This window comes from Apus apus, chromosome 3 (assembly GCF_020740795.1).
Source record: "Apus apus isolate bApuApu2 chromosome 3, bApuApu2.pri.cur, whole genome shotgun sequence".
In the NCBI taxonomy this organism is placed as follows: Eukaryota; Metazoa; Chordata; class Aves; order Apodiformes; family Apodidae; genus Apus; species Apus apus.
In genome coordinates this window covers 116,942,336-117,013,714 of record NC_067284.1, presented here as the reverse complement: position 1 = coordinate 117,013,714, position 71,379 = coordinate 116,942,336, and the positions used below count along the sequence as shown (strand labels likewise).

The following is a 71,379-nucleotide window of genomic DNA, read 5'->3' as shown; positions in this document are numbered from 1 at the left end:
CCACGTGCATGCTGGAAGGAGGAGCAGCAGCAGCCACCAGCTGCAAGACAGGAAACTCCAACCTGCTAGAGGGGAAAATCAGGATGAGAGAACTCAAATTTTGGAGCAGTTTGCCCAGAGGAGGCTGTGGGAGCTCTATCCTCGGAGACAGTCACCTTGCTGGTGCAAGACATGAGAACCCCACTGTGCTGGACTTGGAGTGAGCAGGAGGTGAGACCAGGGGTCCCTCTAGGGTCCCTCCCTCCCGACCCACACAGTCCTGCCCTTGTCATATTGGCCCTTCTGGTTTGCTGCCATCATGATGTATACTCCCTTTTCACCAGAAAGATTTCTGGCAAGGCTTAAGTGACACTGCCCCACCCCACTACATTGTGCTTTCCATCCTTGCAGGAGTTTGCATCTCACTCTGCACCTTGGCTGGGCGATGGAGCAGTTGCAGGTTGTGCCCTGTCCCGGAGCCCAGCTGCCACCACACTGCTCCTCAGCCAGCCCCCCCAGCTCTCTCAGCCTCCAGACCTGGCTGCTGACAGCCCTGCTTCCCTTTGGCAGGTTTTGCTCCCTGCTGGCTCCCCAGCCAGGCCTGGGAGTTGTTTGGCTGAGTGCAAGCTGGCCTTGGCCAAAACTGGGCCAGGTCCTGAGTTCACAACCATACGGAACCACCAAGTCCCAGCACCTTCACCACAAACAGTGTCAGGGTGGGTGTGCAGGGGATGAGCTTCCATTGCACCCCTGGACAGACAGAGACAGCTCCTGTAAACAGTGCTGAGGAAAAAAAAAACAAGTTCACCCATCACAGGAAACTGATCCAGGCACCCCTGGCAGCTCTGTCTGTGTGTGGTTTTGGTTTTTTCTAAACAAACAGACATGAGTTGGTGAGAGAGTCTCTGTAAATATTGTCCTTTCAGATTATTTTCTTTGTCTTGCCCCCCCTTGCTGATTTATTCTATGTCTAGAACACTGCTTGGATTAGGAGCATTGTATTGTTAATAACCAAATGATGTGAGTATTCAGGTTGCTCAAAATACACAACACGTGAGCTACGGGGAGACATCTGTATCATAAATGTAATTGACAAAAGGTTGTTTCAAGGTTCCTCGTGCACACAGCTGACTCCGTGTTGCACAAAAGTGAATTCTAGAGAAAAAATATGGGAAATTATCTTCCTGAGACGTCATCATGTTTCCACAAGGCTGGTAAATTGGCAGGGGGATGGCAAAGAAGGAAATGTAACAAAGCTCATCATGTTTTGGTAGACGTTATTAAATTAAGCTGCAACTTGAGCAACAATTAATTAATGTGATGCGGAAGATGTGGGGTGGAGATCTCAGAACAACTCCCATCGGCCTGGCTTGCTTCTGACTGAAGCCAAAGGGACTGGTTCCCAGTGACGCCAATGGGGCAGATCAGGGCTGAGCTTCTGACAGCCCGGGCTTGGATACGTGTGGGCCCAAATTGTCAGGAACCACCTGTGGGTTTGGGTGTCCAACACAAAGCACCACAAGAGGATCCTCCTCCTCAGGCGGGTGTTCAGCCTGAGGGTTGCCTGGCTCAGCTGAAGCCTGCTGAGCAAAAATCAGAATCCAGCAGCTCAGCCTTAGCAAAGTGTTTCCCACAGTGTTCCCCAGTAACTGAGAGAAACTGAGTTTACATTTGTGATCAGCTCAAGGAACTGAGGTGCTTCGTTTCTCAATAGCCTCCAAAGATGTATTTTGGTTTGTAACTTCCATTTCTCTCATGGAAAATTACAATTTCTGCAGAAATTTCCTTTTTTTTTTTTTCTTTTCTTTTGAAGTGGTGTTTCTTAGCAAAATTCCCCAGCAGCTCTATTAATTAGACACGCTCAGTCACACCAAGGAAATTCAACATGTATTATAAGTGCCCTTGAAGTCAACACAGACACTAAGTTGTTTTTTAAAGCAAGTCAGTGTTTTGCTCCTTTCATTGCAGTGATGTTCGATACATCCCAGAAAGTCACCAACATGAGGGGCAGCTAAGATTCCTTCCCTACCTGTTGCCCAGCCATGGCAGGTCTCCCCCTCCCATTTTCTTCAGACTTACCCTTTCAATTTTCAGAAAACTCTCAGTTTGGTTTTGCATTCTCAGGCAGTAGAAACGGACTAAGCAAAGCACGACCTCTTACGTTTAGACTGTCTTGTTTATTGTTTTCATTTGAAATCTGTGCTCTGGTGGAGGGTCCCTGGCTTCTCCTCGTGGTCACAGATACACAAGTGAAGCAAGGTGCCCTGCGTGGTACTTCAGAGGGGCTTTGGAAAAAGCCATACACATCAGACTTCACATCTCTTGACAATGTACAGAAAAAGGCCTCTTTGAATTCATCTCCAGACTTCCAATTCAGTGCAAGGTCCAGCCAAGACTGAACTTCTCAAGCCACAACCATGCATCAATGATTATGTTAAGCAGTTGCTGCCCACTCAATACTGTCCTATCACGTGAAATAGACAGTTCAGGAGAGGATATGCATGTGCATTGGGGGAGATTCCACTGCTCTTCTGCCAACCTAGCAACTAAACATGGAAGCTTTTGTCCCACCTGCTGAATTTATTACCCTTACTGTTAGCTGTGTTTCAACTGCCTTCTTATTTGGAAGCTACTGATGTGACAACAAGTGTCCTAACCCCATGACACTTCCAAATGCAAGTCACACAACATGCATTATAGGTGCAAGGTTGGTAAGATTTTCTCTGGGTATTTTTGTGGCTCTTACAGGGCCTCACAACCAGGTTTTGATCGTTCCAAAAAGCAGCTTTATTACAAAGCATGCAGCAGCTCAAACAGCAGAGGGTGCTTTGTAAGCAAACACAAAACACTAGATCTAAAATGATTGCTGTAGATAGAACCTGCAGCTGTGTGGATGCTTTACTACCAGCTCTATTAATGAAGTGGCAGATTCAACCATTAGCTGCTTATTTGAATTTTTTTCAGATGCTCCAGTAAATCTTATGTGAAAATCACCCCTGAAATTCTACATACAGGGGATAAAAAACATAGATGTTTAATCATGGAACTCCATGTTTTTAAATCAGGTGAACAGTATGCTATGAAACAATGCATTATTCAAAGGTTCATACTGCTTCAAATGCTTAATAAAGAATTTGATTAATAGTCCAGACACATGTCCCACATATTTATGCTCTGGTATGCATACAAATGTATAACATTAGATTCCTGTAATATCCTCTTGTCTTTTATGCTTTTTAAGCACTTGTGATGCAGAGCAGTTGAGTCCAGTTGCAAACCAAAGCCAAGCCCACCAAATTGTTCTCATTCTGCAAAGCAGGTGGGTGGTCACCCTTCACAAGGAGCTCTCTCTTTCACCACCATTGTGCTGATTTGGAACAGTTTGGGGAAAAAAAACCCAAACACTTGCATGGCCAGAGCTGCATACTACGAATTTGCTGTGATGGTAAGATACCATCTGAAGCATAAAAATGAATTTACATGCAAAAAGAAAGAAAGCTGGTCTGCTCTGCCCATCACAAAAACATTTCATCTGACTGGCAATCTGCTGCCATGTCAGACACTCAGCTGCTGTGGGTGAAAAGGGAACAGCCTTGTTCCTAGGAAGCTGTGAGTTTTTGAGACAGTTGTGTTGGGATTTGGTCATGGCCTATAGGTGCTACAGCTGCTGTGTGCAACTAGAACTAAAGCTATGGGTTCTCTAGAGGAACTTAAGGACTGATATTATTCACAGTGTCATACATATGCTGATTGATGGAAGAAATAAATCATAGTTTTGGGGAAGCATTTTTAAGAGGCAAAGGTGCTTAGAATGCACATTTACAGCACCTTCCAGTATTTGCTGCTGTCCATTAATCTGACTTCTCCCCACCTCTTTCTGGGCCCTCTTTTTTTATGCAACTCCTCTGAGTTCATTTGCATGCTCACCCTTTTTTCTCTGGTATATTCATTTTCCCCTCTTTCCCACTGCCATGGACTGTTGCCACTGCATTTCTCTTCCATGAGGGGCAAGGGAAGTTCAGCACTGGGCAGTGGAAGGAAGGCAGTGTTTGCAGGCAGGGAGGCAAACAGGAGGGCATTGGAAGGCAGGGTGAGGAAGTCGTTAGATCTTCTGTGCTAACATTTAATGCAGCTCAGCAAGTGGAGTTTTGAAACTACAGTGACTTTCATCAGCTGAAGAACTCATCCACAAAGCTTTGGAAGGAAAGGTGGAAGAAACTGGGTTCTGGGTCCAGCCATTTCACCTTGTTATAGTGACAGAAGTGACAGGTTGAAAGTTGAATAGAGAGCTCGAATGAAAGAAAAAGCAGAAGACATCAAAGACATCAAGAAACCCGTTTCAAAGGCATCACTGTTGGGTTAAATCACATGAGTAGGAAAGATTGGAATGGAAAAAGAAATAGAAAGAGAAACAGAGGTGCTGAGGCAGAACTACTATCTGGCACAGTCCTTAGAAGACAGCAACAGGCAGATTCAGTAAGGATGTCAATGGGCAAAAACAGCTTCTGAGGTAGAAACCCCACCACAAAGTACAGAGAAATCCCAGGACATGAGTTCTCTCACATCCAAACTTTTTAAACTAAAGATTTCACTCTACATTTCACATTTTGATTTCTTTTCCAAGATCCCTTTCTGCAACTGAATTTCCATGGAGCTGCAGCTTCTGTCTGCACAAGCCATGACCACATCATCATCACCCCGTATTTCAAGGACAAGCTCAGGGCTGGAGTGGACCGTGTAGATCATCATGTTTGACTCCTGTCAGCAATACACCCTCAGCACAACACTTCAGAATTCTCAGCTGTAGGACATTTTTTCAGAAGTGATAAAAATGTCTTCAAGTCCCTGACTTCAATTATTCCATTGGCTGCTTCTCCTCATGAATAAAACTTTGCTGTACTTTTGTCATCTGAACTTGTAATATTTTCCAGTTACCTATTGCCCGAAATCTCTTCCATATTAGGTCCTCAAAAGGCACCAGGGAGCACCTTTTTGTTCCTTTTTTTTTTTTTTTCTTAATAAAGGAAGCAAGAGATTTAAATCTTCCATTGTAGACACCTTTCATATATATATATATATATATATATATGTATGTATGTATGTATATAGTTAAAAAAATACAGCACTTTTCAACTCTTTCTGGTTAAGCAGAAGTTTTGAGAAGCTGATGAGATTAATCTGCAGCATTACACCAATCCCATTCCCTTGTTGTTGTTATTTCCTGGTACTGAGGTATCTTCTGCATTGGACTGCAGAGGACATGAGTGATGGGAAAGCAGCAGTATGAAGTTGTTGCTGTTATGAACAGAAGGAAAAGGCAATTTATAGGTTTGCCCTGTTGGCAGACAGGGTGAAAAGGTGCTGCATAGCACAACTACATTAGAGATGAAGACTGACTACAAAACCTGGAGGAAGTTTCAAATGGAGAGAGTATTCCAGGCTGAAATGAGAGGGAGGATCCAGCACTGAACCTGCACTGGGGGTGGAAGAGCATCAGAGAAAAGTAGTGAGTAAAAAGGAGACAGTAAAGGGGATATTACAGCTCTGACAAATACTGGGATTGAGGATGAGGAAAGACAAGGAAAAGAAGGGTTAGGGAGATGAGTGATGAGATGGATGGTAAAGGGAGGGGGGAAGCAGTGGGGCACAAAGGCAGAGGGAAAAGCTTGCAGTGGCAGGAGTCACCAGATGGCATTGTTCCACATAGTCTTCAAGGTTATTTTTCTTGGCATGTCAGCAACTTCTTGTTTCAGGAAAAAATGCTGTGTTTTAAGGGCTATAAATGTCTATTAAAGGAGTCATAACAAGCAATGGAGCTGGAGACAGTGTTAGAGGTGGAAACTCTGGAGACACTAGACAGGAAGGTTTGATTTTAAAGTAAAAATAAATGACTGGCTCTTCATGGGTGACTTTGTTGATCCATCGCACAAGAACTGAGCTACAACTACAAGCAAATCCTTCTTTTTTTTTTTTTTTTTTCCTTCAGTTTTTTCATTTTTTCTAAAGGAGTGAGATCATCTATGAGGCCTTGACAGCTCCTGTCCTTCAGTAGAAATGCAATCTGATGCTATCGGGAAGCACGTAAGGTCTGAAGACAAGAATCAAGTAAATGGAGGAGAAGAGTATGAAGTGGAAAAACAGCAGCATTGGAAAAGAACAGGGAAAACATGAGATACAATCAATGGGTAGTGAAGCATACATACAAGTCAAGGCAGTCGATAGAACAGCAAATAGAGAGCAATGAAAATGGCTCAAAATGCCCTGTAGAAGTGACACGCAGCCAACAGAAGGCAGCTACAACATCAGAGCATTGCTGTGGTCCGTTCTAAAAGTGCATATTGAAGTAACTATAAATGAGGACTTGGGGAAAAGAGCATTGCTGGGGGTGGGAAAGACTTTGGAGTAGAGGGCAAACAACACCTGCAGCACACACTGCTTGCATTGCTGCTGCATGGAGGAAATTCACTTCTAGAACACACACAAAAAATAAAAACCAAAACCTACTCAATTTAACACAGTTTCTGTCTGGTTTTCAAGCTTATTTCAGGGCTTCTTTCTTTCCCAAGTTCTTGTGCATGGTCTAGTGATAGGCTTGAATTCTGTAAATTAAAAAACAAACATACTACAAGGAATGGCTTTTAAATGGCTCCCTCGTGCCAGAGATCAAAGCCCTCAGCAAAGAAGTCCAAGACAGGGTCTCTGAGGCACTCTGCTTACTCTTCAACAGAACACTGGGGAGAGAGGGTGGAAATGAGTGTATTCCCCCCTTCTCCAGGCAGAACATGCACTGTGTGTTCATTCCAGATTGCCCTCCTTTCCATGGCCTGACCTTTATGATCGCTGAGAGGATGAAACAAAAGCCTAAGAGTTTTTCACTGTCTTGCCTGCCCAAGGAGCTTCCCAGAGAAGCTCATCTGTGGCAGCCTAAGGCTCTCCAGCAGACAGTAGGCTTCAAGCACCTGTCCCTTCTGCTACAAAAAAACCCAAAAATAAATAAAGGAAATTCCACTTCATTGCATATGGCAGTAAAAATCGTTCTAAGTGAAGGACCACTGCAATCAGAGCTCTGCCCTCCTCCTCTCTCCATGGGCAGCCCCTGCTCTGAGCTCAAGCTGCAGCAGGGTTGTCCCAGATGCCCAGAGCTCTGCAGCCAGCCCTGTCCTCACAGCACAACTGGGAGCCCCAAGGTTGATTGTCAGAAGGGCTGGCTCAGCCAAGCTCTACAGCCAGCCCGGGAGCAGCTTTCCAGGGTGATGTCCTGCAGCAGCCTGTGCAGGATCTGCTCGGCACCTCCACGGGCTGAGGACACAGCCCTGAGCTCCCTCAGCAGCACCTGCCCTCCCACCAGTGCCTGGCAGGGGGTCCTGCAGCCCACCAGTGCTCAAGTCACTCTTACCTTAGTGCTTCCAAACCACAAGCACTGCACAACAGGGGGGAAAAATGGCAAGTGGTTGAAAAGGCAGTAAAAGAACAAGAGAACGGGGTAAGTCTTGGAAAGTTCAGGGTTTCACAGTCAGAAGTATTGAGCCTTTGGAAGGTGAAAAGAAGCTTGGTCAGGAGAGAAGGACCACGCAGACTGTCCACGATAGGGTGGGCTGCTCTCAGGGGAGATGGGCCACCTCTGCTGGGGTCCCACACTGCTCCTCTTCTCAAGTTCTCCTGGTGAAAGGAGAGCCCTTCTGTGCTCAGGTAGGTGTCATCACCACCTCCATGCTTTTCACCTGTCCCCAGACCTATTCCTCTTGCATACTGAAATTTTTAGGGACATGCTCAGCCCCTAGGAAACCCAGGACCCAACCCAGACTAATCTTAGCTGGTGTCAGAGCACTCTTTTTGGCTACTGAGCTGTGCCTTGCCCTCCTTCCCACTCTGCTCTGGGAGCCTTTGCAGAACTACCTGCTCTTAGGAGGGCCATGTTTTTAAGTAGCATTAGCTATTTTTGGCTAATCAGGGTCTGCTCTACTTAAAAGCATATTACACCTGCTAGGATTTAAAGTAACTTTATAAAAGGCAACAAAGCACTAATATATGCCTCTGCCCAACTGTTCTCACCTCCACATAGACTCATGGACCATTTAGCATCCCTTTCTGACATAACAAGTAAGAAGTTATCTTGTTAGGTGAGAAAACTACGAGGAACTTAATTGTACTTGGAAGTTCCCTCTTAAAGGAAAGCATTTTTAACACTGTAACAAAACTCATCTGTCAGCAAAATTTGTGAGCAGCAGTTTATATTTCTGTAAAAGCACTTTCCTTGGTCTGGAGTCCATCTCTTCATGTTTTTGTTCTGTTTGGTTGAGTTGATCCTGGTTGCATAACTGCTCTCTTTAGTCAGTAAAGTGTAACAGAACATCAAAATCAGGATTTTATCATGTGAAGGGGCAACATAACAAACCAATGTGCCTTGAGCTGGTGAGCCCATGTGATGGAGATGACTAGTTCCTCCTCTCCTCCTATCTGTAACTGTCCTGTGACCTGCATCTCACTAAGCCAGAGGAGAAGCATCTGTGCCACCCGTCAGAGTCAATGCTCTAGGATGCCATTAGGCCTCAAGAGAGGAATGTTTTTCAGATTCCTGGGGGCTGGGGAAACAGCGTATGTAAAAAAACCACAACACAAAACAAAACACAAGGGAAAAACCAAGGAACAATGGTTGCTAGGAAATTCAACAGAGTTAACAGGCATGGTCATGTTCTTCCAGCCCTCCAGAACCTATCTGAATGAAGTACTGGATCACTTCCAAACTAAAGTAATAGTAACAAGGTAGTACAAGTATATCCCTCCTATACATACCACTTCCACTGTCATAGACAGTGGATGTCTAAGTACAAAATACATTTTGTTTCAAAAAACAAAAAAAAATGAAGCCAACTGTATGTTTTATAAGAAAGTAGAACCATGGTAAGTCAGTGAAGAAGCTCCCAAGTAATGCAAGAAAGTCCAAAATCCTCCAGGCAAATGATACAATTTCAAAAAGAAAATCTGCAAACAATAATGCTCTGTATCAATTTAAGAATCTTAAAAGGAAAAGTATCAGTAGATGGGTAATTTCCCCGTTCTTCAAGAAGGTCAATCCCATATCATTTGCATTTTCACACAGGAAAATACACATTGGTTTATTAGACTTCCTAGAGTTCACTGGAATTTGACTGTGTGTTTAATCTGCTTTATTTCTTAATACTGCAGAACTGTTAGAGAGGTTTCATTTCCTCCTGTGAGTTCTGCAGTTCTGGGCTTATCAGTAACAACTCATTCATTTGTCATTGAAATTGAGATGGCCAGAAACAAGCAAACACCAACACAGGAAGATGAGACTTAAGGCAGAGAACAGTTCTTGACAGACAGCACTCTAAAGGTAACTAACTCAGTCACCATCATTGCCACTTTTTTTTGGTAAAAATACTGGAGCCATTTTTCCACATGGAAAGTACCACTCATCTGCCAGCACAGACACAACAGCCTCCCATTAAGCTCTCCAGATCATTGCTGTTAATCTAGGCTAACATCATACTTGCTTGTGATTTGTCCACAGATGGTCACATTCCAAAAATGCTCAGTTTTGCATGTATTAAGGACAAATTCATAGCACATGGAATCCTATTTTAACCTCTTACGTGGGGGGACAGAATTATGGCTCTTCCACAATGGGACAGAGTTTTGGTTGATTGAGTTTTGATTTCCAAGTGCTGAGACAAAGCATCTAATGGCAAAACTATTTTGTTTAGGTGTGCAATCTACTATTTGGTCAGTTTAATGATTTGAAAATCCATAGTGCATTATCTGTCTGTGATATTTTTAATGAATCAGCCCCAGATCACAGCTCTTGTTTTTGTTGTCTCCTATCAGGAAGAGATGGAGCCCATGGAAGGAGATGATGACAATAAGCCCTCTAGAACATACCAGATTGGGTGATCCAGTCTCCACACACTATAATTAAAAGGCAGGGAGACACACATTTTCAATGCTGTGAAGGAAAGTGTTTTCTAATTGCTGAGTTTATTCCAGTTGAAATATACTTGTTTAACCTATCGTGCAATCCATCCCTTCCTACCCTTCTGTCATCAGGGAACCTGGGGGTTTATTGAAGCTCTGTGCTTTCCTCCCCCAGCCATTTCACACTGGGAAGCTGTAAAGCATATGTCAGCATTCTGCAGAGCTGCCTCAGCCAGCCTGTGCAGGCACTTGTCCTAAGCATTCGGAAAGGATGGACAAATCCATCCAAAACCAGGTCTGAGAGCATCTAATGATTAAAGATGAGAACCATGCTGCCATCCAGCCTGTGTGGGGCACGTGCACCCCTTGACAGCTCCCAGCGTAGGCAGGGGGGTTTGCTCTCACATACCCTTGCAGTGACACATTTCCCTCCAGAGCCTACCCACAGCCCCTATCAGCTCTGGAGCATTTGGCACCGTGTCACATTATATTTCATGTTAACACTCATATTAAGGAAGGATGTACCAGGAATACAGAACAGGGGTGTAAAAGCATGGCTTTCTTTCAGTTTCTCTCCCTTTCTGGCTTGCTGTCACCATATTATTCTATGCAACACAACACTCATTTATATTAAAGTTTAACTTTTCTTTCTTTCGAGCATAATTAAGTCTTTCTTCTCCCTCATTTTTATTTTGCTGATTCCAAGTGAGCCAATTAGTCCTGGGGAGATGCCATTATTGTGGAAGTTTTCTTTCATGCACTAGTATTTGTGCACATGGACACACTTAGGTTTAATGTCCCAGAGCCACATGTATCATGACCTTTGCTGAAGCAATTATGTTGGCTAAATTAACTGAACAGCCCTTGTGCTGCTGCTGATACAGGGTATCTTGATTTTTCAGCCACTTTTCAGCAAGGCTAGGAAACACTTTCTAGATTGAGATTAGGAATTAAAATTAAATCAGGAAAGGGCAATCAGCACTGAGAGAAGTAAATAATTTTATTGATTTTTATTACTCTCCCAGTTACAAAATAAACACTCTTTTAAACAAAGGGATCCTTGCAGCTGTTACTTAACACATGCAGAATAACCCTACAGAGTCAAAAAAGGAAAAGCGGGAAGGAAAAAGAAGGGAGTTCAATACTGGCATTTTGACCTGCATTGATAGTACTTAGGTTTTAACAACAGTCTACCAGAGGCTCCTATTTATATACTTTGTCCTAAAGATGATTTTACTGAGGAAACCCTGACAGAGCTTAAAGTCTTAGTAAACATTATTCCCATTAATAAATATTTTTCCGATGATCAGTGTTGACTGAACAAGGCCTCAGGTTGCGGAGGAGCCTGCATGGGAGAAAAATTTGCTGCAACTCATTTTGTTCCTACCTACTGAGGGGGTAAGAGAGCTCATCTGTATGATGAATCCATTTAGTTAGTGATGTTCAAGTCCAGGCTTTTATTGAAAAAGCCCCGGGCTGTGGAGCTGTAACAGGTAGATTAGGTGAATAGACCTTTGCTTGGTTTCTGGTGCCTACTTAGCTTACAGTCAGCAATAAATATTGAAGATCATCCTGACAGGTCACACAAAGAGCTTTGGGCCATATCTATAGTGGGGATTTGTTCTTTTTGCAGCCACTGGTAACCAACCCACGGAGCTGCTGTGCCAACACCGTCCTCAGGCTCAACAGGCAGGGCTGGAGCAGGAGGAAAGGCAGCTCACACTGGCTGCAAATCCCTGCTCATGTGTCATGGGTCTGTCTGGGCCCGAGTCTGCAGGCACAGGGGCACTGACAGCCCCCCCCTGCCAATGGGACAGAGACCCAGGCTGGAGCTCCCTTCCCCTTGACACAGATTTACCTCTCGATTCACAGTTTTCCTGGCAATTCCTCTGCACCCCTCTGAAACACGGAGAGTGCCTGATTCTGGAAGCAGGCTTGGTCCTGCTCCTAATGAAATAATGACAAATGTTGCCCCTAACATTGATAGGTGCAGGAACGATGTTTCCTGAAATACTACCTAGACCACAAGTTGCAGAATTCCACACAGCATCCCTGCCAATCCCTGTTCCTCCGTGACCTCTTTGTGTGGAAAAGAAATCAGCCTGCCACTCTTGACCTGCCTTTTCCTACCTGTGGTTAAGGGACTTCAAAGCCTTTAATTGAATGAAGTCTATAAATAATTATAATTTCTTCCACTTGGAATTGAAAAGGTGACTTGGAAAGGATTTTGCTTTTGTTTTGAAATGATACTTGCCTTCTTTCCTGGCTTCTTTAAGAACATCACAGTGAAAAAGCTGAAGTTTTTATTGTGATTGTCATCATGATAAGTGACAGCTCTTGGCCTTCTCTTCTGTACAGAATCCCCTGACTGTCCCACAGAACGAGCATTAGCTCCTACACTTTCATAGTCAAAGGCTCAAGATACCCCCTGACTTCCTTCTGCCAAAGTATGACTGAAATAAAATAGATGTGAACAAGGGCACCAAAAGGTGAGGAAGCAGGAAATCTGCCTGTACCCTTTCCAGTCCTCAAAGAGCTGGAAAACACACTTCCCTTCAACAGCCTTTTCTTCTTCCCAGTCTGAGCAAGTTTGGTGGAGCGAACATGTCCGTGCAGTGCTCATACACAGAGAGCCATGTAACAATTCATCCCGAGGGAAGGAGCATCTGGTGCATCACAGGTTTGTCAGGAATTAGGCTGGGAGTCACAGTACTATGTTTTTTAATCTTGTTTGACTTTAAACTGTGTTTAGTAATCAGTGTAATAGGAAGGCACCACAGAGACACGGGGATTAGCTGTGGAGAAGAAAAACAGAAGCAGACACGGCTCTTTGATCTGGTTGTGTTTGAATTATAAAGTGCCACTTTTAACAGCCTGGAGAGCTGCACATAACATCTCAGCTTAGCACTCACACTGGCCAGCACTTGAGCTTCTTGCAAAGCAGTGTCCAAGGCAGACAGAAGTAAACCCTGAGCAATTCAGAAGTGCAATAAAGGATTCAGTGTGCAATAAATCACCAGAAACATGGATCAGATTGGGTGGCTACAGCTATCAGGGATGCCAAGCATGTGAGTAGAAAGGAGCACTTAGTAATGAAAATAAAATGTTTAATGGAAGACATTCAATGAAAGAATGCTTGTTCTTTAATTAGAGAGAATGGAAGGAAATCAGGGCAAATGCTACACATGACTTTAGACTTTTCTTTGTGTGATTTTTTTTTTTAATCCTGGCTTAGGAACACAGGCAGAATGATCATGGAGACCTTCCGTCTGTGGAACATAAACTGGGATTTATCACCCTAGAGGAACTGCCACTGTAGAAATGCCTGTTTCAGCATTGTTAAAAGCTGAACATATCTGGCAGCAGAATAAAGCATTAGGAATTCTTTAAAACACATCTTTTGATCCAAACTTGTGTTGTAAATAACACAGCAGCAGCTGCAAAGGATTCTTGGTTTCCACCGTTAACTCGGTGGGCAGAGACTTTTCTTTCCATAAGTGTGTTTAAAACTTGCTAAGTTGATTCCACACACTGTACACATCTGTGAGAGCAAATAAAAACAAAATATAAGCTTATTATTATTATTTATTATTATTATTTATCATTATTATTATTATTATTATGGTGGATCTCCTCCTACACATACTTCACTAGCATTTCCTTAAATAATAGAGGTTTTGCAAGAGACTGAGTTACAGAACCAGGGGTAAATGTGCCCTGAATGGTTCCTTTCTTCTGACACTCCAGTGGCATGCCATCAGCATTCCATGGAAAAAAGGTGTTTAATTTGGAATTTTACAAGCTAAGTTTTAAGGAGAGGACATGGCTCAAAACTCTCCCAATTCATGACACATAAGCTCTGAGAAATCAGATAGTCTATCTGAGAAAAGGGTTAATGAGGCTGATTTTGGAAAGCTGCTTTAGACTGCATCAGAAAGAAAGGTCTAGAAGTTTAAGTGAAGTGGAAAACCTAAGACTGTGCTCCCTGAGGTATGAGCCAGTGGTCAGTTCTACTTCTGTCTATGCTCAGCTGCATCTCTTCCAGTGCTAAGCAACTCAGTGCCTGGTTCCTGACTGAGCCTACAAAGACACACAACCTAAACAAACTCTTAGCTGTCTCCTCAGGGATTATTCTTGCCTTCTAGCAAAGGCCTTCACTTTTCCTCAGTGGCTCAGTGTTCAACTAAACAAGCAGAGTCCCTTTGCTCACAAGAAGGAATCAAAACCCACACCATTGCTTACTGGGAGAAGCCACTCACCACCCGGCTGCAGCCTGCAGTGGTGTGGCTGCTCAGCAGACACCTCTCCTCACCAGCTGGATACTCCAGTGGGCCTGGATCCACAAAAGGTAACTTAAAGCTACTTGCCAGTGTGAAGACATTCACTTAGTTCTTATTCTAAAAACAACTGTTACTGGAGCCGGGAATGCAACCCAGGTTGTTTCCATCTTCTTGGGTTCCCAGGCTATTTGCCATACACTTGGAGAAGCTGACTACACTGAACATAAGAAGTTGTGGGGATTTTTCACCTAAGATGTCTTCTACCTTTTTTCCTCATGTTCACATGATGATCAAGTTATCTCATGGCTCTCTGAAACCTCTAGGAATTGACCATTTTATACACTGAACTTGCCCCTTCCCCTTTTCACAAGCCTACAGTTTGGCTTGTCTTAAATCTTTTTCCTTGTCAGAACACCAATGACTCCATAAAGCAGGAGGGTCTGGCTGGAATGCTCGGCCCTCTCCTGGCAAGGCTGAGTGCTTCCCATGCCCAGGATTGAGAACAGCCAGGTACAATAACATGCTTAAACCGGGTAGGAAATGTAATTGCTACTAAGAAAGGTTTACCCTACTGGCAGCAATCAGAGGTGAAATAGACCCTTTTTGTTTCCAGAGAAATTCAAAGACTGCCTGCAAAGAGGAAAGGCTGGGTCTCAGCAGAGGATTCACAGGAGCTGCAAAGCTAGAAAGATACATAAGGAGGAGTGTGATTTCCTGATTTTCTGCTGAGCCTTAGGGAACAAAGAAATCAGCAAGTATTTGGTGTATTTAAGACAACAATTAACATGATGCCTGCTTTTCCCTTTGATCCATCATACAAACCTTCCCCTCCTTAAGATTTGCCAACACACACACCCCCCCTCCAGTTCTAATTCTGGCTTCTATGATTGTATGCTGAGCTCTCACAGCTCAGGAAAGCCAACTCTCACCTGCTCCTTGGCTGTTTTGTAGCACATGTTCCCTGCTAGCTGCATCCAGAGTAATGTTAAGGTAGCTGGGGTGACTGGCTTGTTCACTACTAGAAAATGCAGCCTGAGCACTTGCAAACTGCCATGGGTCAAGTGGGTGTCTAAAACCTAGATCCCGATGGACAGATCTAAGTAACAAAACCACATTTTTGTCAGGAGCAAAGGCTAGATAGACTTGGTGCCTCACTGGTTCTGGTTGCCATCAGTGCACAGAGCTGAGGTGTCTGTTAAAGCTGGATGCAGGCAGAGAAGCTGGCAGGATTTCCCCAGCAGCACTGCTGTTGACAGACAGCCCTTCGAGAGCCCTGTATGCAGCTGGACAGAAAAGTAAACGCAAGGAATATCCTGCAACCAGCTGAACGGTGAGGTATCACAACACCTCTCCCCTGACCTTTCTGACTCTCAGCTGGAGATGAGGCAGGTCACCCTTCTCATTTCTCTTTCTTTCAAGGTAAATTCCAGGAGGCTCTGCCAGTTTTCACCTGCTGGGGACTTGGCTCGCGGACGACGAGACTAACGGCTCCAGAAAACACTTCAGCCTTGGCAGTGACAATAAATACTGGTTGGTGTCAGTTATGTATACCTCACACACTTAGCTCCAACTTACTGTAAATAGAATGAAGAGTGCCTTGTTGCTGAATAATTTATTACGCATTAAATATGGCCCAAGGCAACAGAGTTTTCAAGTTGCACAAAGGCCTTATATATTTCCTGCTGTTATAATTATGTAAAGGAAATACTGACAGTCTGAATTATGAAATATAGATTATCTGCTCAGCAATGGTTCAAAGATATATTGTGTGTGAGGACAGTGAGCAAAGAGAGGGGATTTCAAACGTCATGGCAGGTCCAGTATCTGTTTCAATACCTCCTTGCTGTGCAGCAAAGCTGCAGAACATGAACAGACCTTCAGTTCCTCCAGCGAATGGGCATGGCTGACACTGACTCCTATCGCCTTTTCAGCCACATTTTCTCTCTTTGCTTTGTTTCCTAGTCTCACTTTATCCTTCTTTCTGTGTTTAATGAGACATAAAAATCCCCTTACTTCACTGAGCACCTTTCATCCAAGAAGCTCAAAGAGTTAAGGGTCACAACACCTCTGTGAGGAAAGCAAGAGGTACCCAGAGATTTGCTTCATCTACCATGTGGTGCATGTATCTCTGAAATGGAGGGTAGTAAATAATCTGAGAAGGAATGCATCTCAAGATTACTCTTAAGCAGCATAATACATTTATCTGCTCCTGCAAGGTGCTGCACAACAGATCCTCAGACCAGAACAATAATATTTTAGTGTTATTATGTGTGTAGTTTTGTTGGAGCTACTAATTCTTAACATGCCAGGTGTTTAAAAGTTTCACTTCTGCACCTCCAAGACCCAAACATTTTAGGAAATCAGGATCAATGGACTCTGAAGCCTGTGAGACCTGGGGACAACACCAGTTGACACAGATAGGTTTTCAGCTACCAACAAATTTCAAGAAGGATACTTTGCAATTCTTCCTTCAGAGTTCAATGTGCATTATCAAAGTTCTGAAGCACATTATCTGTGCTTTACACATGAGGAAGAGATGCACAAACAGGTGAAGTGATTTCCAAAGGTTAACAGCAAACTAGCTGATGCAAACAGGAACACCTTGCTGGCTTCCTGGCCCCTACTTTTCACACTGGGTCATACTTTCATATGCTTTTTAGAGGCACTTATATTCTCCTTTTTGAATCTAGGCAAAAATATTTATTGATTTTAATACTGGAGACTCTGTTCTGGGATTTTCATTTTTTAGTATTTTTTTTAAACCATCAGGTGAGAGACAAAGATATTTTAAAAATTCTAAGCATGTAGATTCAAACTTGTTTTTTCTGCTGATTATGAAGGGGAGATCTTTTGTGTGATTATGTTTCTTTGCTTTTTAAAACAGATATTTAATGGAAGGCTTTCATAAACCCCATCCTTTTGGTAGGAAGTCTGCTAATTTTCTAGATTAGACTAGACTAGTCTAGTCTAGACTAGACTACACTGCCAAAACATTCCTAGCCAAATGGAACAATGAAACTTTCCTATGATGCTTGTGAGTGATGTATCATGATATCTATGGAGATGATGCATGATAAGGCTGATGTATTTCAGAGGATGGAAAAAAGAAATGGTTTGACAACCAATGACATGCTGACATTTTAACACCAAAACTTCTTGGGCTGAGTTGCATCCGTTATCTGAATGGCAGATCAAATGCATTTTGCTCTGTACATGGCATAGATACAACCTTAGTCATGGAACTTCACCCTCCTTGTGACACTGTGTGGAAGGAAAACAGGCTGAGAAAGCAGTTCCAGCTGTTAGACTGAGGGTGGGTTGGGTTAAGTGTAGCTGGATCAGAAGTGCATGGCAGTCACAGGGAGGGGAGGGGGGGGAAGGCCTTCTTGGCACCTGTGAAAAACAGCAAAACAAGTGGGATTTGACTAGACATGAGATTCAGGGAAGGTTGCTTGAATTTCCCCTGTAGCCTCTCTGCTAATCCTTGTACTTAAGCATTCTCATCGAGCATTTAATTATATTGATAATGACCTATATTTTTTTTTAATTCTGCAGAATCAGTGTCTCATTTAGTGGGTGGTACTCAGTAAACAAGGCAGCTGTTCAATATTCCTTTGTATCCACTTTATTCACTGTGTGTGGTCTCATGCCTTATTTAATTCACACAATCCCAAATTGGCCCTGGGTCTGGAATTATTCACCAAACAGTCTGTGATTATGCAATTAGAGACTGTATCAAAACACACAAAAAGGTAGAATTAGGATTGCATACGGTTGAATTTAAGTTAGTTGACTTCCCTGCATTTTAAGTGTTTGATTTTTCCACCTTTATAATCTTCCTTCAGGAGTTGTGTTTTTCTTTTTGCAAACCTCCTGAAGCAGAGTCTGTGGTGGACCTTTGTGAGCCTCAGTTGCTAGAACTGCAGAGTTGTGGCCTCAGTTGTGAATGGTTTGCTGTGTGGAGCTAAAATGCCTTAATTCTCAGCATATCCCCAGAAAAGCCTCAGCACTTCCTCTGCTGGGTCGTTGCCTGATGCAGCAGTATCATTCTTTCCTATGCCATTCTCCTCATGGATCCTCCTGACAAACAACCTCACCTTTGCTGGAGGAGCAAAAAAAAGCTCATTGTAGATTCTACCTAATAAAACACTGTGCCTTATGCAAGAAAAGTCACAAGGGTCTGGAGGGAAATGGCCCATCCTGTCCCACATGCCATGGCCAGATGGGGTGTCTTGAGTCCCCTGATTGCAGACTGTCCTTGTGGGTTTCTGGGGACATCCCTTCTTCCTCACTCAACGAGCAAAGGGTATAAGGTGGCCCTCTGTAATACCAGAGATAAAAGACCTACCTTGTCACCTACATCATTTCCCCTGTGGTTTTCACACGTTTTTACTTTATCCCCACATAGAAGGGATCTCAGTGTCAGCAAGGCTGTTTTTTCATCCTGCTTTTTTCACCCCCCTTCATTTAATCCAACTCTAATTATACCCAAGTATGTCTAATTATAACCCCTAATAGCAGGCTAAATAATTTCCAGCCCTTTTTGGCTTTTACCCTGTTCAAACATTTGAAAGCAGGGCCAGAATCTCCTCTCATTTCTGCTGGGCTATGTCAGAGAGCAGCACTGGGCTCAGAGCTGCAGACTCAGGGCAGTGGCAAGGTGGTGTGAGAAGAGGACAGTGTCCCACACTCCACCATAATCCTGGGAGACAATCACTTTGGTCCTTAGGGCCTGAACTGCTGCAATTTGGCAATTCTATAACCCACATTTCTGAGGCTTTGTGGGATCTGGGAAGGAGGAGGTGGAAAGGGAGCTGGAGGATGAACTCATTCTGACTTGGGAGTGCAGGGGCTTTGGCCAACAAACGCCCAGAGGGCAGGTTTGGAAAGGCTGGGCTGGGGGGCACTGCAGAGGGCTAACTGCTCAGCCAGGATTGTCCTGTATCTTGTGTGGATTGTTCAGCCACAGCTCCTCCCACGCTGGGGTGCAGCTGGAAATGTGGCCCTTGCTCTTGCTTTACCTGCTGCAAGACAGATGGACATTCCTCTGGCTGCTGGGAGGGAGCCTGTGCACTGCCTGCAGCCCACACTTTCTGCCCTCTTTTTGTTGGCCGTTTTCCTAACAGCTATTGGGAAATCCAGCACCCTCCACTTGCCACCACTGCCTCCTCTTCCTCCCATCCCACCTCCAGCTATGAAAGAAGAAAGGCAGCTGCATTTTCTGCCCTTTCACAGCCGTGTAAATTTGCTCCAAACCCTTCCACCCAAGACCACGCCTCGCCAGTGGCCTGGGCCCCTTCCCACAGAAGGAATCTAAGTAATCCCATTGACAAATACCCAACACTTCATACCAAAATTGCAAAGGTAAACTAATATTATAGGAGCCTTTCTGCTAAATAGCAGTTGAAGTCCTTGTTTTGAAGCAAACACATCAGAACACCCGAAGTTCTTTTTTCCTACCATTGAGGGTGAGGGTAATCCCAAAAATTTAATAAGAAATTACACCTTTGGATGTTGAGGACAAAATGTATTAAAAGTAATTTCAGTCAATATTCAGAAATTTCTAGATCTGTCACAGAAGTTCCTTTGGAGGTTTCATAGCATCATGGAATGGTTTGAATTGGAAGGAACCCTCAGGATCATCCAGATCCAACCCCCCTGCATGGGCAGGGACACCTCCCAGCAGCCCAGGTTGCTCCAAGCTCCATCCAACCTGCCCTTCAACACTGCCAGGGATGGGACAGCCACAAGATTGCTCTCCAAGCATAAGAACAGACTTGTTGAACAATATAGGATAAAAATATATGAAAAATACAGCATTTCCCCTTCTGTCTTTGAATAAGACAGAAATACCCAAGAATATAAAGGTAAAATAGTACATAGGTAAATTTAAATTAATTCCAAAACACAGCTTTGAAAGAATTGTGGAGTTTGTGTCTTTCCTTTCTAAAATGCTTTTGTAAAAGGAATATCTTTATATATATATATATATATATATATATTTGTGTTCCTAAACAACTGTCCTCTGCAGACTTGGAGTCAACAGCTCTTTCACAGAGAATCGCTCAAGTAACTTCCTTCTGCCAAATTAGCTGTTCAAATCTCACTGCCCTCCAGGGAAAGGAGGTTCCAGAATTGACAAGAGCAAACAATATTCTAAAGAAAGGATTTTCTCTTCATTCTCCTTATCCCAAATTTCTGAAAACAACGCACCTTTGGAAAACATGGTAGCCCAAATATGTAAATATATAGAAATCGACAGCGATGATATCTGAATGCCATGGAATCTGCCACATGAATAAAAAAAACAACTCAATGCATGTTTTAAACTCAGTTGCATTTTCTTTTGTAGCCTACAAGGACTGCTACAGTCTCTTCCTACATGTGTTGGCACTTCCTTAGGTCACCAGAGGGCAAAGCCCAGGGGGTGGGGGCTCACTGACCGACCTGAGTTGGTTGGAAATCTTTTATGTTAACCTCTCCTCCAGGTGTCAGATGCTGGAAGTGTTGGGTTTGGAATGCTTGTCTTCTCTTTGCTTGCTCTGTGTACAGTGAACTGCCACTTGGCATTATGGAGTCCTTACCTCCTCATTCCTGTAGAATCCCATGATTCTCTTTTCCTGCTCAACACGCACCTAAGATGCCCTTCTCAAGCAGAAAGGCTGGGGTGTCTTTCTGCTTGAAGGTTTGCTCACGGCTCTGCAGCATTTCCAAATGCTGCAAAGGCTGAACCAGCTGCTTCAGGCTCTGAGTGAAACCTCAGCAGGTCTGCAGGCTGAGCTCCTGACACCTGATGCACTCCTGAGATAACCAGTAGGGTTAGAGCTGGATCACCACCAGTCTCCCAACAACAGCACACAGGGTTCCGAAACTTCGGACCCTGCATAAACTTTGCACTCTTTTATTTTATTTTTTTTTTTAAAAAAACAACTTCTTGCTTTCATCCTGCTCATCATTTTTAGAGTTGGCATGGCAACTGCCTAAAAATGTACTGCAGGCATTACAGCTCCCAGCTTCTCTTGCAGCCTATGATGCTTAATCAAAAAGTTTGCAATACATCCCAGTACTGTAAGTGGTAAAGCTAAAAATATTGCTCTCTTCAGAGCATAAACAACTGCTACATGCTTCAAAAAGAGTTTGTGCTTGCAATTAAACAGAAAAACACCAACACTTACCCCTTTATCCATGTCTGCACTTTAGCAGCCTGCAGCAGTCCTGGAAGTCTTGAATGTCTGGTATTGAGTACATTTTTCCTTTACAGCACTATATACTTTTAAGAGGTAAGTATGTAGGTTGAAAGAGTTTGCTCTCTTGAATATGTGACAAAGATGCTATTTAAATCCAGGATACTGCAAATGCTGCATATGGGGGGTTTGCACAGAGCTGAATAGTAGAACTGCACTCATGGGGATGGCTTAGAATAGTGGTAACCTCTGTGCTCAACTGGCTGCAGAGTTCAGGCCCAGCCTTAAATACCCTACAAGTAGCCAAATATTCTCTTCACAAATTACTGGCAGTGTAAGTATTAATCACTTCTAAGAAGACACAGTTGGAGACTTCAAAAAGGGAAGATGGGGACTGTGAAACCACCACAACACTTGAAGCAGAAACATGTAATGCCAACAAAGGGCTTAACTGCACATAGCTCTTTTCCAGAGAGATCCACATCTGTCCAAAGGATGGCACTCAAACTAGGGCTGTCAGAAGGATAAATTGTATGAACATGGAACATTGCTTGCTGGGGTTTTCTTCTATTCATAAGATGCACCAAGTGGTTCCAGTCCTTGCTCCAGCAAGCAGGGCAAACGTTGCCTCCTTGGGACAATGACAGCACTCCCAAAAAATATATTATTTTTTGGTACGGTCATATATGGGTCTGTAAAATCAGGGATTGCACCAGTTTCTGTCTGGAAGATTATGACAGTGCCCATTTATGCACCCTGAATGTGCCCTCCTGCACTCAGCATGAGGCCCAAGATCCTGCTGTTGGAGCAGAGGTGCTTTTAGGAGGTATATGCCTGGTTTCTAGGGCCATGGCCCAGCCACATGTGCCCCAGCACTCAGCAAAGGTGATACAGCCATTTGCCAGGTGTGCTACCTCTCCTAAAACACTCCTCTTTCTGTTCTCTCTTCTGTTTCTGAAGATTTCCAAGCAGGGACATTATGTCTGCTCCTGTGTAAGGAGCATGACCAGCTGTGCATTGGTGGCAGCAGTGGGAGTGGTGGGGTCAGCAATCAGTGCTGGCTCTGAACTTGGTGCTTAGATTTGCTGTAAAGTCCCATGCTGTAAAGCCTTTCAGTCTTGACTTGGACAATCTGTGTTGGAAAGCTTTGCTTTGAAAGGTTTGGCCTCATCACTCACTGTTGTACTGTAGGGAGAATAAGAAAGGCTTTTGGACTGTCAGGCTGAGCTCTAACAAGGGTGTATGGAAGCCTGTACTTCTTTGTTTCTGGTCTGAAGCAACCAACAATTTAATTGCCACAGAAGAAGGTTGCTTTTATGGTCCCAGCTTTCTGGATGCAGCTTCCTTCTCTGTACATCACCACCTTCTTGCAATACCTTTGGCAAAACAGGGGCAGAAAAGGGGCCAGATCCACAAGAATAAACAAGTGCCATCGTCCACAAGCTGAAGTAAAGATACATACATGAGAGTGATGGTCTTGTGGGACACAGACAGAGAAGCACTCAGAACCTCCAATGTGTTTAATTTGTTTACTTTTGTGAAAGAAATGCCAAGTGCTTGTTTGCATCATTCAGACACGGAAGAGGTGATGGTTGTGCTGCTGTGAGCACAGTCTGCTTGTACAGGAGTGCAGGAATAGGCTTTTAAAAAATCTAAATTTCTTTTAGGAACAAATTTAATGTATTACTAAGCATTACATTTTCATAATAAGGCATAAATCTGATCCTCATGAAAGCTATAAAGCTGCTGGAAGAACATTATTATTTTGTAACTTCTTTTCCTTTTTCATCTAGTTTTCTAAGGCACAGAGGCAAACGTACCCACGCTGCATTCACCTGTCCATCACTCTCACTGTGCCTGGCTTCACAAACAGGTTTTTGAACCTCTTGACAAATTTGAGACAAATAGAAAGTTCAAAGTTAGTGTATTGCTAAAAGTGTTTGGAATTCTGGAGCTGTGTAGGACAGAGAGATAGCTGCCAGAGAGAGGATGTTAGCTGTCTGCAGGGAGAGAGGGGATGCAGTGTGAGCTCACTCCTGACCACACAGCAGAGCATCCACACAAAAAAACAAGTGTCCCAACCACTACAACCGTTTCCCAGTGAGTGCCTGCTTTAGTCCATGCTGGAGAATTTGTCAGGTATAGTGTTTCTCTGGTGTGGTTTCAATGAGTTGTAGGAAGGGCTGAGCTGGCCCTGAAACTCTAGAGGAACTCAACTAAAAATGTTACCCTCTCTCCTGCTTATGTTCAGAAATTATTACATAATTTTGTAAATATGCTAATTTTAGGTCCATTTCAATTGTCTACAACTGTGTCTATGATACATTTCTGCTTCATTAGCTTGACAGACATTGTTTCAGGGATTTGGGGCTCTTCTGCAACCACATGTGCCAGCAACCCCCTGATGTTTTACAATACTCAGGTAGGTTGCCACTGGGAAATACAACACTTAAAATACACCTAAAGTAGAACAAAACCCTCAGCATTTTCTGAGGATTTAACTATTATGCTTGTAAGTACTAATTTTTCATTTTAAATATATTTTTTAATTATGATAGAATCATGGAATGGATTGGGTTGGAAGGGACCTTAAAGCTCATCCAGTTCCAACCTCCCTGCATGGGCAGGGAAACTTCCCACCAGCCCAGGCTGCTCCAAGCCCCATCCAACCTGCCCTTCAACACTTGTTCCAGTTTAAAGCCATTACCCCTTGTCCTACCAGTCCATGCTCTTGTAAAAAAATCCCTCCCCAGCTTCCCTGTAGCCCCTTCAGGTACTGGAAGGTGCTCTAAGGTCTCCTGGGAGCCTTGTCTATTTTATATATATAATATGTGGGATACTTTGTCAAGGGGATTGCAAGAGTTAACTTCTTCCTTCCTTTGCAACTCTTCTGTGGCAATATTCAACTCCATGTATTTGGTTTCTTTAACAGTTAAGACTGTGAGGAGCATGGATTTTTGCTAAATGCTGCCTGCCCCATGTTAGCTAGGAAGGCCTTCCTCCTTTGAGGGGTCTGACTCCTGCCAGAGAACCCAAGATCCAAGCTGCTTCAGAGCCTGCAGCCCAGAAACCAACCATGTCCTGGGCTGTGACAAAAGCAGCATGGGCAGCAGGGCCAGGGAGGGGATTGTCCCCCTTTACTTGGTTCTTATGAGATCCCACCTGGAGAACTCTGTCCAGTTATGGAGCCCTCAAAATAAGAAGGACTTGGAGCTCCTGGAGCAAGTCCAGAGAAGGGCCACAAAGATGATCAAAGGGCTGGAGCAGCTCTGCTCCAGAGGCAGGCTGGGAGAGTTGGGGTGTTCAGCCTGGAGAAGAGAAGGCTCCAGGGAGACCTGAGAGCACCTTCCAGTGCCTGAAGGGGCTCCAGGAAAGCTGGGGAGGGACTTGGGACAAGGGCAGGGAGGGAGAGGACAAAGGGAAATGGATTAAAACTGGAGGAGGGGAGATTGAGATGAGACATGAGGAGGAAATTCTGGAGTGTGAGGGTGGTGAGACCCTGGCCCAGGTTGCCCAGGGAAGCTGTGGCTGCCCCATCCCTGGCAGTGTTGAAGGGCAGGTTGGATGGGGCTTGGAGCAACCTGGGCTGGTGGGAGGTGTCCCTGCCCATGCAGGGGGGTTGGAACTGGATGATCATTAAGGTCCCTTCCAACCCAAACCATTCCATGATTTTACGATAACCAGGTCTACCCTTAACAACATCAATGTGAAGTGACATATGTGAGTAAAATATGTGGATATGAGCCAGAGTAACATCAAGGGACGTTTGCCAGACCCTAATTGAGCAATAAGACAGGCTGTAGACTCTGATCCCAGACTTTGGTATGTTGCTAGGCAAAGGGCAGCAGCACTCAACAAGGTGTGCTGCCATTGCACAAGAACCCTGCACCATGTGCTGGGATGATTACAGAGCCCAATGTGCAGTGCAGAGAAGATACTTTATTGATGTGTATTTTATTCTGCTGACATGCAGGGGAAATAGCTGTTTGGTAAATGTCAGGTTGTGGTAAGTGCATGGTCTAATTTTAGCTAGACAGTGATGTGAAAGGGGCTGATGTTTGTAGGCCATTACAGGTGTGCATGTTCTTACACACAAAGGCTGGATGGAAGACCTAAAAAACCCAGTGCCTTGTTCCTGCAGTGAGCTGTGGGTATGGAGAGCCCCACCTGTGTGTGACACTGAGAGAGGAGCCCAGTGCCTTCCTACCTTGGGCACTGAAAGCACACCCAGCGCAAACAATTCCCAGCACATTTTGTGAGGACATCCAGGATGTCTAAAAAAAGGCAACACTGCTCCATGGAAAACAACTTCTTATTGGAAGCTGCATGAGATTGTCTTCAGCTTCACAGTTATCTTGTTTGTTTTTCTAATCCTCCCAAAGATGAATAAGGGAATGATGACACAGCAGAGAACTGTGAGCACAGGAAGCGACGGTTGCCTCAAGCATCTGGGGATGAGTATGTAAACATGATGTAATATGAAAGATGAGGGGGTTACCTTTCCACATCTCTTTTATTCCCTCCTAGAAAAGCCCAACCAAAAAGCAACACCCTCCCAGAATACTTACCTTATTTCCCAAGTATCCTGCAAGCTGTTCATGCACTGCACTTCTCACTGCAAGTTCCTTGCTACTCATGATCGATCTGCCCTAGAGTGGATCTTTTATCTGAACAGTTTCCCAGCACGTATTCTGGTATCTGAGCCTTTAATTTGAGAGAGAGAGGTAATTCTCATTTGAAGGGGCTGTTTTGTATCTAAAAGCTATATGTATTATTTTCGTCCTACCTGCTGGTAAATAAAATCAATATTTTGAATATTCTGTATTTCTTTTTCTGTCACTAAAACAGTGACCTCTTCTTTAAGACCAGGAAGTTGAACACGATTCACAGTGAGCCAGTCCAGTCACCCCAGTTGACAACTGGGCTACTCACTACAATTCCTAAGAGATAAAACTTTAAGGAATGTTGTTCTAGAATACATAAATGATAGTAATTTTAATATTAATTCTACTTGGCTTTAGCTTCTTCTTCCCTCAGCAATTCACAGAATGGTTTGGGTTGGAAGGGACCTTAAAGATCATCTAGTTCCATAGTGTCCAGAGTGACAGCTGCACAGATTAATTTTTTTTTAGCCCTTTTGTTCCAAGTAAGGACTTCATTTTTATTAACGAATCACTATAAATCTGTGCTTTGCATAAAATACAAACTCATTTTTATCTGTCTGAGGTTCTCCCACCAGAGACAACCACTACAGAGCTTGTCCACAGAACAAAGACAGGCCTAGAGGACAGGACAGGGCCATGCCCAGGTCACATACAGCACCTGCTCGTCCCTGACCTGCTCTTGAAGCCAAGCCAGCAGGAAACTCCAAGTGCAAGAGGCATTGAGAAAGATGTAGAGGAAGACCCATGGCCCAGTAACTTGGGCACTTTGTTAAAGCAACAGAAATATGCACCTTTTCTGTAACTGATACTCATCTAATAATGTAGAATGACTGGAGAGTCCAGAAGGGAGAGGGAGCTGGACAGGCTCCTGTCTAGCACTTCTGCAGCATCCCTGTAATGCCCAGAAAATCCTGCTTACTCTCAGTAGCTCTTGGCAAAACATGGTCCTTGCAGAGTTCCCTTCAGTGCATTTAGGGCTCATCTCTACTAAGTGAATGCAAAAGGAGGGTATTTTTTGGGTAGGAGGCTAGTGGTTTGGCCAGGTAGGTTTGTTTCATGGGGCCACCAGAAACATTTCTCTGGCAGTAGGACACAAACCCCCCTTCTGTCTTTTCCTAGAGCTTTTGCTATTTAAGCACAGGGCTGAAAGAGCCCACCAAGGACAGACATGAGGCCAAACAGAGATCCCATTGTTTGTTTGTTTGTTTTCCCAAAACACCATTCTAGCTGAAATTTTTCCAAAAGGAAACGCATAAAAAGAGGCTGAGACAGATGTCTGGCAGGGGGATTTTCAATTAAGTTGGTTGGAGTCTGATAAGGTTATGAACAACAAAAAACAATGCTCCTCTTGACTAACACAGTTAGTCAACCTTAACAACAGACAGTCAACTAACTTTGCTCATAATTGTAATATGGAACTACTGAATGCCAGACTATTACAGTTTTGCCCATAATACTAAGCTATAAAAGATAATGTCAGGTATCAAGATGGGCCACTGTTTCTCTGAATTAATATTGTCCTTTCATAAATTTTTTCTTTTGGATAAAACACCAAAAATATAAAATGAGGAGTCATTCATTATATAAAACAGCAGCTGAGTGGTAGGTGGAGGAATAGCTGTTTGTTCCTACTCCTAAGAAAACACACGTACAGTTTCACTTTAACATTCATTTTATTTTGATGGCAAAAAAAAAGTGATCTCTAATGACACAGTTTTGACTGATAAATCTTCTTTTCAGTTTTTCCTGTTTAATCTCTGAAAGGTGATGTAGCTCATTCCATTTGCCCACAGCATCAGCTTTCTTCTCTTAAAAGAACCTGCTCACTTTTTAGTTTTCCCTTAATGGTTTGAGCCCTTACCAGAAATGGTGATCTTCTCCAGGTGTTGGCAGGAACCACATGACTGACAAAAATTACAGCTTGTGTCTAACCAAGTATCCCATTATCAGGACCACCAGCTTTGTCACAGACACAGTATGTCACAGGTCCTTTATATGATTTTTCTTCTTTATATGATCTTCCAGCATTAAAAAAGGAAAGAGAATTCGGGGTGTCAATTAGACAGGTTAGAAAAAGGTTATGAAGATATAAGAAGACCATGGTCCTATTGGAGTGAGTCCAGAGAAGGGCCACAAAGATGCTCAGAGGGCTGGAGCAGCTCTGCTCTGGAGACAGGCTGGGAGAGTTGGGGTGTTCAGCCTGGAGAAGAGAAGGCTCCAGGGAGACCTTAGAGCACCTTCCAGTGCCTGAAGGGGCTCCAGGAAAGCTGGGGAGGGGCTGTTCACAAGGGCTTGTGTTGAGATGACAAAGGGGAATGGTTTTAAGCTGGAAAAGGGGAGATTTAGGTGAGACATGAGGAGGAAATCCTTCCCTGTGAGGGTGTTGAGAGCCTGGCCCAGGCTGCCCAGGGAAGCTGTGGCTGCCCCATCCCTGGCAGTGTTGAAGGGCAGGTTGGATGGGGCTTGGAGCAGCCTGGGCTGGTGGGAGGTGTCCCTGCCCATGCAGAGAGGTTGGAAATGTAAAGTCCCTTCCAACCCACACCATTCTATGATTTTCTAATACAGTTTTTCAGTTGTTTTGGAACAAATCCATTCAGATTAGTACAGCCATTCTGTTTATCAGGGTTATTCATCCTGGTGCATTGAGAAACTTCCATTGGTAATTCAGGACCAGCCTTTGCCTGAACTCCTCTCTCTCCCATGCTGGCCCTTGCTCCTGTGTGACGTGCAAGCCCTACAGGAGCTCTGAGGTGCTGCTGCAACTCTGGGTAGTAAACTCTCCCCCTGCCCGTGGCTTTGTGAGCTGAAGCCTCGCTAACTGTGACCTGCTCTGGGGCTGAGCCACAGAGGCATGGAGCTTTTACCCCTGATGGGATGGGGAGGGCAGAACATTCCCTGGGAACTGCTCCAGGGATGACTGGTCTGTCCTGCAGCAAGAGCCCAAAAATCAGGTGTGAGCTTCAGCTTCTCTGTTTATTTCTCTTCTTCTAGTGACGGGGAAGAGCAGAATGAAGACAGCTCTGGAAACTCTGAAGCATTTTGATTGTTTCAGTACAGGCTGGGAGTTGCCACTGAAGCACCTATTGAAAATAACAGGGGTTTGCATCACAAGAGCAGGATGAGAGACAGTGATATTTGAGCCAACTCACCACGTCCCAGAACAGTCCAAGGTGATGACTGGTCCAGAGCATCTGGCATCCTGCTGTAGGAAAGATCACTTCTTTCACCCTCTTGTAGAGCAGTGATTATAATCTGCCTGATCAATCTTTCCTTCCCTGGAGCTGAAATCTCTGTGACTGACAGAAGATCATATTTGGAGGCTCCACAGTTCTGAATCTGGCTTATTCTGGAAATCTGCCAGTGTCACAGCCTGGCAAAGCAGAGGGATCAGGATTACACTTGGCTACTCAATCAGTCTTGCCAACCGTTGCATCACCCCTGCAGGATCTTACAAGCCTCCGAGTTTAAAGGACAGCTCGACTTTATTCCTAGGATTGCTTCCATTCATTTCTACGTACCCAAAACCTGGAAAAAAGATACAGTTCTCAAGACTATTGTGCCTTGAAAACATACAGTTTCTCTGTTCAATATCCTTTGTCCCTCTTAGCTGCAGAAGCCAGGCAAATGGGAACTGTGAAATGCCAGTAAGGAGCAGACTGGGGACCCACATGGAAAGATTAGATGGTGACAGTTATTCATTCATGCCCCGTGGGACAGAAATAAAATTGCTTTATGTTCATTTCCTCCCCACACCTCCACCCTCTTCTAAAGTTAACAGAAAGGATTCCTGTAGTACACAAGTTATTTTAAGATCTTGAACAACTTTCAGCTTCACATCTTTTGCCATGTGTATAAATAACCCCACCTGCTGCAGTATCATATCTATGGGATCATTAAAATAGATGCAAGTAAAAAATAGTAGCATAGTACAATTCAATCTAAAGATTATTCCAGAACAAAGCACAGCTATGAGACACAAGCTTTTCTTACGTCAAAAGGATAAAGGGGATTCTCCAATCTGAGGTGGATTTTCCAGTGTCAAAATCCTACTATAAATTCATCAACATTTTATAAGTTCCTGCAAATTGTAAAAAGAAGAAATTTTCCTTGGCCAGGCTGTTGAAGTCCCCAGACAAAGTTATGTCACTGTGCATAGTAGGGGCTGCCAAAGTGGTGCCAGGCATGCATCAAAATTGCCTCGGCTTCCCAAATTCATGCATCCTCTCATACTGTTGCATCTGAAACTCAGGTCTTGGGGAGTTACTGAAGGGCCTGTCCCCCATTTTTCAATAGAGATCTGAGACACAAACTAAGAAAGTTGGGAGACATTTTGTGACAAAGCGGGCAGAAGACACAAGAAGGGACAATATCTGCTCCAGGCTGTTGGCAGGCTGGTCCTGACTGTACTTGTAGGGTGTTGCATGGTGGAACAGCCAGACATCAGCTAGCAAAGAGACCTGAGACCAAACTTCTGCAGATTGTTCCCACCGAACTAAAAAGCCAGGGTGCAAAGGTGTTTGTTTTTACAGTGATATTCTGGCTTCTCTGTTTGGTGGTCATATCACATTTTCAGCACCTAGAAATCCCTCCTTCTCCCAGTGTCTGAATGAAATGTTGTTACTGACGTAACCACTATCTCCTCACCCTCTAGCTTTCAAGTTATGACTTAATGTTGAGAAAACTGTGGGCTAAGTGAGTGAAATAACTTCAGTACCTTCAAAGCATGTGGTTAGAATAGTCTGTAGGGGTGGGAAGAGAGTTTTGCTTTGCAGTTGATAGAGCAGCAACAACAGTGGCTCTTCAATTGGTTCTGTATTGCAGCTCAGGGCTTTTAGCCCCTGCCTGCTGCACCCACACACGATCTGGTGCAGTCACTGAAAAAGCACATAGCAACCTCTCAGCTCAAGGAGTCCTTTCCAAGCAAGCTTCAGTCACCCAGGGGACCAGCAATCTGTAGAGGCTGCTTTTTCTATCCTTGAGCTAGAGTACCACATTGGCTCTGCTGCACTGGGACCACCCTATGGCCATGGTGGAGAAAAAGGATTTGCTTTTCATTAATTCTGTTACTATATAAAAAAAAAAATCCTGTAGGATATTCTGTAGCTAGAGCACTGAATCATTTCTGAAACTTCCTATTCAAATATTTGTTTTATATGGCAATGGTGTTAGTAATGTGCAAGTTTTATGCACTGCTATTTCCTCCCACACCCATTGAAAACTAACAAGAGCCAGCCTGTCAAAATAAGCATGTGAATTATAGATCAGCTATAACATGCTTCAAATAGCCAGTGTTCCAGCCTGGGTGATACCACACAACTCTGCTTTCCCTCTGCTTGTCAAACTGCACAGTCTACAATTCACCAAGAAAAGCCTACAAACCAAAGTCTGGATTTACCCCTTCTCATTGGAGAGACTTCAACAGGGTGCAAGAATGGAGAGTTCTCTGCTATGGTTGATGGAAAGAGGCAGAAAACTTCCAGCTCACCCAGGATGTAACTCGTCCTGACAGAGCTCAAAGTGAGTCTGATCTCAACTTAGGTGCCTCAGTTACATCTTTCATTTTCAGGGGGAAGAAAAGGAGCCAAAGCTCTCTCTGAAGCTCCAAAGAGCTTGTAGGAAGGCTGAGCTCTTTCTTACCAGTCTGGCCCCTTTTCACAGGCTGCATCCAAATGTTGCCTTGGAGGTTGGCTCTGGCATTACTCTGTGGTGCCAGCTGCTCCCAACACCAAACACCCAGCATGCCTGCTGTCCTGAAGGTTATATTCAAAATAATCAGGAAACGGGAGCAACGTTTGCTCGTGTAGGGTAATAAAAATGAAAGCTGACTCTGAGGAGCTGCAAAGGTGCCTTATGCTACAGTAGGACCAGGTAATAAAACAAGAGAGGAAATCCAGTGTTGATAAATGCAAAGCAGGTCATGAAGGAGAAAAATAACCTTAACTGCATGGCCCAGCAACGGGCATTGATCTGGTCTTAATCACTGGGGGACACAAAAATGTTGGAATTATGACATGCAGCCATAGTCAAAACTGTCACACTGAGCACAGAAATTAGCAGTGGTCAGAGGAGCAGGTTAGTACCAACAGCTACCAGAAAGACACGCAGAACGAACCAGAAGCCAACAGTGTGTCACTGCTGCTGTGTCCCGAATATTGAGTGGGATTCTGGTTTCCCATCCCACAGGGTACAGCAGAAGCAGAAAAGGAACGGTGAAATGAGATCTTCTATAAAAGGAATTATTAAAAAGTCTGAGATTCTTCAGCTGGGAAAAGAGACAGGATATAATACAGGGTCTATAAAATCATGAATGGCAGGGAGAAAGTAAGTACAGAATTACTGTTTGCTGTCTCCTCTAATGCAGTAACAAGGGGGTATCGAATGAAATTAAGAGGCTTGAATGACACAAGTTCAAACAAAGAGTTACTTTTTCATACACACAATTAAGTTATGGAATGCCTGGCCACAGGATGCTGCGGTTGCTAAGAGCACACGAGGGCTCGAAAGCAAATCAGAAGAATTTCGCAGAGGAAAAACCCGCTGGTGGGTATCAAATGGAAAGGCACTGCTGCTGGGTCACTGAGCAAATGGGCTGCAGATCCCCGGGAGAGGGGCCTGGGAGGCTGCTGGGAGGGTGTCAGTGCCCTGCTCCTGTGCCCTCCCCTGCACACTTGCTACTGCCCAGTGTCGGAGAGAAGGGGCCGTGCTGGATGGAGCACTGCTCTGGCTCTGCGTGGTCACTGGTATGTTTCTGGTGTGCTTACACAACTCCTGCACTTGGAGATGAGAAGGGATCATTCTGGGTAAGATCATATACCTTTTTGTCTGGTTGATGTCATCGCTTAAGCAAATGGAGGGTAAAAATATGCTCATGGAAATCCAAACAGGAAGCGCTCTGCAAACAAAGAGGCACAGGCTGGTGCCTGCAGAGCTGCTGCTCTTCATGCTCCGTGGGACCTGAAAAAGACCTCTGCTACCTGCAGCCAGAGCACAGATGCAGAAGGACAATGAAATGACCTAATTCTTTTCTGGTGTGTTTTTTTTTTTCTTCTACAAATTATGGCAGGTCTGATGCTTATCATTTGAAAGCTGGAGCACACCTGGGCAGCAGCAGCACAGCACCCAGCCACAGTCGTGGCAGACACTGACTTTCCCTGGCTAGGACCTTCTGATGAAACCCAGGCCAGCACTCCAGGAAAACTCTCTGAACTGAGTGCTCTCCTGTATTCCAGTGCCAGCAGAGTGGTAACACTGACAGTGTAGCATGAAGCAAGGCTTTGTTCTAAACGTCCCAGAATTGGCTCATCTAACCAGCCCTACCTCTGGCTCTAGGGTGACCTTCCCCATTAGCCTTTTAAAAGCCTCTCACTATATATGGCACTTTCAGTCTTGGCAAGATAAATCTGAAGGGAGAGCAAAGGGATGTCTCATGATGCAAGTACTAAAGCATTCTTGGATTTTCAAGGAAAAATACACAAAACAACTTCCTGACTCAAAAAGAGCTGTATCTGGCATGGGAAACTTCTACATTAGACCTCATCCTGACAGAAAAGTATTTATCACAAAATTTAGCTCACTTAGGTGGAAGAGATAATGACTTGATTTTATGGTTTATGTGCTTTTAAAATGCATTTTGCAGTTTTACATGTAAGCAGAACTAAGTCCTAACCAGTAAAATTCATCCTTGTTGCCTTAAAATATCATGTTCCACAAAGCTGAAAAAAAAGCCCCATGAAGAGATGTATCAGCCAGCCTGGGGGAGAAAACTTAAACCAACAAAAAAGTGAATAATAATTTACTGCAACTCAGAAAAATTTCATCAGATCGTCAAAAAAGCCACAATTAAGAAAGACATTGGCTAAAACCAACACCCTTCTGAAGAAGGACTGGAAGAAATTTACTATTTTGACAATACTTCTGCAGACAAAATAGGGCAACCAGGTAATTACAGGCCTGTCAGTCTGATGTCTATTCCAGGCACAGTGATGGAGCTGCTGATAGGAAAGTCAATTAATAAAGTATTAAAACAGTGCAATTTAATTAATGGCAATCAACACAGATTCATGGAAGAAAGATCTTATCAAATTAATGCACTATTTTTATAAGGCTACAAATTTGGTGGATAAAAGCAATTGTGGTAGTATTGTATACTGGGACTTTGGATGCATTTGCTGGGCAGCGTTATGAGGGATTCTGGCAGGAATCAGAGCTAGGATGATGAACACACCTGGCCAACCAACTTGCTTTAAAGTTGGTCATGCAAGACCTCACAGCCCAACAGAAGAATTGCTGCCAGGGACTGGGCTCTGCAGGGACTGATTAGCAGTCTTGTGCTCATTAAAACCCTGCCAGCAATGGCAGAGAAGCAGGGCCTGTGCTGACCACGTTTGTCAGGGGACCAAAATGCAGCAGTGGCAGCAGTGGGCAAGGACTTCTTGGCATGGCCTGAGGAGCAGGTGCAAAAGAAGGAACAGGCTTTACACAGATAACCCCACATAAAGGATCTGTTTAAGAACAACCACGTCAGGCTCTACTCACATAAGAAGGGGTCTCCTCTGGGAAGCTGAGGCTGAAAAATGAAGTGGGGGTGCTGACAGACCACCAGCTGAGCCCCAGAGCCCTCTGAAATTGCATGGCCAAAAAGGCCAGTGTGTGCTGAGGACAGCATCCAAGGAGAATGAAAAGGTTGCATTCCTTCTGCTTTTGGCACTGGTAAAAGATACTGGAATAAGGTCAGTCCTGATGTCAGCACCTCGAGAAGGATGTTGGTAAATTGGAGGTAGTTCAGAGAAGAACACAAGAATATGAAAAAAACCCACCAAACAACACAACAAAAGGGCTATAAAAGGGAGTGACTCCACAGGGTAACTCTATTTAGATGGACTGTATCAAAGTAAAAGCTAAGGAATAACTTGATTATGGTTTGTAAGTGCTTTCATGTGGAACAGACACTGTCTAAGAAGGGAGGTTTTTTCTCTGGGTTGAAAAATACACAAGGAAATTCAATGGAAAGCTGAAGGTGCATCATTTCAGTTGTACCAAGCACAAGCAACTACTGCAGCCACTCACCTTTCACTGTGACAGAGCTGTGTGTCTTTTCTGTCTTCTCAAGTCTGGCTGTTGTTCAACCAGAACCAATTCTAGGTAAGCTAAGGACCCATGGCTGAAGAGTCAGGAATGATCATAAGATGGTTTATGCCTTTAACATCTGTGAATGCAGCTCTGTAACTGTATCAACATACATTTTTAAAGAAACAAAATAAAGATGTTTCTGAGGGAAGAGTAAGGTCCAAAGTTAACTGATGGGAGTCTCTTGTGTGCATCAAGAGGTGCTCTGTGACTGAGGGGGTAGTGGTTCTTTCTAGGTCTGCTTTGAGAACCTGCTACTCAAAAAGCTGGCAACCCAAGACTGCAATGAGGTTTTGGGGAACAACTCCTAGAAGTGCATCCAGTTGTCATGCTTCCATCTCACCTTTGCCTCCACCAGCATCATGCTGATGGGTGCAACTGAGGTAGAAAAACGTGCCTAAGAGGGATCTGGTCCAGCTTATATACTTGTCTGGAAAACAACTTCCTGAGGCAACTTTCTCCTAAAGTGAGAAATGGACACTATACCTTGAAGAGAAAAGAGACCTTAATGGCAACTGCGAGTCCACCTGGGTCTGTTCAATTCCAAAAGGTTTGGAATAACTAGTCCTGACATTTCATAGCTTCTCTTGCACATAAGCATCCCTGGAATGTGCAAACATAACCCCTCTCTTCCTGATCTTGCACCCATAGGGGTGCTCTGCTTACCTGGCCAATTACAAAAGAAGTAAACTTGCCCTTTTTCTTCTTCTTAGCAAGACTACTAGAACTTAAAGTGCAGGAAATATAAAAAACATGCCACTTCTATCTGACCAGCTGGGAAGTGCTTTTCCTCAGGTAATTTCATCAAGCTAAGAGAGGGGGCTGTTCAGAAGAGAATTCCACCATCTAAGATTGATTTCGATTAGTGAGGGATAACATTGATATGGATACCCATAACACAACCACTTTTTTAGCTTCTGGGAATGCTGCCATCTGCAAATAATGAGAGCTAGTGGTAGCAGAGAAATGTAAGGTCTGACTGGGGTAGCCAACAGCCCACACTCTTGACAATCTAATTTGGAGGGCAGTGATGGGATTTAGAAGGTCAATTTTCTTTTGCTCATGCTATCTGAGACCAACACTTTGAAAAAACTAACACTTTGCTGGGATCCAGAACCAGAGACAAGGATCACTCATTCTTGAGCCAGGGGCTGCTTTGCCTCCTGGGCAGAACATTCTCCCATACACAGAGATCTGTCCTGCAGACAAATAAGATACTTCCTCAGTCCCTGATGAAAAAACGTATGAAGACAAAAGCCTCAGCACTCCAGCTTTTATATTTTACAATTTTCTGTACAACAGAACATGAAGGCAGCTTGCAGAAATGTTGGACCTGCTTCTCTCTACCTCATGGAACTGGCTTCTGTACATAAATTACTTTGTGGAGTGTTGCTTTTTTTTTTTTTTTTAATTGCACTGTAGTCAGCTGTAAATCTTGCACTGAGTTATTCAATAATACTTTTTTTTTTTTTTTAATTGTTTGAGTGAAGAATGAAGCCTAAGGCTTGATTCTGACTCCAGATATGGCACACAGGTATTTAGCCTCACATACTTTGCTGTGCCCTACTGCACATGCATGTAAGCCCCACACGTGCAGCTCATGCAAATGGGGACATTTCTGGTCAAGTTACCTCTTGACAGCAGCTCATCGAATGAAAAATGGACTCACATACCAAAAGTCAAAACCACACACCCCTTTTTAAAGAGCAGATGCCTGTCTCCGTGTCTTTGAATTGTCCTTTTCATGGGGGGAGAACGGCCTTGTTCCTTTGCTGCCCCATGATTTACCATTTTGCTTGGCCTTCCTTACTAACATACTAAAGTTCTAGTGTAAATAATTACAAAAAAACGATTACAAAAACCAGAGAAACATGTCCAAGTTGGCATTCAGCCTTGACAACTGGTGGCGAGGTACTTGCAAGCACATTTTGAGCTCGCTACTTGGATTAATTTTGCTGGAACGAGACTGTCTTCTCAATATGACAGTTCTCAACACTTAATAGTTGTTTAATGTTCCCAGTAGGCTCAGCCCTGCACTTTGTAAATCAGCGAGAAATAAAATGAAGGTCTTTATTTTACTACTTCAAAAATTATGGCCCTTTTTGTTCTGGCTTGTGTTTGTATGCTGATAATATATTTTCTGTAAAGGGACAAGGAGCAGACTGACCTGGAAAAGGAAGTATTTTTTTTCTGTAGAACGGTCTTTGATCACTCACAAGACTCGTGCTCTGATCTAAGCTCATTGACATCAGTGGCAGCAGGGCTGCTGTTGGCTTGGGAGGGGGGAGGCTGGCTCCTGTCCACACAGAGGCCACGCAGCAGAAGCAGATGCTAAAAGATAAAGAATACTGAAAGTCAAGAGTTACAAAAAAACCCCTTTTCTTTGCACAGGTTGTTTAAAATGCAACTGGATGTCTTGTCACTTCATTTTTTCCCCCCCTTAGTCCCTCACATAAGAAACTCCAGTTTCCACATCTATTGTTGCTGTTTACCTGCAGGTAAAGCTTGGGTACAGGAAAGGGGAGAGCTTGCTGGACACTTTCCATAGCATGGGAATGGAAGGCCTCCCCCATGGACACTCCTGGGACACTGAAGAATAGAAAAAGGCAAAATAAGGCTCCAGGGAAACCGCCCACACAGCTGCATCTCCCGCAGGAAGAGCCATTCCAGAGAGGGAACTCAGCACTTCGGAGCAGGCACGGTCATCACAGAAGTGGGTAAATGCAGAGTCCACTGAAAAGATAAAGAAACTTCTAATGGGATTGCCTCTCTAGGTGACAGTTTCCAGACAAGGCAGATGAACACAATGAAGTCCAGAGATGAAAAGCCAGTCAGTAAACAGTCCTAAAAGGAATCCTCCCTATCTCACCTGGGGGAAAGAAGGCAACCTTCCTTCTGACACGTATTGGTACCTGCAGAATGACACCATGGTAGTTTCATCGTGTGCCATTCTGCTGGCTAGTTCTTGAGCACATTGATTCAGTAACTGTTTGGTATTCCATATTCAGGAAGTTTATCTCATTTAATTGAATGAGAAAACAAAATGAAACAATACAAATAAACTGTCAGCACAGGTTATTTCAAACAAGGGCCTCCAAGCACTGTGAACATGACATTTAGGCTTGGACCAGGCAACAGAACCTGATTCCTTTCAGCATCTCAGTCAGATGTTTTGTGCTGACCTGGCTCCACAGTTTCAGCTGACTGACATGGACTTACCTCAGTACAAGCAGGCACAGGGTCATGTACACCCTCTGTCCCCCTGAGACACGTAAAGATTTGTTCATTTCAGAGCTTAGTTAGTTAGTTCCTCTAACTTTGGGGCTGAAATGAAGACTGTCATATTGCCACATCTGGGAGCAGAAGAGGTGCTTAGAAAGTGTCAGGTTTGGGGAAAGATGCCATAGAAAAGGAAAGTAAAATTATTAAATACACTGGAAGAGAGAGAACTTGATCCCATGAATTGATATCTGTGTCATTCCCAGTCCCACTACATGTACCCCTCCATGCCTTTTAGGGCACAATTCCATCCAGAAACTGCAATTCATAACGTCTTCCTTCCAAACCTGAATATTTATCTTAATGGTAGGTGTGTCCCAGTCCAACCTGAATCACTTCTTCAGATTCTATTAAAAATCAGGAGTTTCCAGCTAGAGGCTTAGAATTGACTGGATTTTTCACCTCTTTCTCCTTCCACTCCTTTCTCCTTTTGGGCCTGGAGACTCTGGGCAGCCTTTCCAGGGTTGCTAGGGTCTGTGGCTCCAGCTGATGCTGGGTAACTAAGAAAGCTAAACACAAAACACGGGTCTAGAGAACAAAGGTTGATGCAAGAGCTTAGGTCTCTCATGCTTTGACATAGTCAGAACGAGTATTTAGGGGGAGAGGAAGGGAGAAATTGTGTAAAAAGCCATCTACTAAGAAAAGAATGTTTGATTTGGATCACAGGATGTGAGAGTGGAGAACGTATTGCACAACTTTATGGCTTGTCCTTATTTGCAGTGATTCAGTATCCGGCACTGCTCATCCCATTTCTAAAAATGGTATTGAAAAGTTACAGAGCACGCAGAGGTGATGAGAATAACTGAGGAAAGGGAAGAAAACACCTCGTCGTTCTATGGCAGATAGCAAAGGCTGGGTCTGCAGGTCACCCTACAGGTTGCTGCAGAACACTGGTCCTGTGTCCTTCCCCACTACCCAAGGGACACTCAAGCAGGTCAAATCCCAGCAGTTTCTGTTGCCAGAGGCTTGTCCACACCAGACTGAAGGTCACGGACAATCCTGCCTTAGAATTGTTCTCAGCATAACAGGGCATATAGAGCTCCCAGTGTGGAAGACCAGAGGTGAGGCAGGTGCAGCGCTGCGGAGGAAGAGCAACCCCCCACCACAGCCATCTCTGAAGACTCCCCTGCCAAGACCAGCCCTGATGAAGGAATCCCTACAGCCTCAGTGGAACCTCATCCCAAGGTGTTTCCCTCTACCCCACCGCAGGCACCTCCAGGGCATCCTTCCCTGTCAGGGTCACTCCATTTCCTTGCTGCTGCCCCTTGGGAGACAAGCATCCTTCAGACCGGCAGGTGCTCACCCCAAAACAGCCCTTCTCCCACTTTTGACCTTCTCCTGTGCTGATGTGGGAACAGGGGAGCCAAGACAGGGACAGTCCCTTGGCATCCACCTGCCACAGCTGCAGCTCTGGGATGAGCCCTGCTTGCCCTGCCCTCTTCCTGCTGCTGGGCTGGGTTGGGTTTTCTTTTTGTTTGTTTGGGGGGTTGTTGTTTGTTGTTTTTTTTTTTGGTTGGTTTGGTTGGCTTGTTGTTGCTTGGGTTTGTTGTTGTTTGGTTTGGTTGGCTTGTTTTTGTTTGTTTGTTTGGGGTTTTTTTTTTGCCTTGTTTTAAACGGATTCGCAACCAACAGCCATCCAGACTGCAGGGTGTGAAGGCTGGGGAGCCGCTCGTGCAACTTGGGTATATATTTATATATATATATACATCCTAATTCCTGCTACTGAAACAACAAAGGAGGAGCGGGTGGAAAACCCAGGGCAGCCCGCAGCGGCGCTGGGCGGGGACACACCGACCTCATTCATCCCTTGCTGCGGGCAGGGAGAGCGGCTTTCACGTCTTCCCTCTGCCCCCGCGCTCCCGTTTTCACGTTGGGATGCACGAAGGCGATGGCAGGAGCCGGGAGCACGCCTGCCGCGGGGAGCAGCCGGGATTGCTGCCGGGAAGGGCCCGGGAAAACAGAAAAAAAAACAAAACAAACCCAAACCAACCAAGCCAAAACCCCACCGTTTCTTCATTGAGAAAAACCACGCATCCCCGGCGCGGAACGGGGCTGAATAGGTCTCCCGGGCGGAGTCCGGCTCTCGGGGCTCTTGATTCCGTCCTCACGAGGAGCGCTGCGCTACGAGGGACGGGTCGTGACTCCATTACCACTAATTAATTAACACCTCACCACCCCCCTCCCCCAAACCTCAAGGGCAGTCCTGTCCGTCCCATCCCCCTGTTTCCCCCCCCCACAAGAAAGACTGGACCTGCTTGGAGGGAGGGGAGGGGGGGGGGCTGCAGCCAGTCAGCCCGTACTGGTGCGTACTGGTGCGTACTGGTGGACGTGGCTCGCCCGCCGCCGGCAGAGCCCGGCGGGGCTGCGGAAGGACGGCTCACCTTGTTTACCCCGAGCGCGGCGGGCGGCGGGGGAAGGCGGGGCGGAGCGGGGCGGAGCGGGGCGGGTCCCGGCGCGGTGGGCGGCGGGGCCGGGCCGGGCCGTGCCGGGGCGGGCAGCGGGGCAGTCGGGCTGCGCGCTGGGCACCGTGCGGGCGTGCGGCAGCGAGGCACGGAGCTACCCGCGTCCCCGCCACGTAAGTAGCTGCTGGCGCTGCTGGGGAAGGCGATGCCTTGCTGAGGGGGGCCGTCCCTCCGGGTGCGTGTGTGTCTGTGTGTCCCGCCTTGTCCTCGTCCCCAGGAGAAAAAAAAAAAAAAACAACAACAAAAAAAACGACCCAGAAAACCCCCTCAAAATCTGCTCCCTGCAGGTTTGTTTTTTTTTCTCTTTTATTTATTTTTTTTTTAACCCTTCCAGTTTTTATTCCCCAACCGCGGGTTGCCCCTGCAGCGAGCAGTCAGCCCCCTCCTCGCCCTGCTGTTTGGCGTCTGTTTTTTTTTTTCTCGTTTCCTCTCCTCTTTGTCCCTCACCTACCCTCACGCCGCCGAGGCCGGCCCCGTCCCCCCGGCAGCAGCCGCGCTGCGGGGGGGCCCGCGTTCCTCTCCCCCCTCCCGCCGCCGCACTTTTTGTTCTGCCGAGGCGGCCGCGACCCGCACAGCGCGGTTCTTTCCGCCGGCGCGGAGCGCTGCGCGCTGCTCTTCCCCCCCTAACCCCAGCGGGGCGGCTCTGCCCGACCTCCCGCCGCTCGCGCGCTCTCTCTCTTTCTCTCTCCCTTTTTTTTTTTTAATTAATTTCTATCTCGGTGCCGGCCCGCCGCCTGCTCCAAGTTAAATGCTGCCTCGCTCTTCCCCCCCTCTCTTCCCGTCGCGGGGCATTCTCGGCGCGCAGCGGCGAGGCTCACACGCCATCTACAGCCGCTCCGCGGCAGCGCGGCTCTGCCTCGCCGCGGCGAGGGAGGGAGAAAGGACGGTCCCCGCTGCGCGCAGCGCGTTACCTAACCTTTTGTTTCCCACCCCGCGCCGCGCGGGAGCCGCGGCCGCCGAGGCCCGTTCCGCGCCGCTCCGCATCTCCTTGCCCTGCCCCTCCATCCCCTTCCCCGCGAGGTGCTGCCCTCGCCGGTCTGTCCGCGCTCCGCTCCGCGCCGCTCCGCGCCCCCCCCGGGGAACAAAGGGCGTGGGGCTGAGCGCTGTCTCCCTGTGCGCAGGACGCGGCGCTGAGGCTGCGCGCCCGCCGCCGCCACACAAAGGCAGCCGGACCGGACCCAGGGCTCCCGCTGGCAGCGTCTCGGCTGGGCTCCTCCATACTCATGAACATACAAAGGTCAACCCCTATCACGATAGCACGATATGGGAGACCGCGGAACAAAACCCAGGATTTCGAGGAGCTCTCGTCCATACGGTCCATCGAGCCAAGCCAGAGTTTCAGCCCGAATCTAGGCTCGCCCAGCCCGCCGGAGACCCCCAACTTGTCGCATTGCGTTTCTTGCATCGGGAAATACTTATTGTTGGAGCCTCTCGAGGGAGACCACGTTTTCCGAGCCGTACATCTGCACAGCGGCGAGGAGCTGGTTTGCAAGGTAATCGTCTCTCTCCTCCTCCTTCCCCCCGGGGCCGCCCGCTGCCCCGGCTTCCCCGTGCCCGGCAGGAGGGCCGAGCACGGCTCGGCTCGGCTCGGCAGCAGTTGAGAAACAAAAGGCTGGCAGACGGGATTAAAGGCGCATCCTGTAACTTTTCCCTCTCTCCAGACAATGGCCACGTTATAGCGGTGGCCCGGAGCCAGTTCTGCCGCTTTCCCCGGGGGATGTTGTTCTGGAAAGAGCCGTCCTTTTAAGTAGGTCTTAACGTGAGTTCAGATCAGGAGAAAGCCTCATCTTCCCCACTCTCACTTTTCAAAATGGAGTAGGGAATCCCCAGCTAATTTTAAGGTGCTGGGACCTGCCGGCTTCCTCGGTTTTTCCTGTCCCCGGCTCTGTGAGTTGGGGTTCACAAGAGGATGGAGAGGAGGGGTGGGGGGGGTGGTGATCGCTATCAGCTTTGTCTTAAAAAGTGCTGTTTTCAAACAATCCACGTTGAATTAATTGATCAGCCTGAGCTTCCCTCGCCGTGGAGCTTGTTTGCAAACAGCATCCTCCCCCATTGCACAACTGAGCAAGAATAAAACCTGCACACCTACGGCTTTTCGGCGAGCAGACAAAATAGCTTTCCCACTCCTTGCAGCCTGCCTGCTTTTCCCTGCCTCCTCCCGGCTTGCCCCTGCTGCTCACGAGGTGAGCTGTGGGGAAGAGAAACCCACATGCGTCCACGTCTGAGCCGGGAGGTTTGTCTCCTTTAACGGGATGAGGGAATGCCTTCCTTTGTTCCCGAATTGCGGTTCTCATTGTCTGTACTGACCCCAGACTTCTGCCCAGCGAAGTCAGGCAGTGCCCAGCACCGGTCTCTGGAGCCGTTGGAGCAAATTGCAACCTTGCAATGCCGGCTGCAGGGTTGGTATTGTTCCCAAAATACGGAGTGGTTGCCGTTTGGCTGTCGTGGGCAAATTTCTGGTGTGAAACTAATCGCGAAAGGGGAAAGTAGGCATCTCATAGCTTGTTTGTATTCCAGGGATTAACGATAGTATTGCTGACTGCTTCATACTTTCTCACACTTGATTCATAAGAAGTTGTGCACTAGGCTGGAGGCAGGGAAGAGAAAATAATTGCTCCTGTTTGCTATTGGTAAAGATTGCAGTTTGGAGGACAATTTAAATATCCTCACTGATGGAGTTATAAATCCTGATGTTAAGGCGACCTAGGACTTTGTGTGTTTATTTAGGGGAGAAACGGGCCTGTGACTTTGCAGAGGGCTAATACTGCATGCTGAACTGAATGCTTTGTTACTAAACTGAAACAGAACATGAGAATTTCTAGAATGAAAGCCCTGCTCGGTGCAGTAGTACAGTGCTGCACTCTAGGACATTGGCATCCTTTCATGAAATAAACGGATCCCACAAAGCTGCTGCTCTGCATGAAATTATAGGTGAACTTGCATAGCAGTTAGTAAAGCGGGGGCTATGCTCTTTGTTTCCTGTTTGGTTTGCAGGATTAAGACACTGTTTTAATAACAGTATGAACAGCATAACTGCAGCTCTCAAGGAGGGGCTCTTGTTTCTTTTCCTTTCCCGTTAAGCTGCGTGGTTTTGAGCTGCTCCTGACATTTAAATAGTACCAGTTTTTCCATATGTGCAGAGCACGGCTTCGATTTGTGCCCTTAAAAATAGGACCTTAGCCTGAATGGCTAGTTTGTGAAGGTGCAGTTGTCAGTGCTGAACTCGTCTTAATTTAACGCAGCCTTTAAAATGCCAGCAGTATCATCACTACTGGTTTTCAAGCAGCCTTCCAGCAAAGGGACCTGCTATCTGGTATCTTATTGAAGATGCTCGTAGAGATTGCTTGCAGAAACATTGGTTTGGATACCAGACACATACTGATGATTCTCAAGATTCATTTGGCTGCACCCACTGACTGTGCAGATGCCGTTATTTGCTTCAAGGCTCTGTGGCATCCAAACAATGGTAACTTCTCACTTCCAGTTCTCCGCAAGGACTAAATCAGACTGCAGCTTATTGGACATTTGCTGAATTGAGGCCAGGGATCTTAAAAGCTGGGTTACAAAGAAGCCCTTTATGAAAGGTATTCTAGGCTGTAGCAGTATGATTGTGCTTCCCATCTTCCCCCCTTTCAAACGCAGTATTGTTACATATCCAGACCTACTTATTTAACAGTCTGAGAACCACAAAATGTAACTAATTTATATCGGGATAATCTGGTTAGAAGAGAATTCTAGAAAGACTTTTTTTTTTTCATATGAGGGTTTGAGCTCCGTGAATATTCCTGCTTTTATTTTACAGCAGGCGCTTTGTAGAAGAGCCGCTCACTTGCCATGTAGTGGTTAACGAGTTCTGAGATCCAAATGTCAATGAATTCTCCTCTGGAATGAATTAGACACTAGGGATTGTAGCAACACCCCCTTCCCAGCCGGGTTCTGCTGCCCTGGTGCACCAGGATGCCTCCCTGCTGATCCGACCCGTGTCAAACGTGCTGGGTCTGTTGGGCTGTCTGCCTTGAAGGTTGTTCTTGCCTGGGCTGGGGTGTAGCAGCACAGGTCTGTGAGGAGGGGGTGTTCTAGTTTCTTGGGGTTTGGGTTCTTTGTTGTTTTTTTTTGCAGAAGGGGTTTGTTAGGATTGTGCTCTGAAGCGTTAAAATGAGGGGAGTTTGGAAGCCTCAGGTAAAATTCTTGTTGAGCCGTGTCCCTCTCAGGTTGGAAAGCTTTCTAGAGCTTCAGAGAGAGCAGGGAGATGTGCTTCTTGGAGAGGATACAGACACTGGCTGTTGGGATACACATAGTGCAACACAGACAAAAAAAAAAGAAGAGAAACAACTGCAGTTTAAACCAGTGAGTTAGAGACCTGTACCAGCTCTTTATTTATGTTCCGTTAGAATGGCATGTGACTACCTTAAATTACTTCACCAAAGTAACAAAACACGCAAGAGTAAGTTACGTATTAATAGGATTTTTATGCTGGTGGAAATGCCAGTTCCTTGGTTTGCAGAACTGGAACAGTTATAATTAAAAATAAAAATCACTCCTATCAATGCTTTGCTTATGTTCTCTTTTAGCCCATTGGCTTCTGTTATTCTCAATGAAGTCTTTCTTCTTCTTGTAATGTGGGCATTTCTCAATTGACTCAAATACCGATTCATTCGTCATCACTAGATTATAGTAACTTTTTATATTTGGGTTTCCCTGCAGCCTTTTAATTCTTACAGCTCATTCATAAGATCAGTGCTAACATACTTACTGGTTGAAGGGACACTTTGCTTCTAGTGGAGCACTTGATTGAAATGCAGGGAGTTCAGCGTGGTTTTGGCATTGCCTTTTGAAGGATGTTTGTCTGCACTCCAGCAGGCAGGACTGTTTCCCCGCTTGTCCTTCTGATCTTATAAACAGCCATTGTAAAGCTGAGGCTCTGAAAGTGAAAGTGACTTTGCTGTTTGTCAGAGATGAAAGAAAGGCAGGAAGTAAATACGAATAGCGATGGATGTTGCTTTAAACCTGAACGTCCTTACAGCTCTAGTGGGTTAATAAAATCAAGAGAAAGAGGCATGTGTGTCAGGGTGGATTTAATATGGCAGCTTATCTCAGCACAAAGCTACTGGCTGTATTCTTTCTGAGTTTATTTGGATGGAAAACAAAAGAAAAGCATGTTTCCTCCTGAGTGCTGCCCTTGTGCGTTGCTGATCTTCACAGATTAATTCAGATACGTTCTAAATTTGATCAGCTATTAATTAATGAAACTATTCCTGCCACACGCCATTCCTGTCAAGGTTGTGTGTGTGTTCTGTGGGGGGTTGTATGGTCTGTTTTGTCTTGTCCTCAGTTCCTGAGGTTGTGACATCCTGTTTATATGGGTGCAGCTTCAGCACCAGCCTAAATTGTACTTAGAGAGAGCTCTGTTAGGTGTAACTTCACTGTCCTTTGTCTTGCTAACCCTGCTTTTACTGTCATTGTTCCTGCAGGTGTTTGATATTGGCTGCTACCAGGAGTTACTAGCACCATGTTTTTGTCTGCCTGCACATAAAAATATCAACCAAATTACTGAAATAATTCTTGGGGAGACAAAAGCCTATGTGTTCTTTGAAAGGAGCTATGGGGACATGCATTCGTTTGTTCGTACCTGCAAGAAGCTCAAGGAAGAGGAGGCAGCCAAACTCTTCTATCAAATAGCTTCAGCTGTTGCACACTGCCATGATGGTGGACTGGTACTGCGGGATCTCAAGCTGCGGAAGTTTATTTTCAAGGATGAGGAAAGGTAAGAGTCTCCCTTACTTTACGGGGGGAGGTGCCCTGAGGTCAGACCCTCCAAGCTGCAGGACGCCGTGCCCATCACTGTCACTCTGCCATCCGTCTGTGGTGCACAGAAGGGGCTGCACTCTGTTCTCCTCCTGCAGCTTGATGGTGGGGTGGATGTGGCATTTTACCTTCTTGCTTAGGCTTTGGAGTAGAGGAAGTGTGGAGTGCTGGCTGCACCTGTGCCTGGCCTCTGCACACCCTCATCCCTAACAGCAGGGCATCTGGAGGGAAGCTCTGCACAGGTGACTCCAAGAGCTCCACTGTTATTAATGTTGTTAGTGTTAGAAGAGGGAGGGAGCAAAAGATCCAGGATGTCGAAAAGGGCTGGGGACTAAAGTGGCTCATTCCAGTGAGGGGGAGTGAAGAGGAAGATCAGCCGAGTGGTTAATGCTGACATAGGTTCCAGGGAAGGGCCACCAGTGCTTTGAAGGAATTTTTTTCAGAATAGCTTCTTGCTTCCTGAGCTGGGAAGTGTCTGGAGACTGCATTTGAGAGAACTGTGTGGTCACTGGTCATACTGAGACTAGAACTGCTGTGCTGTGTGGGTGCCTGGTTTTAGTATCGGAGCTGTTGTGGTAACTGGGGAACTAAATTATTTTTGTGGTTTTTTTCTCTATGTCTCTTCCCTTTTCACACTCCTCTCAGTAATTGGGTAGTAAATGATTTGGGGAAAGACTATGGGAAGACGAGAAAAATAAAGTTGAATGCTCTGGCTATGTTGTTGAAGTGCTGTTTCTGCTGCTGAGCTGTATCTGCAGTCCTGTACCTTTGCAGACATCATACCCTTTTCCTTCTAGCTGTCAGTTACCATGATGCTACATCCTACATTCACTTGCAACTTCCACATGAAGCACCAGAATAGTGAACAACTGCCACAGTCATGTCAGGCTTTCACAGAGGGATTAAATTGGAACATGACCATTAGGAAAAATACGAAACTAAATGGGTGCAAAGCCTGCCTTTGTGCTTTGTCATGTCTTGGTAGAGGATGAGGGGATGTTTTTCCCTTTTAGTTAAATCCTGTAAATTGTCTGAAAGCTTATTCAAACTGTTGCAGAGTGAAATGGTTGTTCTGGAGAGCTTTGTTAAAAATAACCAGTGCATATCAATTCCATTTGGGGCTGCTTGGGGAAGTTATAAGCAACAGCTGAGGCACATAAGTTTTCTGCAGGCTCAGTAAGTCTGTGGTCTGAGAATTACAAAATAACCTAATACACAATTCAGTCAGGAAAGAGAATTTCCTGGCCTTAAAACAAAAAGGACAGCCATCTCTCCTGTTTAAATACTCTCTGCTTATATTTTACTACATGCTGAGTTTTGCAAAATAAATTTCTCATTTTAATCTCAACAAATTGAAAAATAAGACATATTTTCACTTCTTAATTCAGTTCAGGCAATTCTCTTCAAAGCAAGTAGTTAGTCCTTTTTTTTTTTTTTTTTTCCCTACCACAGCCTGAATACATATGATTACTCATTCCTCCTCTTCAAATAAAAAAAAAAAAAAGAAAAAAAAGGCTAAAGTGAAACTAGCTTGATGTCCATTCAGAGAGAAATGCAGAGCAGACAGATGCAAACTGCACTTTCACAACGTGGAGTTTAATAATTAAACACCATTCTAGCACCTTTGATGCAGATAAGGAGGAGGCTTGTACAGAGTCCTTGAGGGGAGGGATTGTTTTCTGTTGAGTCTGATAACCTCCTAATGTTAAAATTGATTTTGTTTTGTTTTTGTTTGTTCCTGGGGATATATGTGAACTTGTGTGGTCTTGTACAAAGACCAGGACTCGGGGGAGCCCTCGGGCTCACCCCTGCTTTCTGCCCAAAGTGAAGGCAGCCTGGGCTGAGCTGCAGTGGGAGCAGACCTGGGCTGAATATTTTGGAACTCACACCCTGCTGCTTCCTAGGAACTGGATGCAGCACGAGGCACAGGGCCAACAGCCTTTAGCCACCCAAGATGAGTGGTGCGTAGTGTAATAGTAGTGTTGGGTTTTATGAATGTTTTTAATGTAACTGTAGTCTGCAAAATCACACGCTTATTCGTGTTGAGCAGTGTCTTTTAATTACACAATAATTCCCTTTAAAGGTCAAATACAACTTGCTGGTTATTTTTAAGATAAAGCACAGTGTGGTTTTCTTCTGGATGTAATGTTGATTCGTGAGTAGGGAGGTATTGTAATCCTTTCTCTGCTAAATAAACAGAGATTGAATAGTCCCCAGCAGCGGCTGTCTTTTTTCTTAGCTCTGCTCATCAGACTGTAATCAGTCACCACTTTCACTCTGCTGCTATATATAGGCTGAAAAATCTTCCTGACCCTTCTGGGTTCACGGAGGTGTTGGTGTCTTGCTTGCACCCCAAGCCCAGGTTTCCCTGGGGCTGCTGGTGAGGGTGCCAGCCGGCTGAGCGGCTGTGGGTGGCAGAGCCTGGGAGGTGGGTGCTGCCTGCCGAGCATCTTTGGTACCTCTGATGAACCCAAGGAGGAAGAAAAGAGGTGAAAATGATGGTTTGGGGAGTGTGCCTGGACCCTGCTGCTGAGTGTCCCCTGTTCTTCAGCAGTCCTTTTCCTAACTATTTCTTCAAGTCTGTTTTTCTGCAGTTCACCTATAGTACCTACTGCTTTGAAGCAGTCTCTTACTGAAGACTGTTGCAGCTTGTATTTTGGTGGAAGATGGGAAATCCAGCATGAAGGCAACACATGAATGGAAAACTTGCTGCTTTTATTTATTTATTTATTTAGTGAGCTACTTGTCTGCTTTTAGCTGAGAGCTGCCAGACTGGAGGAGCCAGAGAGAATGTGAAGGATAGGTGGATGTAGTTCCATTCATTTAGAAAAGAAAATCAATTAAAGCTTAGTTCTTCCATTGATCTTAATGATATCCTGGTAGTTTGAGATGACATTTGAGCTCCTGGACTTCAGCACGGGTGCATTGAAGCTCTTTCCACCTCATTCCCATTATCTAAATTACAGGTGGGATTTGAATGATTCAGGTTTCTGCCTTAGCAGCATCATGACTGTTCTTTGTTACTCCTGATGTCACTGCTAAGAGTGCAGGTTATTTTGGATCTTGCAAATTGCAGTGCCTTGGGATGCCTGTAATGATGGGGAAGTAAGGAGGTGGGAAAAATACTGTTGGAGGCTGGTAGTGCTGGACATCTTGTAGGGGTCCTAGTCTTCCTCATTGTGTTCTCTGTGATGGTGTGTTGCTTCTTACTGCTGCAAGTATGTAAATAGATCATCATAAAATGAAATGCAAGATTCCACTGTGTGGAAACAAGCAAAACCAATCTGTATTTCAAGGTACTTTAGCTTATTTTAATCCCGAGCTGCAGGAATTTTGAAGATACGGTAAATTGCATTCCATGAAAATGATGTGTGCTGTTGTCAAGCTCCTTAGGTCTTACATGGCTTTGTTTCTGGTTTGGTTTGTTTTGTTTAAAAGGAGGTTGGGGGCTTGTGTTTTTTGGGCTCTGTGTGTGTGTGTGTCTGTGGTCTTCTAGTATTGAAATTTCAGAGTTAAGCCCCTTAAAACTGCAGCTGATCTTGATGAAGCAGAACTTCTAATGGAAGTGTTTTGTGAGGCTGGGTTAGGAAGCAGCAGCACATCCATTAAATGGGGGCAGTAACTTTCAGAGCACTGAAAATATGGAAAGGAACACTGACTTGCCATGCTGGGTCACACCAGGCTTTCTAAAGTACCTGTTAAATTCTGGAATATTAACAAAATTAGGTCCTTAAACTTCTGAATAAAACTTGAATCCAAAGCAGTGGAGATGAGTTAAGACATGTGGTTTTGTACGTTTTCTGCTTCCATGCATATTGGTCATTTTTTTTTCTTGTCCTGCTTACTAAGCCAGGTCAATGTTGATGTTCTGGGGCTCTTGCTTTTGATTTTTTTTTTTTTTTTTTTTTGCTATGTTCATGTCACGTTTTTTTCAGTTGTACAGCCTGTCCTGGTAGTAGGCCCTTGGGCAGAGGCATGTGCCCTCCTCCTAACTGGTGTCTCACAAGGATGGTGCAGAATGGGCAAAGCTTTGGAGATTGTGCTTAAAACAGCCCTAAACTCTATGTAGCTAAGAAAGCAGTTCCTCAGTCTGATATATACAGCAGATACTTTTGAGTAAGAGCCACCTCAAAGGTCTCGGAATTAAATCAAGTGTTGGTTTTTCCAGTGATTTTTCTTAACACCAGAACATTTCTGCTGTCAGGGAATTATTAATTTCTTCAGTGCATTTTTAAGCCTTTAATTATATTACAATATTAGCTGTCGTAATATTTGAAGCTTAAAGGCCTCGTGCATTCATCATACTTGTTGAAGGGAAAATTAAAATAATTTTGGTCTTTAGATATTGTAATTTTCCTGTACTCTTTGAGTAAATATGAGCTATGGTAGGCAGGTAGGCTTCAATAAAAATAAATAGAATTTGACACTGTTCTCTGTGCCAGGGGAATGCAGCCAGCACAATACACTGATTTAGAAAGCCTCTGTTAGCATCACATATGTATTTGATGCTCTTATGGTTTGGTTTGTTTGTTTTTTTCTTTTTTACCCCTAGAATTTCTCAGCTTTGAGTGGATGTGCATATATAACCTTTTTCCAAGTAGACCTTTCACTTTCCTATAGTTAGTAGTAAGTTTCCTCCCCAGCATTTGTCAGATTCTCATGCAGTCAGATCCTTTCCCCATGTGGTGCTAGAGCTTCCTGCTTTGCTTAGGGTTCAGGAGAGAACAGGTAAGTTAAGGCTTTTCCTAGAGAGAGTCCTAAAGTGGAAGAAAATTAAACACAACAAGAGTGCTCTTTAAATAGGAGAAGATTTAGAAATAATACCTATCTTCATCTGGGTTTTCCTTTAAGCACTTCACATTGCCCCTAATGGAGCACAGAACCAAAGAGCTTAACTCCTTCAGTAGTGGAGAATCATAGGTCAGATTTCGACCCAGAAGTTGTTATTTTGAATCTTCCTAGAAGATGAGGAGGAAGGTGAATTTCTTCACAGGCAGCAAATCTCTGCTGTCAAACTTCAGATGAGGGATGGGGCAGTTGCACAACTGTTTTCTGCAGAAGGGTTTGTGCTGCCTTTTGCATCCCTGTGCTTGGTTTACTGACTTTTCTCTGGGAGAAATGCACTTGGGCTTTGTTGGGTGTGTGGTGCCCTTCCCAGTGGGCTGCAGGAGGCTGCCTGGAGATGTGGAACAGCATGCCAGCCCTGTGAAGTGCTTAAATCTCCTCCCCAGGGCATAGATAGTTTTAATTGGTGTGCCTAAGGTCATAAATGAAAGCAAAAGCCAGGGAAAAGTTGGCTGCTGGCTGGCCCCAGGCTGGGGACTGGAGCTCCAGTGGACCTTGAGTCAGCTCAGGGCTCTTCTGCAAGACCATGAGTGGTGAGAGCCTTTGCTCTGCACCAAACTCTGGAGTTTACATCACGTTTTGCCCTCGGACTGTGCTGTCTTTAGGTATTTGTCTCATAGTTGGAAACGTATCTTCTTTGCTTTTCTTTCTGTCTTCCTTCTCACGCTCTAGCTCTGCTGATGGGTGGTGTGGGGGGTGCAGCCCTGTGCTGTGTTCGGAGCAGGACGGGAGCCCTGCTCGGGGGGGCCTGCCTTGAGGCTGGAAAGCACTGCTGCAGGTTGTCCCTACATCTGCCCCATCTCCCCAGCCATGCTGTGGGACATGCCCAGAGGTGCCTCTGGCTGAACGCTCTGGTTCGTGTGGGCTTTGTTGCCAGGTGTGGTTGGCACTGAGTGCCTGTGATCAGGTGCCTGCCATGGGATTGATCTCTCCAAGGAGAGGTGCTCTGCAGTCCCTGCAAGTCGATGTCCCTTGAGACATCTTGCATATTAGGAGTTCAACAGGTGGTTGTTTTGAAGACTTGAAAACCTCCATCCATAGACTCAGAGCAAAATATTCCATGTTCACTTTTAAGTGGAGCCTGAGGATATCTGTGGCATCTGTGCTGGGGTGAGGAGGGGAAGCAGGGAGCCCAGCTGGCAGCAGCTGCACTGGATTGTCATGGTGAAATTCTGCTGCTGCCTTTTTTTCTTATTGTCCTTCTTATCACACTGTGAGGTGACTTCAGGCTTGGGAGGGAGAGGAGAGGCAGAGGTTGTAAACAGGAGCCAAGCTGGGGCATATTTAGTCTTAAACACCTGCTTCTTAGAAGATGCTTATTGCTTGGAGACAGGTTTTACAGATGCGTAAGCAAAATGTTTTCAGGGGGGTTGTGAAATAAGGGGCCTGCTTTATTTTAGAGATGCTGAGCACCCACTGCTGGCTCAGAATGTGTAGGGCTTCTTACAGTATGCAGCTGTGCTAACAAAATGTTGGTCCTTTCCCTGTGGGACTTCACCATGCATCATAGGAGAAGACCTAGAAAAGCTGGGGGAAAAAGCAGTTGACAGCAGAGCCGTTTAGAACTCCAACCTTCAATGTGATCTAAGAAGATAAAGTGAGGTGAAGTAGCTGCCTAGAGCCAGATCCTTATCAAGTAATAGACTCCTCGAAGTATTGTGACTGAGCCCCTCACATTGCTGCCTGCCTACCTACTTTTTGGGGAATTTGTTGCCTCCCTAGGCGATAAGGAAGAAACTTAAGTATATGGTGTATGGGAGAGGCTGTTCAATCAGTGCTCTTAATCGTGTTGTGAAGCTGAGGTCTGTGGGACCCCAGCCCTTCCTTGAGGTGTGCGAGGCGGTGGTCTCAGAGCCTTTTGTTTTAAGTGGAAGTCTGGAAGGAGACCACAACAGCTTCAAACAAGGTAAAAACCCTCAGCTGTGGGGTCCTGCAGGTCAGCAAGGGGGTGTGGGGCCGGGCTGAGTGTGCTGGTAGCATCCCTCTGGAGGAAGGATGGGGGACGTGTAATCTTCAGAGGCTTCCTCCTCCTGCGGAAGTACCAGCCAGGGAATCTTCCCTTAGGAACAAGGTTCATCCTGTAAACCTCTTCTGCCTGCAAGTCCCGGTTGTCTTTCGAAACACGTCCTTGAGCCTGCTTCATTATGCAAGAGACAGTTTTGGGGTGTATTTGTGTTTTTCCCCCCCCCCTGCAGTTGTGGTGGGTGTTGTGCGGTGAGCTCCCGGGCCGCGCGCTGTTCCGCGCGGGGAGGGAACTGAACGGCGGAAGGAGCAGGATTCACATTGATGGCAGAACGTTTCCCCTCTGATCCCGAGTGCCTCACCGCCCCTGGAGGAGACCGGGTAGTTCTGAGTTCAGGATGAGCCATTGCACCCAGCTGCAGATCAGCTGCGCGGGGTTCCGTGGGCTGTCTCTGGCAGCAGCCTGGCCCTGCGCTATCTGGGGGAGATGCCCTTTGTTAACAGAATCAGTTAGCAAAAGAGAACTGTTCCCAGTGTCGAGCTTCCCTTTTATTCCCCCCTCCCCTCCCTTCCTTGTGGCTCTAATGACACGATTGCATTCATGCTCGTTCCATCCTTATGATGGGGTGCTAGCTACTGACCTTGATTAAATGACCTGTGAATTATTGGCCACAGAGGAGCAATCCCTGATCTACCGGGCAGTTGATGGCTTGAGTGCCTCTACCTAGGGAAAGGCTTTCCTGGCCTCAGTCAGAGTAATGTTGAAATATGAGAGAGCATTGCTTGGGTGCCTTCATTTTTCATGTGTTGGCTAGTTTAGGGGGAATACTGTGGGGCACTTTTTCCCTATAGAAGTTGCCATTTTATATTTACCTGCAGTCATATTAACAAAACTGCTGTTTGGATGGCCATGGCGATTGTTTGTCTCTGGAGAAACGAGGCGGCTGTATAGACTCAGTAAATGTTGATCATCTAATTTCGAGCCAGCCTGAACAGCAATGGCATTTTGTACCTGGAGTGCCTGAAGCAGGATGGCCCCTTCTGTCCTCTCCCAAAGCAGCCGATCTGGCTGTCATCTGGGGGATGATGCTGGGCTAAAACTGTGGTTCTGCTCTGCAGTCAGTGCTCCCAAAATGGTAACAGAGGCTCAGCTGTGCTTCAGGTGTTCCCATGCAGATGGCTTCAGGGGCAGACTAGAAGCAACTGCTGTCATTGATTCAGGCATGGAGCCCTTTACTACTGTCTGTTGATTCATTGCAGTGGAGATACTTTCCTCTGAAACACTCACGACTTTCAGTCAGTATTTCTGCTTTAAATGTTCCATATTTTTATTTTTTTTTTCCTCCTGCCTTTTGACCTTAGAGCCCTCTGAATAATTCCACTGACTTTGGTATGGAAATTGTGTTTGTTTTTTGGAGAGCAAGTGTGAATGCCGGGTTCTTATGGCCCCGGCTTGGGTGTCAGAAGGCAGGATAGTAGGCTGCCAGCAGCCCCTAAGCTCTGCAGGGAGGAATAATGGGAATCACTCTGAATGAAAGTGTAGGATGTGCAACAAAGCTGTGTGCCAGAGAAGGGTGCTAACTCAGGAGGTTGCATTGAAGAATCTTCTGGAAGAGGTTTAATTGATTAGGTTTTGTTACATTACTGAAGAGCAAAGTCTGAATGCAGTCAAGTAATGAATGGCATATTGATAAGAAATTCAGAGTGGTATTGTTTTTCATGGGTTTCCCTGACGGTTTCTATGGGGACAAAGACGCATTTCCCGTCTGAGTGCTGCTGCTGCCCTCTGATTGCACTTCTGTGGTTTCATTCACCAGTAATGGGAAAGCATTCATAGGCAGAATAGCTTCCCCTTTTTAAATAGCCATGATTCAGGCTTGTAGGCTTGCTTCTTTTTTTTTTTTTTTAATGCATTAGACTAATGCAGTGTTTTATCAATGATCTGATAGATGCATAATGCTCTTTTTTCAAGTGCTTATTCAGGGTCTGCATTAAAACTTGAAATTATGTACTGTAATTACGTAAGCCTGGACAAAAGTCTTTGTTGCCCTACAGTATGTCTACAAAGTGATTCTCATCCGGCTTTGGCAGTAGCTTACGTTTGAACTTTAGGGATTAATTTTGTTGCAAGCAATTGAATGGTCAGACCCAAATGCTGATGCTTTCGGAAATTTTTTTTTTTTTCTTTTTTTCTCCCGTGGGGGTCCTTCAGTTGGCTGCTGCGAGTTAATTATGGAGAGAATGAGAGTTTTTTGGAAATGTGACTTGATTAAGAAGAGAAAAATACTGTCCTTTTTCTGCTCTGTGCAGGGAGGTGCTTCAAAGCTTGACTGTGATTTCACATCTCAGTATTTGGTTTTAAGTCTGTCCCTTGCCTGCCAAGTGTCAAATCTGGGGTTGTCCAGTTACTCCGCGATTGGATGCACTCCCCACCTTTTGCTGTGGAAGTTCTGTGTTCTCAGAAACTACTCGGAATTTTCAGGGTCTGTTTGTTGCTGTTGGCTTTTCTTCTTTTTTCCTGGGTATTCGATTTCGGCTCTTCCTTTGAGAGAGAGGGGAGTGTGTAGGGGGAGAGAGATTGCTTCTCATCCAGAGTTATCTCTGCATTTTTGTGTATTTAAACTCCCCTCTTTCCTGTTCTACTCCACCAATTTCCCCCCCAACCAAAAAAAAAACCCGAACCAAAACAAAAGCTCTTTGGCTTGCAGAAAAAAGAGCTCTTTTAGGTAGTGCTTGAAATGCGGAGGAAGGGAAGGCTAGCCAGGGCTGGAAGCTATTTCTCTCAGAGATGGGGTGCTGTGCAGTGGGAAATAGCAGCTCCTGTGCCAGACTGCTCCTTTCTGATTGCCTGAAAAAAACGTGAAATGCCTGCAAAAAGGGGGAGAGAGCCTTGCTGTTTGCACCTGTGCGTTACCCAGTTGCAGCAGGATGGATGGCAGGTTGTGTTCTCTCTGCAAGGCTGAGGTCTGGAGATGGTCTCCCCAGCCCTGGCTCCATGAGAGGGGCTCCAGCAGGTGGGGATGGAAAACCTGCTGTGTCCCCCTGCTGCAAAGATGCTCGGCCTGACATATGGAAATGGGAACACCGGAGTGGTCTCTTGGGAGGGGGGGAAAGTCACACTGAGGGCCTGTACCGGGCAGCATGCTGGAGAGTTGCAGCTCCTGCATGGTTGAAGGTCCAGGCGTACCTGCACAGTGCCCACCTGGGCTGGAGCTCTGCTTCCTGCCAAGGCAGCCATTTCTTCCCTTGTTCCTTTACTCACCAAGGTGTCACTGGTTGAGGGTTTGGGAGGAAGGCGAAAGGTTGTGGTTTTGTTTAACTCGGAACCTTTTGTTTCCTCAAAGCCTGTCAGCTCAGCAGGGTGAAAAACCTGGTTTGAGTGCTTGCTTCATTTGGCCACAGCTTCTGGAGGAGCAGGCAGATAAGGGCCAGCTGTTGTTCCGTTTGCTTGCTCAAACAAAACCTGCTGTAGCATGCGCAGAGGGCTGCAGGCTGCAGCACCTTGCGAGAACAGCCAGGCAGGGATCAGCTTTTTGTGTGCTACTTCTGTTTTTTTACTAACAAGAAATGATTGCTTCTGCTGGAGTAAAAGTTGAGGGGTTTTTGATACCTCTTGCAGTCTGTTCTTTCCTGTTTTGTACCACGTCTGTTGTAGGAAATAGATAGGGAATTCCAGTAATATTCTAGAATATAAAAGCTGCTTTCTCTAAATTCTTTGGCAACTCACAGAAACGTAAAACAGGAGGGCAGAGCAAGCAGCGTTGCCCTGTGCTGTTGACACTGGGATGGCAGGAGAGCGTGTGTGTGGGTGAATTCCCTCCTGTAAGTTGTTTATAAATAGCACGCTCTGCCCTGCTCCCTGTGTGTGTGTTCTGCTTCTGTTAGTTAGCAGGAGTGAGCCGATGCTTTCCTGTCTGGCAGCTCCGTGACTTAATGCATGTTGGAGTAGCTGGCCTCACCGTTTTACTGCTACGCGTACTTTTCTGTGGAAAAACTGAGGTGGGTAATGCAAATGGAACCTCAGCTCATGTCCCTGTCTTCCCTTTCATTTCCTCCTCTCTGTTCTCTGCCCTCCTTGGTATGTTGTGTTGTTGTTTTTTTTTTTCCTCTGCGCGTTTCTCCTCTCTGCTCTTCCTGTGCTCTGCAGGTGCAGGAGCATGTTGAAGCTGAGCATCGTGAAAGGACTCTTCTCTAGTCAGTCTCTGGTTTTTGGACCCTGTGAGCTGCGTATGGAGGGAAATTGCTGTGGTCTTGAGAATTGTAGTTACTTTCCTCCTTGCAGCCAGCTTCCTGTGTGAGGTACTGCTGCTGTGAAGTATTGTTTGAGTGCTCATGAGGGGGTTGTCCGTGGCCAGACGTGCCTGTGCCGTTAGGCTGGCAATGGGTAATTAATCAGGAAGCAGGTGTGTTGCACAAACCCCATCAGTGTCCACACGGGAGGAGAAAACACTGGCCTGTTTGAGGAGAGAAGGAGCTGCCTTGACACACTGTGCTTGGGAGCCAGGTATTCTGACTTCTGCATTTATGACTTCCTGATTCGAGGCGTGTTGCCAAAGGGGCTTTCACCTCTGCTAGTAAATGTTTCTAGCTGTTGAAAAGGTCCAAGTGTCATGATGAGAGTTTATGGCACAGTTGCCTGTGGAGTACTCCAAGGAGTAAAATGCGCTTCTGTTGGTTCAAAGAAGATTGTGCTGAGCTGCCCTGGAACCCAAGGCTAAGCCAAAGCTGGCCCAGCTGTCTTCTGCAACTGCAGCCTGAGCAATGTAGTCTTCAGTACACTTTTAGGAAACAGGGCTCTCCTTGTCTCTTTTAATGCCTGTTAAATGATGTGCTTCAGTTGAGAGAGGAGAGTTCTGCTTTCTGGGATGAAGTTCATTCCCTTCTTGTGAGTGTCTGTGGTGAGGGAACACGGCCGTGACGCCCGGCTAAGAGTGATCCTGCAGCCTGGGAAAGCTGAGGGACAATAATGCCCAAAGTTGAGTTACGATGCTGAGTTGTTGAAAGGAAAGCCTGCACTACTGCTGGGCCACTCTTCCACCCAGATGTGCTGGACAAGTCCTGTTGCATTGCACTGATCTTGCCCTCAAAGCTGACCACTGCTGGCAGATTGTCTGAAGGGTAACTGGTGATCCTTTGGGATGCCCGTGACAGGGGCAGACTTTTAAATATAGCTACAGATGCTAGCAATGAGAATTTAAAGGAAAGAAAGGTTATGTTCGCCTAGTGCTGTGACAAGCAAGTTTTGCATAATTTTTTCTGCTCCTGTGTGAGATCCGTAAGGGAGGAAAATTATCTCTGGCTTGCAGAGATAATTACTGCAGCACGATGACGAGTTCACAGTGCTCTGCAGGCAGGAGGAGTTTGCAATCTAGGGAAGACATCCCTGTCATCTCTCTGCAAGCCCTTTGCTAGACCCTCCTGTTGTTCCAACGTGAGGAGCTCCTCTGGTCTGGCTGGGTAGATGTGCTTTCTGTTAATCTTGGCATCCAGCTCACCTGATCTCCCTTGGCCCGAAGGTCTGTTGAGGAAGACTCTAAATCTGTTAAACTTGCTCTTCCCTAGTGCTTGGGTAGAGAAAAATGTTGGTTGGTCAGAGGGATCATTGAGGGTCAGAGTGATGATTTTATTCCTGTTGAACCTTGTGGAATTACAGGTGCAAGTAACTGCTCACCAGTGTGAAGGTGTCAAAACAACCTTGTCTATTCAGGGCTAGACTTCTGTTTGGGCTTGGGTTCTACACAGGCAGGTTAGAATGCAGACAGCAGAAATGATTTTGAGGTTTCTGCCTCTGGTTGGAAATCATGTCTACATAAAGTTCACCAGAAGAATGAATATGGCAATTACTTTTTATCTTTTTAAGACTTCACTAACAAGTTTACTGGACATAAGTGTGTTTGAAACCTTGTAGCTGTGTGTGTGGCCAGTATTGCATGTCTGTCCCTAACACTTCTAAGCAGTAAAGAAGGGACAGTGTCAGTGATCTGTAACAAGTGCTGTGAGTGGGGTTTTAAACCCAAGCATTTCTGCAGTTGTTGAATTCTGTAGAGTACAACTGTTACCAGCATGTAACTGTATCAGCCCAGAGTTTATATTTGGAAGTTTACTTAACCTTGATTGTTTTGGGTTTTTTTTGCCCACAGGACTAGAGTGAAACTGGAAAGCTTAGAAGATGCTTATATTTTAAGAGGAAACGATGACTCTCTTTCTGATAAGCATGGATGCCCAGCCTATGTGAGTCCAGAGATCTTGAACACAAATGGCAGCTACTCTGGCAAAGCAGCGGACGTGTGGAGTCTAGGTGTGATGCTTTACACCATGCTGGTTGGACGCTATCCTTTCCATGACATTGAGCCTAGTTCCCTCTTCAGCAAGATCCGTCGTGGGCAGTTTAACATTCCAGAAACTCTCTCCCCCAAGGCAAAATGCCTGATCCGTAGCATACTGCGTCGGGAGCCATCGGAAAGGCTGACTTCCCAGGAAATTCTGGACCATCCGTGGTTTTCTACAGATTTTAATGTATCGAATTCAGGATATGGTGCTAAGGAAGTATCAGATCAGCTGGTGCCTGATGTCAACATGGAAGAAGACTTGGACCCATTCTTTAACTGAGCACAAAGACTGGTGTTCAGAAGGTACACAACCTGGAGATGGACACATGAAGGAGCCCTTCCTGACCGTGTTAAATCACACCCTGCATCAGCCTAGCTTGGTAGCAAAAGACACTCAGAGGTCCTCTGGTTGAGAAGGAACCTCCACAAGGAGCTAATCCAACAAATGTAGCATGGGGACAGACTGGGGGGGGCGGTGGGAGCTTGCTATCAGGTTAGATTGATTGGGAGGAGAAAAAAGGCAGCATGGAGCAATTGTAGCTTCTCACCTTTTTGGAGCCAAGGAGACTGCACATGCCAGTTCTGGTGCAGCTGTATCACTCCTGTTTCTGTTCCATTAAAAATAGTGGTAACTCACAAGAGATAGAAACTTTTTTGCCTCAGCTCACATCTTGGCATCGCACTGTTAGAGATTTAACTTCAGCCATTATTCAGGGAAAGTACAATTGGCTAACTCTCTTTTTTTAATCGGATGTCTAATAATCAGTGGGATTAATTTAAGAAAAAAAAAATTAGGTGCACAAAGACGGACATGAAAAGTGGGTGCTAAAACCAAAATTTCGGTTCATGTCTCTTGATAGCTATTTTCAACTCATTTCTTCTAAATAAACTACTTAATATTCTTGTCAGGAAATGACATTTTAATGCTTTGTTCCCTTAAGGGGAAGTAACTGTCATTTAACAAGCTGTTCTGTTTTGTGTCAAATGGTTTGTTGCAGGAAGCTATTACAACTCGAACTTCCAGATGCATTACTGCTATAATGGGGGGGGGGGGGAAGAAGAAAACTACATGATTATTTTTTTTTAAAAGGTATGAGATACTGGCTTCCATATCTGCCATGCTGCACGTGTGTGACTAGAGAGGGCAGAAAGCCCTGAGTCCTGTCGCTATCTGAGAACCCATCTCTTCTGTAACTGACTGGCCCACGTGTAAATAGAGGGCTCTTTATTAGTGAAGAAGAGTATTGTGGGGTTGTTGTTTTGTTTGTTTGTTTGTTTTTTTCCTTTGGATTCCTCTTGACTTGGGTAAAGAATTATTTGGGTTTGGTTTTTGTTTATGTCCAGACTAAGAAATAAGAGGGTATTAATAAGCTGAACATTTATATTACAGATATTCCTCTTGAAACATACACAGTAATATGCACCTTTTGTATTGTCAAGACTTATTCTATTTATTGAAGAAAATGTCACAGTAGTGATGTATTAAGCCAGTACTTCAATTACGGGTTGACTTGGGATGACATGTTACATGCTGTAGTTAACACACTTCTTTTCTGTTCAGGTATTTCTGTCCCTAAATAACTTTTTATTTAGCTTATTTTTTTTTTTCTCCCTAGATAGCTTTATTTGATTTAGACTGGCAAATGTTTTTATTACTGCTTTTATATTGCTGTATGATATTGAAATCTCTTGGCATAAATATTTGTGTTTCCAGTACCTCAGTTGTTCTGATATTACTGCCTGTATACGTTTTGTGAAGTGGTCATGTTTTTTGGGTAGGTACATGTGGACTCTGTAGTATGTAAATGTTACTTGAATTTGTGCTTAATTATAGTATGTGGCATGTGCGTACAGCTACTTGGCATTTGACGTATGGATGCTCTGCCTGCCCTGCAGGAAAGTTATGGTCCCACTTTCAAGAGGATGTTTCACAGTTCTTTATCAAGAGACAAAGCTAGCTGCAGCTGACCTGCCTTGGTTCTATTTTGGTAACTAGGAATATAAAGGAGTAATGTTTTTACACTCTGAAGATGGTGCTGTGTCAAGAAGGACTTTTTTTTTTTGTTAATTTTATAAGTACCTTATAGGAGGAAAGATTGGTGATGTGCATGGTGGGGTTTTACTGCCTCTGGTGCTTTGTCATGTATTTGGTTTAATGTTTTTGTCCTAATCTCTTCAATAAATAAAATTGTGCATATTTAACTAAACTTCAGTGGTGAGCTGTGTTCTTGCTGGATGTCTGAGGGGCTGCTGGACTTGGCTCCATTAGGATCATTTAGCTGGTATTTTTTGTGCTGCTAACGAGCTCTTGCCAGTCCTGTGAGCTGAGAGAGCTGAGCACTTGTATTTCCAAGGCCCCACTGTAAGCCTTTGTGGCAAAAATTCTCCTGTTTGCTGTGAAGGAAGCTGGCTTTTGGGGTGTTTCTGTTCTTTCGGCTTGTCCCTACCACTTTTCAAAGCCCATTTACCTTTTTCAAGGAGGGTGTTGAGATGCAGGAAGAACTATGTCTTTTGGTGATGGGAAGCTCTTTGGCTGATGAAGAGAGACACCAAAGTGGAGCAAGCTGGCACTCACGCTTTGCAAAGTCCTACAGAAATGTCCACCTTGCCCCTCAACTCCAAAAAGGATGGATTTGGAATAGCACCTTCTGATTTACTGTCTTTTATTTAAGGCCTAATTCTGCTTGTGTCTTCCGTCTTGTGTAATAATTAACAGGTGCATGTAATGAGATCACATTAGGTGCACGTGAAGTAATAAGGTGCTTTGTGAACGTGATGAATCCTGGTCCACTAAGAAAAGACAATTTGAAGGGGGACCTTGATCTGAAGCAGGATGCAGTCTGTTTTCAGCAGTTCTGTGGGTTGAAAAAGCTGTAGGGAGCCAGTGACCACCCCAAAAGAAGCAACCTGCCTCCCTGAACACCCCATCCATTTCAAAACAAGGAGTATTGCACCCAAACTGCTAGCACAGGGCTTGCTGTCAGGCTGGCTAACTCTGTACTACGTGATTTCATCCATGGTAACTCCTGGCATAGGTTGAATATTTCAGCTGGTAGGTTGAGAATTAAAAACGGTTGCTTATAGCACCAGCCAGGAATGCTATTACTGTGTAGAAAACACTTGGAGATCAGTTTCTGAATGATCTGTATGCCTGCAGCCAAAGTTTAAATGACTTGAAACTCTTTCAAATCAAACTCCCACAATAAATGTGCTGTATAGAAAAAAACAGATTGTAATCAGTCATGGGGAGAAAGGGAGTGAGGGGAGCACTGAGGATTTCCCTCTCCCCCACTGAAACTGCTGTGGATGGCTTCTGTTTGGGTGGAAGTACTTAGACCTTCTTTTACAGCAACCTGCACACTTGCTTTTTCACTGCCAGTAATGATATGAAAAATGCAGCTGACTAATGATTGCTCATTTTGCAGTGAATGTTTTATTCCAGGCAAAAGCTTTCTTGGTGTTGCTGTGGAGGTATCCTTTGGCAGCTGAAGTCAGCTTTATAAAATGCTCAAGGGGTGCCTTGTACTCTACAGTGAAACCCGAGAGGAGGAGGATCTCTGATTCAAACAGCTGATTTCTGGCTCTTTTTTTATTACTGCTCCATGGGCACTGTTGGTGGAGCACAGGTGTGATTCTGCTTGCTGCAGAAATGCCTCAGCAGCTTTCTTGGTGCTTCTCGCCCCCTGATTTGGGTAGGAACTGCAGTGGGATGCAGGACTTGGCTGAGCAGAGTCTGCTGGATGGGCTCAGCTGCCTCCTGGTCCTGAGGAAAGGGATCATCTCTCCACTCCACAGAGTGAAAAGCCATGTTTACAAAAAAAAATTGAGTTTCAGAGAATGGGACTCTATAGCAGACTTTGGGAGCAGAAGCCTCTCTGTCTCCTCTACCCCTCCCAATTTAAAATAAGTTAATTTTTTTTTTTTTAATTTTATTTTGGCCTTTACCAAGACATTTATTTTGCTCAGGCAGCACTGTGTGTAATTGCAGGCTTCAGGACTGCACAAATAAGTAACAATTATTCCTTTGGCACCATGATGTCATATAACTTGATCCCTTAGCCTTGCTGAGGTGTGCACATGTTACAGGGATAAACAGGTCAATTAAAAATGCATTCTCTTAGAGATGAAATAATCTTGGTAAACCTGTGTTTCTGAAAATAAATAATAATAATAAAAAGAACAAAGCCCCACTCAAGTCCCTAAAACCTCAAACTGTGCTTTCTTGGCATTCAGAGAGGAAGGGTATGAAATGTGATGCCAAGAAAAAATTATTGGGAAGGGGAAAAAAAAAATGCTCCTCATCCTGAAATGATTATGTTGAAATTTGGAAATGTATGAGTGAGCTCTGTGACTAATAGCATAATGAATACCAAAAGAATTAGTAATGATCAGTTCTTTATTCTCAAAGTTTTGTCTAAGGTTTCTATGAAAAACTTACTAATTTAATAAGTGACAGCACAGCTAGCAACTTAACTCTCTTGTAACTTCCCTGTTCTTTCAGTAGGAGCAAATGTTGAAAATTGGTAACACGATGAGACAAATTGAAATCAAAGTGTAAGTAAAGCAGGGTATAAATGAGCTGTAATGTGGTAAAATTCTCCTGGAACGTGAAAAATGACTGAGGAAAATTTCTTAAAAAGAACCCAAACAACTTAAATCAGCCCAGTTCTGGCACTGACTTTTGCTTTTCCCGATGTCCTTGATAGTTAAATTCTCAGTATCAGTTTCCATGCCTCCATTTCTGCTTTTTTTGACTTCTGAATTAAGCCAATTTGAGCTATTTCCTTGAAATTTCAATCCTCCTGAGGTGCATCCCCAGAGGCCTCTATACAAGTTTGAAACCTGAGGCCATATTTGTCTTGGAAAGATTTTAAGTATATTCATGAGTGCAAGTAAATGTGAGGAAAAATGTATTTACAGTGATGATAGTGTAAATCCTGAGAAATTCATTTGATGTTATTTGTGCTGATGTAAATCAATGGAATTAATTTCCTAAGGACCTCAGTGAGCCTCACTCGTGTGCTGAGAGGTGTCATTTATCCTAGTTATTATTCAATTTAAATTCATTTAGACTCCTCAACAAAAAAAAAAAAAAAGAAGCCTCAGCCCAGGAGTGGATCCCATTGTTCTGGCTTTCCTGCCTCCTTCGCACAGCATCCATAGCCTGCAGGGGCAAAACACAATCATCTCAGTGTGGCAGCTGCTGGAAAGCAATAGGTTTGCTGCTGCATTTATTTCTTCTCAGGAGATTAAAGTGCGGTGGCAAAGCTGGTGCTGACATCATTCCCAGCACACAAAAAGCTGGCGTCAGCCCCACAGCACGTCGCAAGGTGTTTATCTCCATCTGATTAGGTGAGCAAACCCCATCCTGCAAAGCAGCACACGCAGGAAGAGGGTTTGTCTGTGCCTCCCCCAGCACCCTCTGACACCCCAGTCAGTCCTGGAACGGCTGAGATGCTTTGTGCTCCATAAGGCTCCCAAAAAACACCCCTGCGGAGCTACCGTTGGGCTTGAATTTTTTTCCCCACGTTGATCTCCAAGCACCAGGGTCAAGCATACAGCTTGCTGGAGGGATGGGGGGGGGGAGGTTGAGCAGCCTCGTTCTGTCCAAGGAAACCAGATCTGAACTTTTTGGCCTCCACAAAGCCAGTCTGAGTGACAAAGTGACATGGTGACATGAGAGTGCAAACACTGATCTTCTCCTCTGTCCTGCTCATCCCCCGGTGTGCAACTGGTCAGAGATGAAGGCAGGGGAGCTGGTTTGGCTGGAGGGTGGGAGGGTGCTGTCCCTGCTGGCAGGGATGTCCTGGAGATGTGGAGGGCAGCAACAGAAATTAGATCCCTTCTGCCCTTCAGTTGTGATCAAACATACCCTTAAAAACCCGACTGTAACTGCAGATGCCTGCACTAAGGAGCCCTAGAACTGTTTGCTCTATGGGTCAAGCTGTGCTCTCCAGTGCATGGGGCAGAAGTGTCTGATTTCTGCTGGTACTGAGCCCTGGCTCAACAGCCCACATGTGCTGTGTTGTGCAAAGGTGGCACTAAGTACACGCTTAGGGTCTCTGCCTACTCTTAAAAGGACAATTTCAGTGTTTGCCCCAAGAACTTGGCTTAGATATTTGCAGGTGGTTTCAGAGAGGAGCCTTGCTGCTCCACAAGGTCCCAGCTAGTGAGCACTCATCTGATGCCATTCAGTCTTTATTTCAGTCTTAGTTGTTGTTTTTTTTTTCCTTCCAAGTTAGGTCGCTGCTTCTTTCCTAACAGTTTGTGGCTAAAATTTCATCTAATTTGGTCACTGGAAGTAAGGGTAAAATTTAGGTATGCATTTTACTCAGAATATCATGGGTTGAAAAAAGTCTTTCAGTTCATGCAGTTACAGTTTAATTTTAAAAGCCCAAAGTCAGCCTGCTAGAAGAGGGGAGGTCATGCTTGCTGGTCACCAGTGAACGTTTTGTCTCTTGATATTTTGTTGTATGTTGCTCCCTCCTATGTGTAATTGCCATAACTGCAGATTATTTGCAATTTCTAAGTGTTTGTAATTGCTGATTAAAAAGTGTTAATTTTTCACGTGGGCAGGAAACGTGCCTGGTCCGTGTGAACAGCCTGTAGAGCAGCTCTAAGATGGAGTCAACCAGTGGGTAAAAATTGCTACTCTTTTGGGTACTGGGTTTCTGACAGGGCTCCAGCTGCATCAGGGTAAAAGAATTTTACTACATGCAAACTTATTAGAATAAACCTTTGCTTCAAAAATTACATAACCTGCCTGCTCTCCCTGGGAGCTCAGATCAAGGCCAATCAAATCAACATGCTCAAGATGAGTAAGTACATGCATATTTCACCAGTTGTTACTTTGTACAAACTATAATTCAGTCAAAGGAACATATCTTGGAAGAGCAGTAGGATGATTGCAACAGAGACTTCATGGCAGGGAAAGAAAATAAAAAAACAACATTTTTTTTCTTTTTTTTCTTCTCAACAAGGTGAGAAATGTTGACAAATCCTTTTTCTACTGTGTAGAATATGGAGTCTCTGTTCTGCCTGGGAAGCTGCTAACACAGATAACCAGTGATCTCATGTAACCTCAGGACAGCAGCGAGGTTTGTCAGAGAGTTAGCAATGTGCTGCCTTTAAAAAAGGAACATCAGACAGCATGAAATGCATGATTCAGAGAAATCCACTGACATTTTGCTATTGGCTGCAGCTGGTAAAACTGGAGTATTCAAAGTTGTCTGATTTCATCCCCCCTGATCGACCAAGCCATGAGAATAAGCCACATTTTACTGCAGGATGACATTTTTCCAGGATTAATTTAGCTGTGTGTAGGAATCCAAGGCGATGACAAGGTTGCATTTATATCCTCAGGGTATAGGAGATGAAGGGTGATTGTGCCCTTGCTCTCTGTTCTGTTTTTTTTTTCTCTTTCTGAGTAGTCTGTCTGCACAGGTGAATGTAAAGACAATAACACCCTTTGCCCCTAGTGCAGGAGAAACGTTGCTGACCTGTTCCAGAATGACTCTGCACACTGACCTGCCAAGGGCCAAGTGGCATTTTGAGTCCTACTTAGTTTCTAGTTGAGCAAGGGACAAAGCCCATGCTTCATTTTCTGCATCAGGTAAGGTGGGATTGTACAACTAATTTTGCAAAATGCCTTGAAATCTATTGGTAACACACTCCCATGATTTAACAAGCATATCATTATGCTCCTGCTTCTACAGTTCTCCTTCAACATCATCATCATTATTTTCTGTAACTAGTAACACTTAGAGGAATTAAGGTTTTTAGGTTTCAGATAGTTTGGCCTTCAAATCAGTCACAAACATAACAAATGTAGCAGATACAGGGTGTTTTACACAAGCAATCGTAGACTTTTGTTAATCTGTTTTCCTAAATTGCAGAACAAGGACCAAAATCCCTCAGTCATTGTGTTAAAAGAATGTTATGTTCTGACTTTTTCTACTCTGCCAATATTCTTTGCTTTTCTTTAGGACAACTGCAAGAATAAGTGACACTTCCTACATTGGTGTTTGAGCTGCTGGGTCACTCAGAGTGCATTTGGATGCCACCAGGGTGAGGACACCATGACAGGAAGGCAGGAATGCATGTTTTATATCCAAAGGTTATCTATTATCTACTTCAGAAGCACCAGATTTTTCTAAAGGGTAGAAGGCTTCTCATCTTCTTTCTAATAGTGAGTGGGATTAAGACTCTGAATACCACTGCTCCCATCCCTCAGTGGTGTTTGTAACATTGCAGCTGTTGGGTGCTGGTTGTTCAGTGAAATGGGGAAAAAAAATCTTTCAATATTCTTTACAGCTTCTTGTAATTTCTCTGCACCATCAGTTTGCTATGAGTTCCAGTCAGCTGAATCAATACCAGAGGCAATCCCTAGACCCCTAGGAAAGCCCTTCTTTCAGGAGAGCAGTAGGCAGGCCATAGGCTTCTTTGTCTGGAGTGGAAACCTCGTGCTTTTTGCTGCATAACTGGACCCAAGACTGTGATATTTAGGGCAATTTCAAAGCTTATTCCAAGACTGTTTTCACGACAAAAGGTTACCCTGTCAAGCTCTGCAGAGACAGCTAGAGATATGGTGTGCCCTTGGCAGGTGGGATGCCCTTGAGCATCTCAGATGGCAGTGGGTTGGGTGGACCACCCAACATGGCATCCATGTTGGGTGGTCCAAAAGACCTTAACTTTTGAAGATCTAAGGTTTACAACACTCTTCTCTCCTTACCCTGAGGGCTTCAGAGGTGTCGACCCTTGGATACCTTTGAAAATGTGAAGAAATGTGTAATTTATGTGGGGAAATTCTCTCCTCCCCTCTTCAGAAATGGCCACTGTCGAACAAGCTTGCAAATGTTGATGACCCAGAAGGGCTTCAGGACAAGAAAGGCCTGATCCTTATGTAATCCATGAGTAAGCCCTCAGCCAGGGGCACACAGGGGATGCTTGGAGCCTTTCACATCACTGGACAAAGCTCAGAAACAAAATCCAGCTGCAGAGACGGCATAAATCATCATCATCATCATCAAAAACCAGAAATGATGAATGTGGATATATCCAGGTATGCTGGGAGACTGAGCAAAAGATGAAGAGAAAATGCATTTATTTACTTTTTATAGCATGTGACTCCCTTATTTCCCTCTTGTTCCACCTCCATGTAGGATGTGCACCTACTGAAACCAGGAAATCGCACCTGCTGAGGAGACATTAAATGCTTCAGGAAAACATTTCCCACTTCTTTCCTTTCCTGTCCACCAGAGGATGTGCTCTCTGGCTGCAGAAGCAGCTGGTGCAGCTCTAATAGCTCGTTAAAGGTGCCTTGTGATCCCTTCTCTCCTGTACATGGCACTTTTACCTGTTTGCTCTTTGACTTTCTCCCCCTCTGACCTCTCCTCAAAAGCAAGTCCTGTTCTGTTTGGGAGATCTGCAGGTTGTCAGAGAGATGGGTTCAACTCAGGCACAGGACAATGAACACACCACTTGCAAGTCTCTCTGCTTTTAGGCAGTAGGAAAATGAGTTCCTAGCAATTGCTAGTGCTTCTCCAGACAAGTGTGTTCATTAAACAATGTCAATGTTTTTCTTCTCTTAAAAGCCAAGCTATGGTATGAGGCAGTCTTGTGTTTAGCAGTTGCTCACTGAGTAAAAATCCTATGGCAACCAATAAATGGAAGCCAGAAAATGTTGCAATATTATTTTAGAGGACTCATCTGCTTATTTTTACAGCTAGCCTTGCATAACCTCCTGCATTTTTGGACTCTGCCTTATGTAGAATATTTCTTCAAGTTTCCATTTGTTTCAATTCTACTCTGCACATTAGGGGGACTCACTTATCAATGAGTCACAAATACTTTCCCTCTGCAATATCATTCTGCCCTTCTATAACCTGGTCATGTACTGCCTTTGGTGTTACAGTTTTGCTGAGGATCTAACATTAATTTTTTTACTCTGCAAATAGTGTCATGATGTGTCTGCTTCATGGGATTTAAACACGAGGATACAAGACATGAGAAGTGTGGCTCCCAGCTGATGCCCAGAGCTGGATCTGCCCCTTGAGCCACCCTGTAACCACCACAAGAGTGTGGGAGGTTTGAGATGGGGTCTTTTTTGCTTTGTTTTTTTTCCCCTTTCAGTATTGTGGAAATGAATATATATAAAAAAATGAGAATGTGTCTAATGGTACGTTTAAAGTTACATATGCACATCCCTTTAATATCAGAGCAGTTCAGGTGTTTGGTGTCTGCCTGTCCCTGTCTTACCCTGGCATGGCTCACAGGCATCAGCGGAGTGTCAGAGACCTTGATACAGATGTGATTGACCAGCAAGGATGTGTTTCACTCTCTCCTTCCACAAAACCAGCAGCCCAACCCTGGCAGCCTGTCCCTCTGCAGGCACTGGAGTTGCCAGTTCATGGATCACCCCAAGCCAGCTCGCAGGGGATGGGCTGGTTCCTGCCCCGTGTTGCAACCCAGGACGAATCACACACATGGCTGTTGCAAAATTGTATTCTGAATAAATAAAGGCTTGGAAAGTTTTCCCTCTGTCTTTCTTCAGCAAACAGGCCCTCGCTTCGAAGGGGAGCTGGTGAGTTTGCAGGCCTGCCACGTGTGCATGAGGCTGCACACCCAGAAGTGAACACTCCCAGCCCAGCAGAGGGGATGGGGACAGCACGGTTCTGCTGCTCACACATCTCTTCAACAAGCTGCATAGGAAGCAGAAATAGGACACAGGGACGTGTTCCTCCGTTGCTTCAGAGCATCACAGCGGATTTCTTCAGCAGGAAGAGCTGGGAAAAGGTTTGGCACTTCTCTAGGCTGGTGTTTTGCAAGCTGCTGTGCTTGCTGCTTGAGGGGGAGGCTGATGGGAGGTGGAAGGACCCTTCCCTGCACCTTTTCAGGAAACCTTGGCCCATGCCAATATACCAGTTTTGTAGCTGAACACTTGTATTACCTTGTGCATATATATATATGGGTGTCAGCCCCCTGAGCTTGTGTTTCTATGGGAAGGGCATCTCAGTTCCTCTGTGGCTCCTGGAGACCCGATCAGCACAGCCTGTGGAGCCTGGGGAGCAGTCGATCTCACCCCAAAGCAGAGGCTGGTATTGGATCAGAGGAGTGGCACCCTGTGCCCACTGCCTGCAAACTCTTGCTCATAACCCAGGAGCCCCAGCACCCAGCTGCAGTGCCAGTCACCAGGACCCGGGCAGCAGCGTCCTGCTCCTCGCCCCAAGGAAAGCAGCTTAATCCTTTCCCCTGGCATTGGATTTCCATGGACCTTGAACAAGAATGTTAAGCACAGGAAATAAAAGTACAAACAGGTACTTCTGTACGTACAAATATGCACTTGTAGGCAACAAGGTAGAGTGTAACTCTTTCTGTGCTAATCCTATTAAAATGTGTGCTTAGATTGCAGGTTCTGTGGGACAAGTACAGGTTTTTCCTTTCTCTTTGTCCACAGCTCATAATAAACCCTGGATATGCCTCATACTGGGGATCCTTCTGACTGCTGGAGTAAAACTCACATATTGGAATGG

The 71,379-nt window shown here is 45.1% G+C and overlaps 1 protein-coding gene across 1 annotated transcript; it reads left to right on the top strand.

Annotated features, from left to right (window-relative positions):
- Nucleotides 1-40,940: 40,940 nt before the first annotated feature.
- Nucleotides 40,941-60,899, top strand: TRIB2 (tribbles pseudokinase 2). The gene is made up of 4 exons (XM_051616317.1): nt 40,941-41,020; nt 42,029-42,400; nt 46,379-46,671; nt 59,660-60,899. Exons 2-4 carry the CDS (start codon nt 42,131-42,133, stop codon nt 60,126-60,128), a joined length of 1,032 nt encoding a protein of 343 aa, XP_051472277.1. The 5' UTR covers nt 40,941-41,020; nt 42,029-42,130; the 3' UTR covers nt 60,129-60,899.
- Nucleotides 60,900-71,379: the final 10,480 nt, after the last annotated feature.

Bases quoted from the DNA above. Each gene is read 5' to 3' on its own strand.
- TRIB2 (XM_051616317.1), top strand. From the start codon at position 42,131: ATGAACATACAAAGGTCAACCCCTATCACGATAGCACGATATGGGAGA. The intron at 42,401-46,378 runs GTAATCGTCTCT...TTGTTCCTGCAG, and splicing joins GCGAGGAGCTGGTTTGCAAG to GTGTTTGATATTGGCTGCTA. The intron at 46,672-59,659 runs GTAAGAGTCTCC...TTTTGCCCACAG, and splicing joins ATTTTCAAGGATGAGGAAAG to GACTAGAGTGAAACTGGAAA.